Raw genomic sequence first — 72,089 nt, forward strand, 5'->3', positions numbered from 1 at the left:
ATTTTTTGATGATGAACATCTGTTACTTGATTCTTTCTAGACAATGATTTTGATATGCCGTCTTCCATCATACACCAAAGTCACGATACGAAGGATTTTTGCTCTCTGTACTCATTCCAGTTAAGGTATAGAAGCATCACAAGTTCTTTCAGGTAAGTGAATATTTTAAGCTTAGGGTTTTTATTGACATTATTTGATTACTAATTAATCTATGAATAGAAAGAAAATGTTTTGTATTTAGGTCAAAAAACATATACTAAACCTGCAAATCAGGAGAGAACAAAACCTTAGAAATCATGCGGAAGCGCCAACGACTGACTTAATGAAGGTATGTTTGTCACGTTGAATCTACTTTAACGATAGCAAGAGCAACATTTGTTTATATTAGTGATTTGGAAATATATGCATGAGGACATTTGATTGATTCTTTACTTGGTTGAACATGGGAAAGAGACAGATACATAGAGGACGATGTCATTGTTTTGTAAGTCAGTTTTGTTAGCTCATGTCTTGTGAGCTGCTGTATATATTGATGCTTATTAGAATTGTACCATCTGTTAGATTTGTTTTGGTGTGATATTTTATTAGATTTGTAATACCTGTAGCGAAGGAACATGAATCATTTGTTGAGCTAAAAGATTATAAGAAGTTGGTTGATGGCCACAAGTTACTGAGCTTGAAGACAATCAGTGGTGGGTAACTGCTGAGCTTGAAGACAATCAGAAGTTGGTCAATCAGCACAAGTCAATTGTGTTCATTTCAAGCGATTTTTTGATTTCCTAACAAATTTCTAGAAATCAATTTATTCTATTAACATGGATAAATAATTAGCACATATTTTGACTATGCAGCGATGGAAGAAGTTGGGTTCTACTTTGATGGTTTGAATTGTTTTTATTTACTTAAGTGGTGCAAAGTTTACCCATTCACCTTTCAGATCTTTTAATTGTAATTTGGTGGTCTTTTATGTGTAGCATGTTCAGCCATTTGCTTTAATATAGAAATTGGTCTTTACTATATCGAAATGGGTAACCCTCATATATCATTGTGGATACATATATATTTTTGTATCAATCTTCACCCCTTAAAAGAAATGGTAACGTGCATATATATCATACGGAGTACTAAAATGTTTAATTGATCTTTTTCACTCTTATTTAAGCTTTAAATGTCACTTTTTGCATGTTTTTTTTTTTTTTAAGCGAGGAAACCTTCCTATGAACGAGCACATTGGCTCCCCTATAGAATGTAAAACCTCGGATAATCAAGCCATGTGTGACATTGTTGACATTTTTTAGTTATGCATCACATGAAGTTGTTTTTGGCAAGAACGTTTTATTTTGTCATATAATTATTACAAAGGCTTTGATAATTTATATTATTACTAGTACGCAATACCCGTGCGTTGCACGTACATGGTTAGGATTTGTGTACGACGCCTGTGTTTTGTGATGGTGGTTGTCTGTAGCAGGCTGTAATCGGAGTGACGGGTAACATGTTGGTTCTATTAAACCATTGGCTTGTTTGTAACAACAATCTAGTGTAAAAAAAAGGCTTGCAATAAAAGAAATGGATCCTTATATTACTGTTTGTAGTAGATGTAGTAAGACTAAATATCACAATTTAGTCACATGAAAGTGCATACTAAAGTGCCTAACACAGTACTTCTATGAATATCAAAGTTAATGAAGGAAACCAATGTTATATAAGTAGGTGGCGTCACATGTGGTGATGATTATAAATGTTACAGCTATAGTATAGATGAATCATTACAATTTAGTCTAATTAAATTGGGTACGAAAATCCTTAACACACCACTTCTGCTAAACCAAACTTGTTGTCGAAAACATATATTAGCTAAATCTCCGTTGTGGTCCTGGGGCGATGACTCTAAACGTCTTACCTACAGTACCTGTAAACAGTTAGTAAGAGTCATAAATGTGTTGTATTGTAGGTTTGAAAATAGCAATATTAGGCGTTCTGATGATGGCAAATGGTACAAATATATACCAATGACTATGCTAACCATCCAAATAAAGTTTGTGTGGGAACAAAGTAAGTTAAAAGGTCTAAACACAAGGGTAACTACAAATCACACAATTAAGCATCCCACACTATGAGCTGTTTCCCACCTGTACTAACCTGTTAACGAATGGATAATGGTCAATCGAGTTTCATAGATTGCTTTTCCAATCCTTAAGACAAACAGGTTTCCATTATTACCTCTTGATACCCTGCAAGTATTTGTTAATATTGTGTGAGCATGAACCTAGCAGAATACATAAAAGATGTATAAATGTTAGAATTTAACCTCAAATGTTCATCCAAGTATGTTATTTCCATAGAACCTCGAGATGTATCTGGTCATTTAACAGGTCTCTTTAAAACATGAATGAAAAGCTGTAATTAGACTTTTAATATAGGCATAATTGAGGTAGTCCACAATTAACGTTGAATATATAAATTATTCTACCAATTCAAAAAGCTTGAAATTAATAAACATATGTGTTAGAAATGAATGGTTTAGCGTTAACGTTACAAAGTTTGGTTGAGGTTGAAGAACGTTTCTTTGTAAACAACATTTCTTGTGTGTCCCTTCAATCGCTCTTCACTGTCATCAACTATGATTATTTTAAGACCATCTGGGGTTGTGACACGTGAAAAAGCGAAAGATAGTTGACCGTGGCTAAATACCGGTTTAGGGAGGTAGAGATCGACCAAATTTAGTGACTGGCCCTGGCTTTTGTTAATCATCATAGCGTAACATGGTCTGACTGGGAATTGGATTCGTTGCATAACAAATGGCCAACAATATATAGGGGCCTAAAAACCTGCTAATTCAATTCATTCATGGAGTTACAGACCTGGGTTAAATGTTATTCAATTTAAAGTGTAACTGAATCGTTTATGCGATTGTTGAAAATCCTTGATTTTATTCGACTTACCCAATTAAAGACAATTAATAAATATTGACATAATTTGTGTCTCAATTGAATTCCATTGAATCATAACTTAATGTTTTAAGATCCAAATAAATGAAAGTAACCGTTTGGTTCTGGATCTGCATGTGAAAGACCATCAATTCCAAACGATGGTACTTTGTGCGACGCCAACGATGGCGAATCAAAGTTCTCATGTTCAGCCAGCCGACCGGTTGGGATTAAATGTGTGACGCCCCGTACTAAATCATCATGTACGGACCATCAACAACAGGATCATTACAAGGTTAAGTACTATATGCGATTTCAAAAGAGTTGCATTTATTAATAAAAGTGACGTCATAACCAACGTCAAATGTTTTACAATCCAAAAGCATGCTTCGCAAAGTAGAAGCAATTAATATAAGTGTACGTGACCCCAATGGTCATTACATAACATAGTTTCAAAAGTAAATAAGTTTGAATGCAAGATAAGTAGTCATGCGATAACAACTCTAAGCAGCGGGTTCTACAGCACGACTAGTACACAGCGGAAGCAACCTCAAGTACCTGAGAGATACATGCTTAAAAATGTTAACACAAAGGTTGGTGAGCTATAGTTTAAGTATAACAGTAATGTAAGTAGGCCACGAGATTTCAGTGCTACAACAAGCGTTTCAAAGTATGTAAAAGTATATGCTTAACCGTGGGCACTTGGTAACTAACTTAACGTTTAAAATAATAATACCCCCTGAAAGTACACTTGGCGAGTGCGTATGTTTACGAAGTATTAAACACTCGTTGACTGCTAGCGCGACTAGCCTGAGTGGGGATGTCAAACCCTATGGATCCATATCTAAGATTCGCGTTCACGGTTCAAAAACCAATGATTAAACGTTACCGAGCTAAAGGGAATCTTTATGCCGTTATATAACCCACACATATATAAAGTTTAAGTACTCGTGCCTAGTATGTAAAACATAAAATCCGCATGTATTCTCAGTTCCCAAAATAAGTTAAAGTAAAAAAGGGAATGCTATAACTCACAATGATATGTAGTAGCGGTTAAGTTGAGTCGGGAAAGGTGTGCAAGTAAACGGTCCGAAATCCTCAACCTAAGTCAAATAGTACTAAGTCAGTAAGTCGTCTCAAAAGGTTTATATGTATGTAATTAAGGTCATAAGGGTCATCATCAATCATCATCAAACAAAAGGTAACAAGTAAGGTTCGTTCATGAACGAAGTTTAAAACAAAGGCTGATTTGGATCAGTCACCATGGCCTCTACACAAACCGAACAGAGGTGAGACCAGTGGCTATGGCTCCGTATATGAGTCGTTTAAGTGTGGTAAAAATTCCAGAATCTAACTCGTCTTTTTTTGACCGTGGCGACGGTGTAAGTGCGAGTAGGTCTGAAATTTCTGCACAACGTTAAAGGACCTAGTGACGATCGGAGGGCCATAAATCCTAAACCGTAACTCGGATGAAGACGAGTCTTATATGAAAAATTATCTACTCGAAAAGTTATATCTAAAAATCATGGTTAGAACAGCCCAGGTTTACTGGTATGTTCCAGAAACATCAGATAAGTAGGTATAGGACAGAAACAGTAAGTTTAAAGGGTTCCGGTGGTCTTGGTGCTTGATGTTCATCATGGTTCTCATCCTTGATGCATATAGCTTCAAGTGTACAACTCAAGGATGTGTTTACATCATCTTAACCAAGTCTTGACCATCATAACACTAGTGCAAGTCTAAGACATGAAGCACAACTCACTTAAGAGTTGCATGTAGTTTGATGAACTAAAGTTACATCAAAGTCTTAGGTTTGACACTTACATGAACTATAATAGAAATATTGAACTATAAACTTGAAAATAAACTAAATAATCAAGATCATAAGTAGTAGAACATAGTTCTTAGTTTGATCTTGAAGATCCAAGACTCAAAAGTCTTGATCTAAAGTTATTAAGTTTAAATCTTAACAATTAACACTTGTATCTTTACTTTAGTGAAACCATAAGCTACAAAACTTTGATTATCAACTAGTAAAGTGTATGTAAGCCTTAAAGCTCTTGTTTATAACAAAACATGTAGATCATAAGCTATAAAACTTAGATCCATTACAAGTATGTGAAGTTATAACTAAAGAGTTATACTTCTATGTTCTTGAAACTTAATAAAGTTAACTTTTGTTCAAGAGAAATGAGATCAAGACTAACTTGTAGTTCTTGACCAACAAACCAACAAACAAGTATTTAAAGTGCATAATATAAAGAGTTAAACTAGGTAAATGAGTAAAAGGGTTCATGGTTGTTCATACTTTAAAGATTCAAACCAAGGTTTGATCTTTAGAAAGTAAACTTTAAAGTTTACTTCATGAACTTCAAGTATGTCTTTCAACCATGAACTTTATAAACTTTGAACAAGTATTAAGTGAAGATCATAAACTAGAGAGTTTATGTCTTGTATGTTCTTGAAGGTTCAAGATAAAAGAAGAATTAAAACTAGAAAGTTAGATTCTTGAAAGTTAGTAAGTAAGTAACAACAACTTGTAACAAGAATCAAACAACAAACAAAGATTGATGATGATGAATGCTTATGAAATCGGTTTTTAGCAAGGAAAAAGAGGAGAGAAAAGTTCATATTACTTACAAGTATTTGAGAGGAAAAAGAGAGAAAAAGCTTGAGAGAAAAGTGTAGTAAGTTGTGTATGTTTTTGAGAATGAGAGAGCAAGTGAACAAGTGAGTAAAAAAAAAGATTTTAAATCCCTTTAGCCTAAGGGAAGGTGACGGTCAGCAGCTCCCAAGGTGGGGGAGGGAAAAGTTTAATGGTTTTTAGCATGGTAAAGCTTAAAATAGTGGTTAATGAATGGTCATGCATGGGGATAACAAGCTAACTAGATTCTTTCAAGTATTAACTAACAAGTTCCATTCAAATTAATACTTACAAGTGTAACATGGGCTAGTTTATCCATTAACATAAGTAGGGTGGGCTTGGAAGCCCAAGTTCAAGAGTCCATAACACTAATAAAGCCCAAGTACAATTAATAACAAGTTGAGCCAATTAAAGCCCAAGTAACTAACTAATAGTCTTAGTTAATTAAAATGATTAATAAAACTTAATCATGAATGCAAATAATATCTAGAAATATTATTCGTGAAGTTTCGTGTGTCACAAAGACGTTTCGGGTACTTAAAAGTCAAGTACGGGCAATCATGGCAACATGTAAATGTAATCACATACATTCGTTTAATCACACGTATTAATAATAATAATTATTAATAAATAAAAGTTGGAATTTCCAGGGTCGTTACATTACCCACCTGTTAAAGAAAAATTTCGTCCCGAAATTTAAGCTGAGGTAGATGGAGGAGTCGGGAAAAGGTGAGGATACTTCCGCATCATTTGATCCTCTCGCTCCCAAGTAAACTCAGGTCCTCGTTTGGCATTCCATCGTACTCGTACAATCGGAATCTTGTTGCGTTTCAAAGTTTTGATCTCACGATCCATAATTTCAATAGGTTCCTCCACAAAGTGGAGTTTGTCATCAATTGTAAGTTCTTCCAGTGGTATGATAAGTTCGGGTGCAGCAAGACACTTCTTCAAGTTTGACACATGGAAGGTAGGATGAACTGAGCTCAATTGTGCTGGTAGATCTAAATGGTAAGCAACGGGTCCAACACGTTCCAAGATTTCAAAAGGACCAATGTATCGTGGGTTCAACTTTCCACGTTTTCCAAAACGGATCACACCTTTCCAAGGTGCAACCTTTAACATTACACGATCACCAACATTGAATTCAAAGTCTTTACGTTTAAGATCGGCGTAACTCTTTTGGCGATCACGATCAGTCTTAAGTCTCGCTTGTATCTGAGCAATCTTCTCCGTTGTTTCATGGACTACCTCGGGTCCGGTGATTTTCTTTTCGCCTACTTCAGCCCAAAAAATAGGAGATCGGCACTTGCGGCCATACAATGCTTCAAAAGGTGCGGCATTAATGCTAGAGTGATAACTGTTGTTGTACGAGAATTCGGCGAGTGGCAAATGCCTCTCCCAGGCCTTTCCAAAATCAATGACACATGCATTCAACATGTCCTCCAAGGTCTGAATCGTTCGTTCAATTTGCCCGTCAGTCTGAGGGTGATAAGCAGTACTCATGTCAAGACGAGTTCCCATGGCTTCTTGCAAAGAACGCTAAAATCTAGAAGCAAAACGGGGATCGCGATCGGAGATGATCGATAAAGGTACACCATGACGAGATACAACCTCCTTGATGTAAAGTTGAGCAAGTCTTTCCATTGTATCAGTTTCCTTCATCGTTAGGAAGTGTGCAGATTAGGTGAGGTGGTCAACAATAACCCAAATGGTATCGTATCCGCCCACCATCTTTGGCAGCTTGGTGATAAAATCCATTGTGATCCTTTCCCACTTCCATTGTGGGATCTCCGGTTGCTGAAGTAATCCAGAAGGTCTCTGATGCTCGGCTTTAACCTTTGAGCAAGTCAAACACTTACCAACATAAGTCGCAACGTCTTTCTTAAGATTCGGCCACCAATACTGTTCTTTAAGGTCGTGGTACATCTTGCCCGCACCGGGGTGAATCGAATATCTCGATTTGTGTGCTTCATCAAGTATCAGGTTTCATAGATCTCCATAATAAGGTACCCAAATTCTTCCGGCATAACATCGGAGTCCAGACTCCCTAACCTCGAATCGAGAGACAAGTATATTCAAACGCTCGTGAGATATGTTCTCCTCCTTGAGAGCCTCGTCTTGGGCTACTCTGATCTGGCTGTTGAGGTTCGAGTGGATGGTGATGTTCAGAGCCCTAACACGAAGAGGTGCCATCCTCTCTTTTCGGCTTAAAGCGTCAGCTACAACATTAGCCTTGCCAGGGTGATAACGGAGTTCACAATCGTAGTCATTGAGCATCTCGATCCATCGACGCTGTCTCATATTCAGTTGTTTCTGATCGAAGATATGCTGGAGACTCTTGTGATCGGTGAAGATAGTGCTCTTAGTTCCATACAAATAATGTCTCCACAATTTGAGCGCAAAGACAACGGCTCCAAGTTCAAGATCATGCGTAGTGTATTTCCGCTCGTGAATCTTCAATTGGCGGGAGGCATAGGCAATAACCTTTGATCGTTGCATCAGTACACAACCAAAACCACTCTTCGATGCATCACAATAAACAACGAAATCGTCACTGCCTTCGGGAAGCGATAGAATAGGTGTGGAGGTTAACTTCTTCTTCAAAGTTTGGAATGCTGATTCGTGTGCGGGTTCCCAAATGAACTTCTTGCCCTTGTGAGTCAGCGCGGTCAAAGGACGCGCAATCAGAGAGAAACCTTCGATAAACCTTCGATAATAACCGGCGAGACCTAGGAATTGGCGAATATGCGTTGGAGTAGTGGGGGTCTCCCACTTGCTGATGGCTTCAATCTTGGCGGGATCAACTTTGATACCCTGGTCGCTCACAACATGACCCATAAATTGAACTTCCTTCAACCAAAATTCACACTTGGAGAATTTGGCGTAAAGTTGCTCTTGTCTCAAGAGTTCAAGTACTAGTCGAAGGTGTTGCTCATGTTCTTCTTCACTCTTAGAGTAGATGAGGATATCATCTATGAAGACGATAACAAACTTATCCAAGTACGGCTTGCAGACACGATTCATGAGGTCCATGAACACGGCAGGTGCATTTGTCAAACCGAATGGCATCACGAGAAACTCATAATGACCATAACGGTGTGAAGACCCGTCCTAATCCATCCGGACGAAGTCCATATCGATTATAAATGATTCACAACAGTTGATTACATCGCGAGGTACTTGACCTCTATATGATACATTTTACAAACATTGCATTCGCTTTTGAAAAGACTATCTTTCATTACATCGAAAGTTAATGGCATGCATATCATTTCATAATACATCTAACTATAAATGACTTAATAATAATCTTGATGAACTCAACGACTTGAATGCAACGTCTTTTGAAATATGCCATGAATGACTCCAAGTAATGTCTCTAATATGAGCTAATGCACAGCGGAAGATTTCTTTCATACCTGAGAATAAACATGCTTTCAAGTGTCAACCAAAAGGTTGGTGAGTTCATTAGTTTAACATAAATAATCATTTCAATATTTTAATAGACCACAAGTTTTCATATTCCAAATTCTCATAAATAAACGTCCCATGCATAGAGATAAAAATATCATTCATATGGATTGAACACCTGGTAACCGACGTTAACAATATGCATATAAGAATATCCCCATCATTCCGGGATCCTCCTTCGGACATGATATAAATTTCGAAGTACTAAAGCATCGGCACTTTGGATGGGGCTTGTTGGGCCCGATAGATCTATCTTTAGGATTCGCGTCAATTAGGGTGTCTGTTCCCTAATTCTTAGATTACCAGACTTTAATAAAAAGGGCATATTCGATTAGATAATCCAACCATAGAATGTAGTTTCGATTACTTGTGTCTATTTCGTAAAGCATTTATAAAAGCAGCGCATGTATTCTCAGTCCCAAAAATATATATTGCAAAAGCATTTAAAAAGGGATTAATGAAACTCACCTAATGTATTTTGTAGTAAAAATACATATGGCTATATTGAAACATTGCAGGGTTGGCCTCGGATTCACGAACCTATATCATTTGTATATATATTAACACATATACTCATAACCGAACAATTTATATATTATTATTTGTTATTTTAGTAACTTATATGTTTCATTAATAACTTAATTAACTACTTTTTTTTATATATACCTCAGATAAATAATTAGCATTTATTATACAATTATCAATATAGTTATATAAATATATTTTTCTTATATATATATATATTATTTATTTAGTAAATTTCTAATAGTAATCTTAATAGTGATATTGAAAATAATAATTATAATAATTATAATGATAAGTAAACTGTTATTAGTTATAATAATATTAAGAATGATAAAAAAAATTAATAATACATCTAATGATAGTAATAATTATTATAATGTAAATTTTTAATGTTAGCAATAATAATAATAATAATAATAATAATAATAATAATAATAATAATAATAATAATAATAATAATAATAATAATAATAATAATAATAAATATAATAATAATATTATGTGATATTAAGGTAGATGAAAATTATACCATCCAAATCATCAACGTCATTTGACTAACATATTTATCGTCGTCACCATGCATAATATTTCCCGTCATCATTCTCTATCATTTTAATAGCATTATATCATAACCGATACCTTATCATGATCATGATGATCATGATCTAATCGTTATGGACTAATCCTCTATTCCTCGTCACCTTTATATTCGAACACCATCATCATTATACTCTTATCGTTATCATTATCATATCCGTATCACCATAATATATACATCATTACTTATACTATATCATCATCATCTTCATATTTTTTTTTTTTATCTTCCCATCATAACCTTCCTACGGTTGTATCAACTCGCTATCATCACGCACCATAATCATAATTGTAACCTTATTAAACTCATCATAACCCACACTATATCTAGCTCGTGAATTTGGCCAATCATGAAGATACATATCGGCCCAGTTGTACCACTCTAGCAACCGAGACCCAAAACAAAACAAAAAAAAAATCTCGGTTACAGTCAGCTATTCATGGGTTGCTTTTTCATCAACATGACATGGGTCACTCTTGGCCACTATGGAAAAGTCTCAAACATACTGATTGATCTCGGCCCACATTGGATTGATTTAACAATATTAACCTTTATTTCTTATAGTTTAGTCAAAAAGAAGTGGGATCACAATATCATAAAACACATCCCATAATTTACGGACATCCAAATTTGTTTGGATATGTAATATGTTTTGTGGAATCCTAGCTGTAAGTGGGTCTAGATTAATACTAAGACTTTACTTAATTATCAATAAATTCGAACGTCCCATTTATTGACCCAACTAATCGGCCACCAACTTTACACCTTACAAACATTGTACAGCACCTTATATATGTCACAATCCATTTCCATTAGTATATTCGATGCATAACAGCTGGAAGGGAAAAGAAAGAGCACTTAATGCTGCAATTTTAATGTTATAAATATATATCTCGGTGGTTCTTGTTGAACAATCAACGAAAAAGAAAGAAGAGAAATATAAATGAATGTCTTACGATGTTGCAGCAGAAGACTGACTGTCATCTGCAAAATGATCGAGGTGGTGATGATGATTTTTGTCGAACAGTGATTGCTTATGTGGTGACAGGTTTGCAGCCCTGTGGAGATGTTTTAAGTTAATGATAACGATGGAAGGTGATGGTTAGGGTGGTCATTGGACAAGAGAGAGAGGAAGAGATTGAGAATGGTAGAGGTTGTGGTAATTGTCGAAAAGAAATGGAAACATGGACGTAGCAACAGTAGTTATAATTTAAATGGGTTTGAAGTGGTGTTTTTGGTTGGGTTACGTTTGAAGCAAAAAGCCATATTAACTAGTATCATTTCTTAAAGAGGGTTTCGAGCAATAAGATGGTGAAATGGGTTGTTGGTTATGGTGATCGAGTAGGGCAGTTTATGTGTCTGTGTTTATGTTTTGAAGTGGTTTTGTTGGTTATTTACGGTTTACAGGAAAAAAAACAGAAAAGTTGATGAGGGTGATGTGGTGGTCGAACATTGTGGTTGTAGGGTGGCGGACGTGATGGGTTTGTTCATACCATGAACCCAACATAAAAGTCGGGTGGTGGTTAACTTGTGATGGTGTCGGTTTGGTATCACATGATACATAAATAAATAAATAGAAAGAAATGGTGATGAAAGATGAAGGTGATGGCTTGGTTTATAGAATAAATACGTCGATATTAGATTCACTCAGAGAGACAAGTTATTAAAAGTAGAAAATGACTCTAAACATATTTTATAACTATCTGTTTGTTTTCTTGTTATCAATGTGCAGTAGATGGTGATGTACATTGGTTTGTAGCAGATTAATTGTGTAATTATTTGTCAATGTTCCTGAAATTACTTATTGTAATTTATTAATATTAATATTAATAATAATACTATTTAAAATAATTATAATAATAATAAGTAACAATAATAATAAAAATGATAATAATAATTTTATTAATGATGATAATTATACTAATTATAATAATATTAATAATGGTAATAATAATATTGGTAATAACGATTTATTTATTAATTTCATTAATTATGTATCACTTATTATATATACCTGAATATTTAATATATATCTATCTATATATTTTAGCCATATTACAATATACATATATACATATATTATTAATTGTGTAAAGAAGCCATATATATATATATATATATATATATATATATATATATATATATATATATATATATATATATATATATATATATATATATATATATTCATTTTAGTAATAATTTAATTATTTTATATGTTACATTACATTTTCAATTCAGTTGATTGAATTGTAGTTTATTAATTCTTATTATTTTATATTTACTTTTACAATTTGTTCGTGAATCGTCGAGCATGGTCAAAGGGTAATTGTTTACATGAATATAGATTTCAAACTTTCGAGACTCAAAATTACAAATGTTTTTACTTATCGTGTCGGAAACATATAAAGATTAAAGTTTAAATTTGGTCAGAAATTCCCGGGTCGTCACAAACGGGTCCTGAATGCAGTTTTCATCACGTCACTTTCCTTCACCCTCTACTGGTGATAGCCGGATCGTAAATCGATCTTGGAGTAGACACATGATCCTTGCAGTTGGTCGAAAAGATCGTCAATTCGTGGGAGTGGATACCGATTCTTAATTGTTAATTTGTTGAGCTCACGGTAGTCGATGCACTTATGAAAGGATCCATCCTTATTTTTCACAAATAAAACGGGTGCGCCCCACGGTGAAGAACTCGGTTGAATAAACCCTCGGTCAAGTAATTCTTGTAGTTGACTTTGTAATTCTTGCATCTCGGAAGGTGCAAGTCTATAGGGTGCGCGAGCTATAGGTGCAGCTCCTGGCACTAAGTCAATTTGAAACTCTACGGCTCTTTGTGGCGGTAATCCAGGCAGTTCTTCCGGGAAGACATCGGAAAACTCATTCACAATTCGTACATCGTTCACATTCTTCACCTCGGTTTCTACGGTTTTCACATGCGCTATGACAGCAAGGCGTCCTTTCTTCATTATCTTTTGCGCTTTTAAGCAACTGATGAGGTTCAGTTGCGAGGTACATCTTTCTCTATAAATGATTAGTGGCTCACCATCTCCTTGGGGTATACGAAGAGCTTTGTCTCCACAAATAATCTCGGCTCTTATCTTAGTCAACCAATCCATGCCAACAATAACATCAAAACTTCCCAACTTAATGGGTATCAAGTCTATCTCAAACTCCACGCCGGCTATGTTGATAATAGCCCCTCGGCCAATTTGGTCCACTTTTTCAAGTTTACCGTTCGCTACCTCGACAAGCATACTTTCCTTTAAAGGAACTAACGACCAATCTAACTTATCGCAAAAATGTCTACATACGTAACTTCTATCGGCACCAGTATCAAATAGGACAGAAGCTAAAAGATTGTTGATTTTGAATATACCTGTCACCAAGTCGGGGTTATCGCGTGAGTCCCTAGCATTAACATTGAAGGCTCTAGCACGTGGTGGTCCGCCATCTTTACGCTTGTTTGGGCACTCGTTTCTGAAATGGCCCGTCTGGCCGCATTCATAACACTTTTTCGGCCCGTTGGTGTTCGGCCTCCCTGTCATTGTGGTAGTCTTGCATTCCCTACTGATGTGGTGCTTGTAGCACCTCTTGCACTGCGGTAGGGTTCCCTTGTAATTGGGGTTAGAGTTGTTGTTGTTGTTGTTGGGGTTGGGGTTTCCACCGTTGTTGTTGTTGTTGTTGGGTCCGAAACCCTCATGTCGCTTTGCCGGGTTTTGATCATAGTTTCTACCCCTGTTGTTGTTGTTGTTGTGGTTGTGGTGGTTGTTGTGGTTGTTGTCCCATTTCCTCTTTTCACTACTACCGGCTTCAAACTTAGCCTTCTCCGGCTCGTCAAGGATGATTTGATTCAGGAGAGTATGCGCCATGCGCATTGCTTCGGGGACATTCGGTGGCTTGGATGAGGTGACATTTCCCTTGATGGACTTAGGAAGTCCCGAGAAGTATTTCTCTATGCGCTTGAATTCGGGGGTGACCATGGTCGGACACATCAGTGCTAACTCCAAAAACCTACGATTGTAACTGTTAAGGTCATTCCCTACGGCCTTCAACTGCATGAATTCAATTTCCATCTTTTGAATTTCAGTCCTCGGACAGTATTCCTCAATCATAGCACATTTAAACTCTTCCCAAGGCGTAGCATACGCCTCATCAATTCCTTGCGCTTGGGCCATGGTATTCCACCATGTAAGCGCGCCATCAGACAGCGTGCAAGATGCAAATTTCGTTTTGTTAGCCTCCGAACAATTGCTAACTCTGAATACAGACTCAAGTTTTTCAAACCATCTTGTGAGACCGACTGGTCCCTCAGTGCCACTGAAGTTGTGTGGTTTACAGCTTTGAAATTCCTTATAGGTACACCCATCTCGAGCGGGTTGAATGACAGGTGGTTGTACAATTTGAGGGTTCCTTTCTGCTAGAGCAGCAGTAACACGTTCGTTGATCATGTCCTCAATCTGGGCTACGGTAGGTGTGGTTCTTCCGTTGGCCATGGTATTCTAAACAAAATTTTTGACTTAAGTCAAAATCCAGCATTCAATATGTAATAATATAGTATATATTAACCAACATGGAATCAAAACATCACATGTTATTAAATAACGCATCTAGGTACAAATACCACAGAGTCATCGTACAGTAATGTAAATAGAACATCGTGCAAGAATTTAAATAATGCAAAGTTCCATTAATTATAATAAGTTTCATACATCCGAATAAGTCCGTACAATACATAAATAATACAAAAAGCTACAACTAGATTACATCATGAAATCTAATACAAAAGTCCTACGGTGGAGGTGGGTGTAGGATGTCTAAAACCTGAGCCAACTGCTCCTCGAGCTCAGTAACCCGAGCTCGGAGGGTTCCCACCTCCCTTGTCAATTCCTCGACAGTGAGAGATGGTGGGGCAGGCGGTGCTGGTGGTGCAGGTGGGGCCAGTGGAGCGGATGGCGCTGGTTCTGCCGATGGTGCGGGTGGTGCAGAAGTAGATGGTCCAGCTCCGGATGTAGACGGTACGTCCCTAGATGGGAATGGTCCGTATCTAAATCTAGGTGGTACGGTTCCAGGAATAGTCAATACGTAATGGGGAACCTTACGTATCTGTGGGTCGGCAGGGTATGGCACAACTCGTTTACGAGCAGTAACCCTACGACGATGGCCAAATGCGTCAGTAAAAGCTTGACCTCCATTCACCCCTGGAATGACGGTGCCGTCGAAACGGTACCGCTTCTTCGGCGGGGTGGAGGGTGCCTGAATAGGTCTATCAGCAGGATCCTCATCATCGCTGGAGTCGTCTAATGATGAAGAATCGGCGAATGATGAGTCATCCGAATCGTGTGGTGGTGACACTGGTGGCTGAACTGGTAATCCGAAGCGTCCGAAGGCGGCCAACATCTGTCTGTGTCTGACTGGCGGAATCACGACTAAACGTCCGTCGGGAGTGCGTCGGCAAGGCGTGCGCATGTGGTTACGAAACGGCCCTTCCCCGAACTCCGCGGGGATCTCAATACCACCAATGCGGGGCTGTGACCTCGAGGGTCCGGGAGCAGACACTGGGGCAGGTGCACTAGTACCAGCTCCGGAAGTAGAAGCGCCGGGATCACTAGTGGGTGTCGGGGCCGGTGTATCGGCAGTAGCAGCAGCAGGTGTAGCAGTAGGTAGGGCGACGGGGTCTGAGTCTGTACTGCCCGAAATGCCAGTAGGTGGAACATCCGACATCTGAACAAGGAAAAATAAATTTTCCATGTCAGTATGTCATAAAGCAAGAAATTAATAGGCCAACAGTTTAAATCATGTATAACAGTAACTAGCATGGCAATAACAGCAATTCGTATGAAAGTAGCATGCAATCAAAAGCAAGTAGCATCATGCAGTAGTGATATCATGTAGTAGCATACGGTATATAGCAGAAAAAGTAAGCATTAGCATGTAGTAAGCTTAGCGGAAACAAGTAAACTAGCAAGTTGTAGATTAGTCCTATTAGTGAATCCTACTCGGGTCGGTCTTAGACTCACTAATGCAACCTAATTCCCTACAACCAATGCTCTGATACCAAATGTAACGCCCCGTACTAAATCATCATGTACGGACCATCAACAACAGGATCATTACAAGGTTAAGTACTATATGCGATTTCAAAAGAGTTGTATTTATTAATAAAAGTGACGTCATAACCAACGTCAAATGTTTTACAATCCAAAAGCATGCTTCGCAAAGTAGAAGCAATTAATATAAGTGTACGTGACCCCAATGGTCATTACATAACATAGTTTCAAAAGTAAATAAGTTTGAATGCAAGATAAGTAGTCATGCGATAACAACTCTAAGCAGCGGGTTCTACAGCACGACTAGTACACAGCGGAAGCAACCTCAAGCACCTGAGAGATTCATGCTTAAAAATGTTAACACAAAGGTTGGTGAGCTATAGTTTAAGTATAACAGTAATGTAAGTAGGCCACAAGATTTCAGTGCTACAACAAGCGTTTCAAAGTATGTAAAAGTATATGCTTAACCGTGGGCACTTGGTAACTAACTTAACGTTTAAAATAATAATACCCCCTGAAAGTACACTTGGCGAGTGCGTATGTTTACGAAGTATTAAACACTCATTGACTGCTAGCGTGACTAGCCCGAGTGGGGATGTCAAACCCTATGGATCCATATCTAAGATTCGCGTTCACGGTTCAAAAACCAATGATTAAACGTTACCGAGCTAAAGGGAATCTTTGTGCCGTTATATAACCCACACATATATAAAGTTTAAGTACTCGTGCCTAGTATGTAAAACATAAAATCCGCATGTATTCTCAGTTCCCAAAATAAGTTAAAGTAAAAAGGGAATGTTATAACTCACAATGATATGTAGTAGCGGTTAAGTTGAGTCGGGAAAGGTGTGCAAGTAAACGGTCCGAAATCCTCAACCTAAGTCAAATAGTAATAAGTCAGTAAGTCATCTCAAAAGGTTTATATGTATGTAATTAAGGTCATAAGGGTCATCATCAATCATCATCAAACAAAAAGTAACAAGTAAGGTTCGTTCATGAACGAAGTTTAAAACAAAGGCTGACTTGGATCAGTCACCATGGCCTCTACACAAACCGAACAGAGGTGAGACCAGTGGCTATGGCTCCGTATATGAGTCGTTTAAGTGTGGTAAAAATTCCAGAAGGTAACTCGTCTTTGTTTGACCGTGGCGACGGTGTAAGTGCGAGTAGGTCTGAAATTTCTGCACAACGTTAAAGGACCTAGTGACGATCGGAGGGCCATAAATCCTAAACCGTAACTCGGATGAAGACGAGTCTTATATGAAAAATTATCTACTCGAAAAGTTATATCTAAAAATCATGGTTAGAACAGCCCAGGTCTACTGGTATGTTCCAGAAACATCAGATCAGTAGGTATAGGACAGAGACAGTAAGTTTAAAGGGTTCCGGTGGTCTTGGTGCTTGATGTTCATCATGGTTCTCATCCTTGATGCATATAGCTTCAAGTGTACAACTCATGGATGTGTTTAAATCATCTTAACCAAGTCTTGACCATCATAACACTAGTGCAAGTCTAAGACATGAAGCACAACTCACTTAAGAGTTGCATGTAGTTTGATGAACCAAAGTTACATCAAAGTCTTAGGTTTGACACTTACATGAACTATAATAGAAATATTGAACTATAAACTTGAAAATAAACTAACTAATCAAGATCATAAGTAGTAAAACATAGTTCTTAGTTTGATCTTGAAGATCCAAGACTCAAAAGTCTTGATCTAAAGTTATTAAGTTTAAATCTTAACAATTAACACTTGTATCTTTACTTTAGTGAAACCATAAGCTACAAAACTTTGATTATCAACTAGTAAAGTGTATGTAAGCCTTAAAGCTCTTGTTTATAACAAAACATATAGATCATAAGCTATAAAACTTAGATCCATTACAAGTATGTGAAGTTATAACTAAAGAGTTATACTTCTATGTTCTTGAAACTTAATAAAGTTAACTTTTGTTCAAGAGAAATGAGATCAAGACTAACTCGTAGTTCTTGACCAACAAACCAACAAACAAGTATTTAAAGTGCATAATATAAAGAGTTAAACTAGGTAAATGAGTAAAAGGGTTCATGGTTGTTCATACTTTAAAGATTCAAACCAAGGTTTGATCTTTAGAAAGTAAACTTTAAAGTTTACTTCATGAACTTCAAGTATGTCTTTCAACCATGAACTTTATAAACTTTGAACAAGTATTAAGTGAAGATCATAAACTAGAGAGTTTATGTCTTGTATGTTCTTGAAGGTTCAAGATAAAAGAAGAATTAAAACTAGAAAGTTAGATTCTTGAAAGTTAGTAAGTAAGTAACAACAACTTGTAACAAGAATCAAACAACAAACAAAGATTGATGATGATGAATGCTTATGAAATCGGTTTTTAGCAAGGAAAAAGAGGAGAGAAAAGTTCATATTATTTACAAGTATTTGAGAGGAAAAAGAGAGAAAAAGCTTGAGAGAAAAGTGTAGTAAGTTGTGTGTGTTTTTGAGAATGAGAGAGCAAGTGAACAAGTGAGTAAAAAAAAGATTTTGAATCCCTTTAGCCTAAGGGAAGGTGACGGTCAGCAGCTCCCAAGGTGGGGGAGGGAAAAGTTTAATGGTTTTTAGCATGGTAAAGCTTAAAAGAGTGGTTAATGAATGGTCATGCATGGGGATAACAAGCTAACTAGATTCTTTCAAGTATTAACTAACAAGTTCCATTCAAATTAATACTAACAAGTGTAACATGGGCTAGTTTATCCATTAACATAAGTAGGGTGGGCTTGGAAGCCCAAGTTCAAGAGTCCATAACACTAATAAAGCCCAAGTACAATTAATAACAAGTTGAGCCAATTAAAGCCCAAGTAACTAACTAATAGTCTTAGTTAATTAAAATGATTAATAAAACTTAATCATGAATATAAATAATATCTAGAAATATTATTCGTGAAGTTTCGTGTGTCACAAAGACGTTTCGGGCACTTAAAAGTCAAGTACGGGCAATCATGGCAACATGTAAATGTAATCACATACATTCGTTTAATCACACGTATTAATAATAATTATTATTAATAAATAAAAGTTGGAATTTCCAGGGTCGTTACAAAATGGCTGTTGGTTGGATGTCGGAGACTGCATGTGGGTGGTTGTGAAGAACCGGTGGAGATGAGATAGGTGAAATAAGAATCCAGTTGTTTGGTACCATGACTTTGATGTTGGAGATGATGGGGACGGTTAAGGTTTTTGTGTTGACTAATAAATCAAATCTTGTTGACTAATACATCATATCCTTGACAATCTAATACATGTCTGTTCATATTCTTTTTTTTAGTCTTCAATAAATTATTAATAATAATTCGTTATTGTAATGTAAATATTAAAAATAATATATGGTGTGTGGTGAGTGGGATGGTTAAGAAACTAACCTTAGTCAAGAACATGGGTAACTAACCTAATTAATGGAAATAGGAGTCAACTTTTATAGGTTTATAGATTGTAGCAAATTCAGTTTGTTTTATGTTATCATGTTACAAATTAGTGATAGTGTATGTTTGTTAACACTTCTTTAAGTAGTTTAATTTTGTTTATGATTTCTTTAACTCACCCGTGTTTTCACCGATCATATGATTTTATAACAATGTAACATTGAACATACCACAAAAAAATATGTTATGATAATTATAACATATTATTCAACAATATTAGTATAGATATACATTTGTCTAAGTCATTATATCATAGATATATAGATGTAATTATTATACATTTATATAAGATCCACATTTTACATAAATAATATTAGTCAACTATAGCATATCATTCAATAATTTTTCCTTTACAAACACGTGATTTCACGGGTCTCTTAACTAATAATCATATAAAACTCTAAAATGATGATGTCATTATTAAGCTAATTACTCTTTAATTTTCATAATGATGATGTCATAATTATATATTAATTTAATTAAAAAATAATATGAAATCTTTCATAAAAAGAAATACTAATCTCTCCTAAATTGTAATTTTAATTTTTAAAAAAATTAAAAAAAGCATTTATTATTACTAATAATAATAATTATTAAAAATATAAATACTCAACTTTGAGCGAATATTATTATTATTATTTACTTTTAAAATAATAATTATAATTATAATTATTATATTATTAATATTCAAATATGAATTCTTTTTATAAAATTAATTACATTACATATGTATGCAAAAATACATGTCTCTATATATTTGTAAAAACAACGACAAGTTTTTTAGTTAAGCGGGTCATTAAAATAAATGACTTTAGCATTTACATTCAATTAATACCTAAAACATGTCATTAAATTATTTCGTTTAAACAAACCCGTAATTTCACGGGTCATTTCACTAGTCTTACTGTAAATAAGAAAGATTTCTTGAGGTTGGATGATCACTTTACAAGATTGGAAGTAAGCTAGCAAACTTGAAAGTATTCTTGATTTTATGAAACTAGAACTTATAGAATTTATGAAGAACACTTAGAACTTGAATATAGAACTTGAGAGAGATCAATTAGATGAAGAAAATTGAAGAATGAAAGTGTTTGTAGGTGTTTTTGGTCGTTGGTATATGGATTAGATATAAAGGATGTGTAATTTTGTTTACATGTAAATAAGTCATGAATGATTACTAATATTTTTGTAATTTTATGAGATATTTCATGCTAGTTGCCAAATGATGGTTCCCACATGTGTTAGGTGACTCACATGGGCTGCTAAGAGCTGATCATTGAAGTGTATATACCAATAGTACATACATCTAAAAGCTATGTATTGTACGAGTACGAATACGGGTGCATACGAGTAGAATTGTTGATGAAACTGAATGAGGATGTAATTGTAAGCATTTTTGTTAAGTAGAAGTATTTTTATAAGTGTCTTGAAGTCTTTAAAAAGTGTATGAATACATATTAAAACACTACATATATATACATTTTAACTGAGTCGTTAAGTCATCGTTAGTCGTTACATGTAAATGTTGATTTGAAACCTTTAAGTTGACGATCATGTTAAATGTTGTTAACCTAATATTTATTATATCTAATGAGATGTTAAATTATTACATTATCATGATATTATCATGATATTATGATATATTAATATATCTTAGTATGATATATATACAGTTAAATGCTGTTACAACGATAATCATTACATATATGTCTCGTTTCGAAATCATTAAGTTAGTAGTCTTGTTTTTACATATGTAGTTTATTGTTAATACACTTAATGACATGTTTACTTATAATTTATCATGATTAAACATAGTGTATCAATATCTTAATATGATTCATATGTATTTAGTAAGACGTTGTTATAACGATAATCGTTATATATATCGTTTCGAGTTTCTTAATTCAATAAACTCAATTTTTTGTATATAACTCATTGTTAAAATACCTAATGAGATACTTACTTATCATAATATCATGTTAACTATATATATAATCATATATATGTCATCATATAGTTTTTACAAGTTTTAACGTTCGTGAATCACCGGTCAACTTGGGTGGTCAATTGTCTATATGAAACCTATTTCAATTAATCAAGTCTTAACAAGTTTGATTGCTTAACATGTTGGAAACATTTAATTATGTAAATAACAATTTTATTTAATATATATAAACATGGAAAAGTTCGGGTCACTACATTAAAGATCAAAAATCAGCATTTAAGCCTGATATTACTCAATCCTTGAGATTGACCTTAAAGATTGAGAATTCAAACTCATGGAATTCAATGATATCTAAACTCGAGCTTGAATGAGAAAATATTTTGATCAAATTACAAACCGATTTGTTTTCTGAAAACCTATTTTCAATGCGTTCATTACCATTGAACGTAAAATCCTAAGAATTCACCGGAATTCATTAAGTCACCTGAACTAAACCGTGTGTCAACCGTAAGAACGGTGGTTGCATAGTATGGTCGAAGACAGGACCTTGTGCCAGACCGAAAAATTATAGGTTGATCTTTGCTATTGCTCCTACAAAGGATAGTAATTGCATCCGACACGTTATGGACCATAATCAAAAGCATGTCATTAGACATTGCCTTAACAGTTGCTTGTTCAACGCTTTCCTTTACAACCGGATGGTAGTTTACCGAAAGGTAATATACGGAGCAAGTATACTGGACGTGTTGCTTTCCCAATACAAGGTTAGCAAGTGGGTGACATAAAATCGCAAGTTTTGAGCTAAAATTTTCAAATCTGAAACCCCCAAAACCCACAAAAACATTTTGCAAACACCGGTGAAGGGTTATTCCGGAAAACTTATCTAGGGTAAAAGCTAGATTGAATTTTCAAAAGATCAAATGTTTTCATAAAGATCCAATTTCCTAAAGGATCTAAATTTTTATAGTCATGTGGGACTGTAAACCACATCATTACTACCATTGTTCATACCGTCGTATTAAAATCACTGATGTACATAGTGTGAAGAATAAAGAAGTGATTCTAGTAAAGCTATATTCAAGTTCTATATTGCTTGAGGACAAGCAACGCTCAAGTGTGGGAATATTTGATAATGCTAAAACGAACATATATTTCATAGCATTATCCTTCAAGAAAGACAAGCTTTTAGTTGCAATTGTTCTATTTACAAGTGATATTCGTTTAAATAATAAAAGGTGAAGACAAAAGATAGATTCGACGATTTGAAGACGCAAACGACCAAAAAGCTAAAAAGTACAAAGTACAATCTAAGTGATTCAAATTATTGATGAGAAACGTCTAGAAAATACAAGAGTACAAGCCGTGAAACGCAAAGTACAAGATATTAAATCGTACGAAAGGACGTTCAAAAATCCAGAACCGGGACCTAAACTAACTATCAACGCGCGACGCAACGGGCCTAAAATTACAAGTCAACTATGCACATGAATATAATATAATATATATATAATTATATAAAATTATATATATTATATTATATTATTTAAATGTGTCGGCAAACAAAAAAACAAAGCAATGTGAGCTGTTCCAGAAAGCCATGCGATCGCATGGCCAGAAGGCACATATCCCATGCGATCGCATGGCCTCAAAGTTGTGGCCAAGTGCTATAAATTGCAAGTTTGGGCGACGAGTTATTTACACCTTCATTCACTGATCTCTCTCATTCTCTCAATATATATTTATATTTATATTTTAATTATAATTTTAATATTAAGTTAATAATAATAAGGTTATAGTGGCGAATGTTTTAAGTTTGTAAGTCGAAATTCTGTCCGTGTAACACTACGCGATTAATACTCATTGTAAGTTATGTTCAACCTTTTTAAATTAATGTCTCGTAGCTAAATTATTATTATGTTTATTTAAGAAGAAGTAATCGTGATGTTGGACTAAATATTAAGATTGGGTTATTGGGCTTTGGACCATAATTGGGGTTTGGACAAAAGACCGACACTTGTGGAAATTGGACTATGGGCTATTAATGGGCTTTATATTTGCTTAACTGAATGATAGTTCGTTAATTTAATATAAAGATTTACAATTTGAGGTAATTATAAATAACCACATACACTCGATCGGACACGATGGGTGGGATATTTATAAATACTAATAATCGTTCATTTAACCGGACACGGGAATGGATTAATAGTCAATGGACTCATTAAAACAGGGGTGGATTACATACAAGGACACTTGGTGTAATTGTTAATAAAGTATTAAAACCTTGGATTGCACACAGTCGATAACCTGGTGTAATCATTAACAATGTATTAAAACCTTATTACAGTTTAAGTCCCCAATTAGTTGGAATATTTGACTTCGGATATAAGGGTAATTTGACGACGACACTCGCACTTTATATTTATGACCGATGAACTGTTATGGACAAAAACCAGATGGACATATTGAATAATCCAGGAAAAAGGACAATTAACCCATGGTAATAAATTAAAATCAACACGTCAAACATCATGATTACGGAAGTTTAAATAAGCATAATTCCTTTAATTTATCTCATCGTACTTTTATTTATCGTCATTTTATTTATCGTACTTTTAATTACTGCACTTTTATTTATCGCATTTTTATTTATCGTCATTTACTTTACGCTTTAAATTAAGTTATATTAATATTTAATATTTTACATTAGGTTTTAATTGTGATTTAAGACGTAAAATCGACAAACCGGTCATTAAATAGTAAAACCCCCTTTTTATAATAATAATAATAATAATAGCACTACTTATATATATATATATATATATATATATATATATATATATATATATATATATATACAAATATAGTTTAAAACGTATATAGCGTTAAACTCAGCTAGCTCCCTGTGGAACGAACCGGACTTACTAAAAACTACACTACTCTACGATTAGGTACACTTTCTATAAGTGTTGTAGCAAGGTTTAGGTATATCCATTCAATAAATAAATAACTTGTGTAAAATTGTATCGTATTTAATAGTATTTCGTAGTAAAATATAATCTATTTCGTACTACACCTCGCCCACATCATTGATCCCAAGAACGTTTAACTCGAGTTTTTGCCCAAAATGATTTTTGACTAAATCAAAAACGTTTCTAGAGAAACGTACGAGCAACCGCTCTAATGCCAATTGTAAGTAACTAGAGGAGGGTGAATAGTTAATTAATACGATCTTTGAAAATTTTTCGATGATCAATACGATATGAACAATAATTGATCACGTTAGTCAACTCAAACTAATGTGTGGTGTGTCTATGTTTGTAATGATGCGGAAAGTAAATTAAAGAACATAAACACAAGGATTTATAGTGGTTCGGCTGGATATTAACTAATCCATCTTAATCCACTCCCCGATTCACTAATCGGATTTGTTGCTTCACTAAGCACCTTTCTCCAAATCCGGTGGAGAATCCGATTTACAAGCCTTGTACTTCTCCTTAGACAACAAACCTAATCTCTCTATCCCTTTGAAGGATTACCTCTAACTTAGATCAACTTGTCTTCAACTTGGACAAGTATTAACCTCCAATGAGATTAATCAACTCCCTAGTTCTCTTTAAGGAAGATGATAGCTAAGCTAGCATATGCCTCTAATTACAAAGTACAAAGACTCTCTCTTTTTCAGTGATGACAATCCTATGACAATTCTAAGAATTAGTACAACACTATGTAAACTTTCAAAGAAAATATTTTGAAAGTTAGTTTACAATGACCCCTTTTATAATCTATAAGATTATAAAACTTCTCTTGCTAAATCACAAACATATGTAGAAGTATTATGTTCTTGTGATTCTCTGATGAATTTAAGTTGTAACATGCAAGAGGTCCAAGTCTTCAAAGTTCTCCAAGTCTTGTTATTTATATGCAGAGATAAAAAGTCAGCCCTGTCTGCGGCTTGGCCCACGGTCGTCCGCGGGTCAACCGCGCGTGCTTCAGTCCAAAATATATATCTGTTGTATAGCCGTTTGAATCAGTTTTGAACATCACTCTTTGGACACTTTACTTCATTTAACACCTGCAAAAGATAACCAACATCATATACAAGTACTATATGCATTAAATATCCATTTACCTTGGATGGATTGCTTTGATAATGACTTATCATGTCCAAAATGAAAAGTATAACATTCTTGGATATAAGACATTATAATCATTTGAGACAATCTCAGTTTAGTGATAATCCTTTATTTGCAATTAACACATTTGCTAAATCTCTATTGGTTGGTCAACATGTCATTGATGACACAAATTCACTTTAATCACAAAGGATGCTAGTATTCAAATTTTAACTTGTTTGTAATTAATTAAGTGTGTTAATGATGTATTGACAAATTAAGCATGTAGTAACAATTAAGCAAGTTGCAAGACATCAAGTTAATCAAGTTTAAACTTATTCATAAACTTAATTTTAGATTTAAGCAAACCTATTTGTGTTAATGTTTCATTGTCTTTTAAGTTTACTAGATTATGACATTTTACAATATATCCAAGTAACACATGCATATATTGAAGTAGTCCAAACACTAGTTCCATCTAGTAACGAATAGCAAGACAAGTTTCATACATATGCATATTAACTTGCTACTTATAATTTAGCACTTAGCACTTAGTCAAATAATATACATGTACTAATAACAAGTAGTTAAGTAATATTCATGTAAGGACTAGCAAGAGATCATAATCTTAGAATTAAGCATATAGTGATAACAACGCATTAAACTAAAACTAAGTAACTTTTACTTGCAAATTGGCATTTGCAAGATTAATGTATAAGCATACATTAATATTCATAATTGTAGCGACCCCGACAAATCGTCAAGTGACGGCGTCGGCTACGTGGGTCCCATTACCTGATTATAAGTCTTTAAGATAACGTTTGACCAAAATATGTCGCCTTCATTTCAAAATAAAGATTGTTTCAAAGTTTACAAGAATTGTTCAACCAAAAGTTAAGTTACAACGTTATAAGTACGATTGAAATCTAGGCGACACGGTTTAAAGTAAAGTCAAAAGACGCTCCATGAAAAGCATGTATACTCGACATCCAATGCAAGTATCAATTAATGAGCGGAAGCATGTATCACATATCGTGCAAGACCTGAGAAAAACATAGAAATCTGTCAACGAAAACGTTGGTGAAATCATAGGTTTAGTAAGTAAATTGTATTGAACCACAAGGTTCTTTAAGAATTGCTCAACCGAAATCGTTCACATTCCAAAATAGTATTTGTATCACGAGCACCCAATTATCAAGGCTTAACCGAATCTTCCCTCTGAATTTTGAATTTAGTGTTAGAACTTACACTATACATTGTTGAAATTATATTTCATTCACTAACGGTAGCGAACCGTCTGAATGAGGGTTTGTTAAACCCGTATGGCCACACAACATAATTACACGCTTACACTTACACCCTGCAAGTGGAACTAATGATAATTGGATTGAGGACTTTTGTTCAAACTCGTATGCATCTTTGTATTCGTATTTGTTCACAATGTAAAAGCATGAAAAGTAAATAAGTATGAAATGTATGTGTTTCTCAGCCCACGATGTAAAGAATAAAAGTGATTGAAAAAGTGGGACTATGATCTCACCTTGAGTGCAAGAGTTAATAAAGTACTTCAACAAGTAGACGCGTGCAAAGACAAAGCTAGTCTTGACCTAAACATATAGGTTATATCAATAACGGTAAACACAAACGGTCAAAGATGTTCAATTAGTCCTATGGCTCGTTACGACTCGATTATATTAGCATGTGAATCAAATTGTCAAGTTTCATGCAAGATACTAGTAAATAATCATGTTAGAAAGGTTGCATAAGTATTTGGTTAAGTTTGACAAAAAGTCAAACTTGGTCAAAGTCAACGAAAAGTCAACACGTTCGGGTCGGGTCCCGAACTATTTTTCTAAGCTTAGAAGTCATATATGAGCATGTTGGCCAAGTTACATGTTAATCGGAGGTGCGTAGCATAGCAAACATTTTTCGAAATTTGACAAAATAGGTCAGAATCTGACCACGGCATATGCCGCGCCGCGGCCAGATGTGTCGCGCCGCGACATAACACGTGGTCTGGCACCTGGTCAGTTTCAAGGTTCAAGTCTTGGTCAAAACTTCAAATAACCATAAAACGCAAACCGTAAACAACTAGAAGACGTATCTTATACCGTTGGAAAGCTCTTTTGACAAGGAACACAACTAAGCACTTATCATCAAACGACAACATCATTTACAATAGCCGAAAACTCATCAAGTGATCATTAAACGTTCATTTCAAGGTTTCAAGTTCATCAAATGCAATTTGAGTTTCGGGAAACCAATTCACACATATGATATGCCGTTTTGAAGGTAATGGAGCATACATTACAACTAAACACTAACAATTAACATTCCATGGCATTCAAGCATCCAAAAATTCATGTCAAGAACCATCAAACCCTAGTCAAGAATCACAAAATCATTAATCATGTTTTTGAAGTTTTACAAATCAACCTACACATCAAAATGAAGCTAGTGATACTAGTAACACAATTAAAACATGCACTTTAACAATCTAACAACATTAACTCATCCAAAATCAAGGATTAAGCACACCCATCTCAAGTTCATGCTAGTTACTCCAAAAACAACAAATCGAGCAAACCAAACATATATTCATGTTAGACTCGAGCCATAGACACTAACTAACACCATTTCAAATCAAAAACACGAATTTAGAGAAATCTAGAGTTTTAGAAATGTTACCCAAACGAGATGAAGTTGGTATCAAATTGTAGAGGATGAAGAGAGGATTCCAAATATGTAATCGGATTTGTTGTGAGCTTCCAAGATTGAATTTAGATGATGAATGAATGGAATGGGTTTGTGTGTGTGTTCTTGAGATGGAGAGAAAAGGGATGAGGGAGATGATGGAATGGATGAAATGGGTTGACTAGTTGACCTAGTCAACTAGTTTGCCCATTTGGCAACTCCGGTCCCTCGAGTTTCAAAGCGGGTGCGGGATTTAACCGATCGAATATTTTTAAAACGCAAGTTAACGAGAGATGTTATAATTAAATGACGGAATTATTATGAACGTTAGTCAACGGAAACTACGAATTTAAATAACGAAAGGTATTATTTAAAAGAAAAAGACGGTGTTAAAATAAATTTAACGGAAAAACGCGGGATGTTACATTATCCACAACTCAAAAGAAATTTCGTCCCGAAATTTAGTTGGAAGTAGTAGTCGATATCTCTTACTCGAGACTTTACGTTGTCAATGCTATGAATAAGTGAAAGTACGTTCTTGAGGGTTCTCATGAATTTGGATAGTCAGGGTTTTACGTTGCATTAAGGTTCGGTTTTTACGATCCCCAGTTTCAACTGGTTTTCCTATGAAGAGAAGTTTGTCATCGATAGTTGATGTATCCAGCAGGATTGCACGTTCCTGTTCCGCAGGACACGTTTCTAAGTTTGTTGCACGAAATGTTGGGTAAACGGAAACTTAATTGAGTCGGAAGTTCTAAACGGTAGGGAGCGGTTCCAATACGCCCCAAGGTTTCAAAAGGGTTCGATACTGCGGATATAGCCTTTCTCGATTTCCCCAAAATGGATTACACCCCTCCAAGGTGCGGTTTCTCAATATTACGCGGTTACACACTGGGTTTGGTGAGGTTTTCATCTAAGTTTGGTATAACTCTTCTGGCGACAATGGGTTATCTCGAGCCCTTCTCGGACTTGAACGATCTCAATTGTTGTTTCTTGATGGAGTTCAGATTTCGGTGGTTGATGCTTTGGTTAAATGAACAGGGGTATGACATTAGCGGTCATATAGGGTTTCGGAAAGTGCGCGTGAACACACGAGTGGTAACTACTGTTGTAAGAGTGATCTACTAAAGGTGACAATACGAGTTTGTGACATGTCTTTCCAAGACGTAAATCGTTCGTTTGCTCGGTTCGTCAGTTTGTGGGAGATACGCGGTACATGTGTCTAAGCGGGTCTCCAAGGTTCCTTGTAAAACTAGAAGTGAAACGAGTATTTCAATACGGAATAATTGACAAGGATACACCATGTTGGAATAGAATCTCTTAAGATACGTTTGAACAAGTTAGTTAGGGTTCGAAAAAAAAAATGTTCGTTAGGACTATTCACCCTCGTGGCGAATACTTATGTAATATGAGGAGTTTCTCTATCCATGGAGAAATGTTACAAGGAGTTTCTTTAAACGGAAAAGCGAACGGTAAAGATAGTAGTGAAATGAGGACTTAGAATAGGATGAGTTTACATCTCGAGATTGCCATAACGTGCCTCTAGTTGTCAAATGTTGAAGTCTGAAAGAGAAACGAGGTAGTACACGTAGTTGTATAGTTCGGGGTTGAATAATAGTTGACCGATTATCAGAAACACAAGGGCGTTAAGTCAAAGATGAGTGAAGTATCGTTGGATTGTGTGCTATCTTAAATTCCAGTAATATCAGACGGTGACGGTGAAATAACAGAGGTATGTAGTGTTGTACATGATGACGAGAAGATTGATCGGATCCACAATTTAGTATTCGGATTCTTCGTGTAAAATAACGAATTTTAGTTATGTTGATTTTTGAGTCGAGAGAGTATGCCTTTCGGCGTTCAAATAGAAATATTTCCATGTTCGAGTTCCATCTGTTGCTATACGATTTTAACTAGAAATGTTGGTGTGAAGAATCACGCTCAAGGTTCGAACACGGAGAGGTTTAAAGTTTTCCCTTAGTGAGTTAACGAGTTTAAAAGTCGTGTAACACGAGAAAAGTCAGGAATGAATCTTCGGTAAAAATAGACGAGATCTAGGATTTTACGAATACAAGTCTGAGTTGAGAGAGTTTCATGATCACGTGTGGCTTGATTTCGAGATTGATTGTAATGCCTTGACCATTAACATCATGGTCTAGAAAATTTGACTTCGTTTAACAGAAATTCTCACTCGGAGAATTTGGTATAGAGTTGCTCTTTTCTCAAAAGTTCGAGCGTAAGACGGTGATGTTGTTCGTTTTCCTTCTTTACCTAAATAAGTTAAGACGTCATCTATAAATACGATAACAGATTTGTCTAGATAAGTTGCATACGTGATTTAGGAGGTTCATGAATACGGACGGAGTCCTAAATAAATCAAACGGTACTAAGAGAGATTTACAACTAACGTTGCGAGTTCGGAAATGGCTTAGGAGACATCGTCTCACTTAACCCCCAATTGATGATAACCGGAACGGAGGTCGTTTTGGAATACACACGGGATTCATGCAAGAAATCATGAGGTCATGGATGCGAGGGAGAGGGTATCGGTTTCCAACCGAAAATTACTCAGTTCACAATAATCTATACAAGATGATGGGGAAACAAATTTTTTTTTTTTTTTTTTTTTTTTTTTTTTTTTACGAATAGGTTTCGAGCTCCCTAGTTCTATAGGTGTCAAGTCAAAAGTCTTAACGTATATCCTCCAATAAAATTTATAGGCACACAATATTTTCCGTTGGTCACTTAAATCGTCTAAGTAGTATCTAGGGGAAAAAGTGGAATGTAAAGAGCACGAGTCAAAGACTTGTTTATAAAATGTCTAACGGTAACCGAATCGAATAAACATGAAACGTGAGAATTTCGAGGAGAAACATACCCGTGACTAGTCCATCGTCGTCTCGGGCATCCTAGGCGTTGATGTTGAAAGTTTAACGGCGTGCGTTGGGGTTGATTTTCTTATTTGGGCACGCACTCCTAAAATGACCCGGTTGGCCACATTCAAAACAAACACCCGTCTTGGGTGCATTGGGCTCCTTTTGAGCGACGGGAGCGGTATTCCTACAATCGTGGGCTACATGGCCACTTCTTTGACACTTCAAGCAAAAAGGTTTGCCACATTCACCTAAATGATGTTTGTAGCACTCGTTACAATACGGTAGGTGTCCGGTATAACCTTTCTTGTCGTTGGGGATGAAGGGCTTTTTGGCGGGGTTGTTGTAATTGCTTGATTGGGGGGCTTCCCATTTTCTTTTGTTGTCACCCGATTTATCCTCGGCTTTAGGTGCCGGCACTTCAATTTCGTCCACTGTTTCAATCAATTGGCGGGCCATATTCAAAGCCTCTTGGTGGTTAGCGGGTTTGGATGACATTACTCCTTGTTTGATGCTCTTGGGGAGACCATCCATGTAAAGTTCAACCCTTAAAGATTCGGGGTTCACAAGATTTGGGCACATCAAAGCAAGTTCGGAGAATCGTTGATTATATGCCTTTAGGTCATTCCCGACCGCTTTTAAAGTTCTTAGTTCGTGTTCGAGCTTACGGGTCTCTTCGCGCGGGAAGTATTCGGTGATCATCTTTTTCTTTAAGTCGGCCCATGAGAGTGTGTGGGCTTCATCGATACCCACCGACAGCACATACGTATTCCACCATGTGAGGGCGATACCGGCAAAAGTGTGGGTGGAATATTTGACTTTGTCTTGGTCCCGACAACCGCTTATGCTAAAAACGGCTTCTGTTTGCTCAAACCATCGGGTGAGCACAACCGGTCCTCCGGTCCCATCGAAGGTGTGAGGTTTGCACCCCATGAAAGTTTTGTAGGAGCAACCCTCGTTTGAATTACCGGCTCCATGGTTGTTGTGGTTGTGGTTGTTATTGTTGTTGTTGGAGGAGTGACCGGCCATGGCCGCATCCACGGCAGTGGCTATCATACGTTGGAGGGCTTGTTCGGGAGTTTCGGGAGGAGCGCGTCGACGAGCCATGGTTCCTTCATGACACAAGAATATCGTTGGTTAGTATTTTCAACAATACTAACCGGAGTATGGAATAAGGATAGAGAGAAAATTTTCCTTGACTCGCCCTAAATTCTTTATGTCATAATGTCGGAACGTCCATGTGAATCACCGTAATATAATCCCGGAAATTATATTACCCTGATTCTCATGTGCATTTAACATTACTTCATAAAGTCAAGGTGGCGCGTCAACAAAATTTATTAACGTAAGATCAAGATCGAATACAAGTTAGATATGATAGAAGAGTTCGAGTATAAATGCACAAATAGTCAAGTAATTCCTACTGCAGTCTATATGCCGGTTGTAGTCTAGATTCACCTATGTACCCTATGACTCGGGGTGGACACAAATGAACTCTAAATCCCTACAACCAAGGCTCTGATACCAACTGTAGCGACCCCGACAAATCGTCAAGTGACGGCGTCGGCTACGTGGGTCCCATTACCTGATTATAAGTCTTTAAGATAACGTTTGACCAAAATATGTCGCCTTCATTTCAAAATAAAGATTGTTTCAAAGTTTACAAGAATTGTTCAACCAAAAGTTAAGTTACAACGTTATAAGTACGATTGAAATCTAGGCGACACGGTTTAAAGTAAAGTCAAAAGACGCTCCATGAAAAGCATGTATACTCGACATCCAATGCAAGTATCAATTAATGAGCGGAAGCATGTATCACATATCGTGCAAGACCTGAGAAAAACATAGAAATCTGTCAACGAAAACGTTGGTGAAATCATAGGTTTAGTAAGTAAATTGTATTGAACCACAAGGTTCTTTAAGAATTGCTCAACCGAAATCGTTCACATTCCAAAATAGTATTTGTATCACGAGCACCCAATTATCAAGGCTTAACCGAATCTTCCCTCTGAATTTTGAATTTAGTGTTAGAACTTACACTATACATTGTTGAAATTATATTTCATTCACTAACGGTAGCGAACCGTCTGAATGAGGGTTTGTTAAACCCGTATGGCCACACAACATAATTACACGCTTACACTTACACCCTGCAAGTGGAACTAATGATAATTGGATTGAGGACTTTTGTTCAAACTCGTATGCATCTTTGTATTCGTATTTGTTCACAATGTAAAAGCATGAAAAGTAAATAAGTATGAAATGTATGTGTTTCTCAGCCCACGATGTAAAGAATAAAAGTGATTGAAAAAGTGGGACTATGATCTCACCTTGAGTGCAAGAGTTAATAAAGTACTTCAACAAGTAGACGCGTGCAAAGACAAAGCTAGTCTTGACCTAAACATATAGGTTATATCAATAACGGTAAACACAAACGGTCAAAGATGTTCAATTAGTCCTATGGCTCGTTACGACTCGATTATATTAGCATGTGAATCAAATTGTCAAGTTTCATGCAAGATACTAGTAAATAATCATGTTAGAAAGGTTGCATAAGTATTTGGTTAAGTTTGACAAAAAGTCAAACTTGGTCAAAGTCAACGAAAAGTCAACACGTTCGGGTCGGGTCCCGAACTATTTTTCTAAGCTTAGAAGTCATATATGAGCATGTTGGCCAAGTTACATGTTAATCGGAGGTGCGTAGCATAGCAAACATTTTTCGAAATTTGACAAAATAGGTCAGAATCTGACCACGGCATATGCCGCGCCGCGGCCAGATGTGTCGCGCCGCGACATAACACGTGGTCTGGCACCTGGTCAGTTTCAAGGTTCAAGTCTTGGTCAAAACTTCAAATAACCATAAAACGCAAACCGTAAACAACTAGAAGGCGTATCTTATATCGTTGGAAAGCTCTTTTGACAAGGAACACAACTAAGCACTTATCATCAAACGACAACATCATTTACAATAGCCGAAAACTCATCAAGTGATCATTAAACGTTCATTTCAAGGTTTCAAGTTCATCAAATGCAATTTGAGTTTCGGGAAACCAATTCACACATATGATATGCCGTTTTGAAGGTAATGGAGCATACATTACAACTAAACACTAACAATTAACATTCCATGGCATTCAAGCATCCAAAAATTCATGTCAAGAACCATCAAACCCTAGTCAAGAATCACAAAATCATTAATCATGTTTTTGAAGTTTTACAAATCAACCTACACATCAAAATGAAGCTAGTGATACTAGTAACACAATTAAAACATGCACTTTAACAATCTAACAACATTAACTCATCCAAAATCAAGGATTAAGCACACCCATCTCAAGTTCATGCTAGTTACTCCAAAAACAACAAATCGAGCAAACCAAACATATATTCATGTTAGACTCGAGCCATAGACACTAACTAACACCATTTCAAATCAAAAACACGAATTTAGAGAAATCTAGAGTTTTAGAAATGTTACCCAAACGAGATGAAGTTGGTATCAAATTGTAGAGGATGAAGAGAGGATTCCAAATATGTAATCGGATTTGTTGTGAGCTTCCAAGATTGAATTTAGATGATGAATGAATGGAATGGGTTTGTGTGTGTGTTCTTGAGATGGAGAGAAAAGGGATGAGGGAGATGATGGAATGGATGAAATGGGTTGACTAGTTGACCTAGTCAACTAGTTTGCCCATTTGGCAACTCCGGTCCCTCGAGTTTCAAAGCGGGTGCGGGATTTAACCGATCGAATATTTTTAAAACGCAAGTTAACGAGAGATGTTATAATTAAATGACGGAATTATTATGAACGTTAGTCAACGGAAACTACGAATTTAAATAACGAAAGGTATTATTTAAAAGAAAAAGACGGTGTTAAAATAAATTTAACGGAAAAACGCGGGATGTTACAATAATGTACAAGGAAAGAGCAATTCTTGGTTGGGACTTAGTGACCATCCTAAGTATGTCTAGATATATTTTAGATGTACATGTTTTCCTATAACACTTATATGTTATCCTTAATCTAGTCTTAATCATTATTAAGGTGTCATTAGGCGTGATTAATCAAGATTAGTGTTCTAGTGACCAAACACCTTTGGGAATGAAGAAGACAACTATCTTAAGCATGTTTGAACAAGTTTCATAAATTATAGATGCCCGAAAGTGGTCAAACATTTTTCGATCAAAAACCGGACATAGGTTTCTGCGATCGACCCACGGCTGACCGTGGAGTCGATCGTGCATCCCTGATTCACAAATCAGGGTGCAGGATTCCACGGTCTGACCTGTGATCGACCGTGGTTCAGTCGTGTTCCCTGTTTCTCATTTTAGGCTTTCTTTGATTTTTGATCTTTTGCTAGATCAAGTGTGGATTAATGAACTTGATGATTTATGTCAAGATGTCTACCATCACCTTTAGCTATGTGGATATGTCATCATCAAAACACTTATCGTTATGGGTTAAGATTAATATAGTCATTAAGTATAATCCCATGTTAATTCACATTTCACCACCCATATACACCAATAAAATGTTTGGTAATTAATAATAATTAATATTAATATTATTAGTATTTATATTATATTTGATAATAATATGAGAGAGAAAATATATCTTTGTTTGCTTTTCATTTTACAACTTTCTTTAGTTCTTACTCTTTTTTCCTTAACAAAGGAGTGTCTTTAATCTCAATCTATAGTTTTATTTATTTAATATTTGGCTTGTGGAACCGTAGTGACTATATTTGATTTTCGATAATTCAAACTAATATATTTGTTAATTTTGTTGATTCTGCATACGATTTATATTCTATAGGATATCTTACTATACACAAGACAAGATTACATACGGTGTTTAGCCTTTTTATGTTTTCTTTTACTATACGATTTATTTATTGACTCTACTCCATAGTAAATTTGTTTATTTTTATTAATGCAGGTTATTTCAAGTGATTAGTCTTTCGGGCTTATTGAAGTTGAAATTTAGACATGTATTTTTTATGTTCTTCAGAGATGATTGTTTTAAATGTAACGTTTTTTAAATTATTCTGGCTAATTTAAATGCCTTGTATGAGTTTGTAATTTGATGAGAAAGCTTGTAAATTTATAAAAAGCAACAAATTCTTCAATGGTATTTCTACTTATAATTAACTTTTGTTTTATTTTTAGTGTTGACATATTAAGATTTGACGATATTCATACAACTTTTGTGAATGAACCTTTCCCTTATGAATCGAGCTCGAGTATTGCTTGCTTAAAGAGCTCAAGTATTGCTTAACGAGCTCAATTTCTTTGTTTTTTAGAAAAAAACGAGCTTATAACGCGTCGAGCTCGAGCTTTCCACGTGAATTTCGAGCCGAGCTCGTGCTTAAAATCTAAAGCTCAAATCGAGCCGAGCTCGAGCTTTCTGAAAACTAAACGAGTAAAGCTCGAACACTAGCAAGCTTGGGCTCGGCTCGTTTACAGCCCTAGCCACCCATTATATGTGATGCCCGATAAAAAGTGTTTTAAATCTTAAATCTTAATATTAAAAATAAGTTCTTTTTATTACTCTGTATGAAAGTGCATTTGAATGTAATAGATATAGGCTCTATAAAATTAATATATAAATAATTCTGCAAAGTAATGTTACTTGAAAGGTGTTCAACTTGAATTAACATTAAAATCTTTAAGAAAAATAAATACCAAAGTGGTGATCACTTTAGTTTCTTCAAGTAACCAAGTAACCAACTACATATTCTTTTTTCTTTAATCAACTTTTTTTCAAGTAAAATAAAACAAGGGGTTGCTTGGTAAAATATGACTACTATTCAGAGCCACCAATGAATTTTCTTGGCCCACGAATACTTGCCACTACAAAAAATAATTATAAATGATTTTTGTGAAATAATATGATTACCAAGTGAATTTTGCCAATTAGGCATAAATCTTACTAATTGTTATAATTCAGTAGGCTTATAACTACCTTTAATGGTTATAAGAACAAAGAGAGAAAAAGAGAGAAGAAGGAGAGAAGAAATATTGATATTGATATTTCAAGAGAAATGGTGCACCTTAAATGGTTACCATACATGTCTATTTATAGTATAAAATATTACTATGCAAGAAATATAATAATAATAAAATTAACATCCAATCTAGATATTTTATAACACAATCTAGATATTTTATAACACTCCCCCTTGGATGACAATTTTATTAGAGAATAACTAGTACTGCCTCGTTAAAAACCTTGCTAAAGAAAACTCATTGGGATAAAACTTTAGCTAAGGGAAAAAGAGTGCAGCATAAAGTTGACTCCCCCTCAAGTAGGCAACGCCTGAGTTGTTACATCTTCTGAACATGCCTCATGCCAATATTATGAACGTGTGTTCTGAAAATAGCAGTTAGCAGTGCTTTGGTATAAAGATCAGCAGAGTTGTTGATTGAACGTATCTCATTTTAATCTGGTTGTCTTTTACGATATCTTGAGTATATGAGAAAAATCTGAGGTTTTCATCTGAAACTGTATCATCTAAATCTTTTATGTACAAGTTTGGCCCTCGTGATTTGTCTACAGTCTCCTTCATGGTTTGTTCAAACCGTTATTTCAGTTCCTATTCCCTTTCAGTCTTTTTCTGAGCCTTACCAATATACCATTCTTTTCCATCAAACTTATGACCGTTAAGACCGTTTATAGCTTTAGCGCCTCGTCAGCATTTATGTTTTGTTCTGTCATTTTTGATACTCTTCTTTCATTTGTATTATGTAAGCTGTATTATCTTCATAGATAGTTGTTACGCTTTTATAGCGTTCTAGTCCACAAGAATCAATAATGATTTGTATCATTGATCTTAACTAAAATCATTCCCGAGTAGCTTCATGTAATGCAATCACTTCGGCATGATTTGATGATGTTGCAACAAGTGTTTGTTTTGAGAACGTCATGATATTGCGGTGCCTCCATTTAGGAATACATATCCAGTTTGAGATTTAGCTTTATGTAGATCGGATAAATAATCTGCATCTGTATAACCAAACAAATCTTGTTTCGAGTTGTTAGAATAAAATAATTATAAATCAGTAGTTCCCCGAAGGTATCAAACTATTTGTTTGATCCCATTCCAATGTCTTTTGGTAGGGGCTGAGCTAAACCTTGTCAACAAATTAACTGCAAAAGAAATGTCAGATCTTGTATAATCTATAAGATACATAAGAACCTCAATTGCACTAAAATATAGAACTTCCGATCTGTTAAAATTTTCATGATCTTCGCAGGGATGAAATAGATCAGTGTCAATATTGAGTGATCTAACAACAATGAGTTTGTCTTTAAAAAAATGTTTTAAAATCTTTTCGGTATAAGTTGTTTGATGTACAAGTAAACCATTAGGCATATGCTCAATTTGCAATCCAAGGTAATACTTGGTTTTTTCAAGATCTTTCATTTCAAAATAATTCTTTAGAAGTTGAATGATTTCATAGATCTCTTTATTTGTTCATATGATGTTAAGAACATTGACATAAACAACTACGATCTCATATCCGAACATTGTTTTTATAAAACATACGTGCAAAATAAGTTTATATTTATACCCTTTTTTTTTATCAAGTAGTCATTTAATCGGTTATACCACATACGTCCCGTTTGTATAAACCCACTTAGAAATCTTTGTGATTTAATGGAATATATTCCCTTGGGTTTTACATTAGATGCTTATGATACCTTAACCCTTTAGGTATATTCATATATATCACTATTAAGTGATCCATACAGATAAGTAGTAACAACATTCATGAGATGCATTTAAATAACTACCAGGTTGATTAAGTATCTAATAAGTAATTGTATCCATTACAGGAGGATAATTTTTCCTCCTAATTCATTTCTAGTCTTTGTGGGAAATATTGAGTTACAAGTCTAGTTTTGCCTTGTAACTTCATTTGCACATTTCTTTTCGGATAAAAATTCATTTGTATCCCATACGTTTCACATCTTTAAAAGTGATAACGATTGATCCGAAAACTTTTCTTTTATCGAGCGATTCTAATTCAGCTCTTATTGCTCCTTTCCATTGAGCTCAATCATGTCCATTTTGTATATTCAATGACAGATTTTAGTTCCAGATCATCATCTTTATTCATGATGTCATTGTAACATTATATGAAAATATCTCATAGAGATTTTAGTTTCATTTCGGTTCCATAATATTGCATAATTTATCGCAATTTTAGTATTTACATTTATCAATATCCTCTGCAGAAGGAATATTGATTTGTGGTTCTTCTTGAACACTTTCTCTTACCTCATTATCAGCTGATTTTCTTTTTCGAGGATTTTTATCTTCGGAACCAATTGATCTTCCACGTTTGATGCGTGGCAAAGACTCAACAGTGACATTATTGCCAGCTTTTGGAATTTCAGTTCGAGCTGGAGCATTTATCGCTGGTATATATGATTAAGTCACTTTTTATATCTGTAAATGCATAAAGTAATTAATTTGCAAGTTCTTGCATATGCATTATTTTTGAACTTTCGTTTCACATTCTTTTGTGCGAGTTCAATATACCTTAATTGATGTTCACATCATGAAGCATCATTTTATTTTTTATTTTTATTTCTCCCCCTAATCTAGGGAACAATGTTTTATTAAAATGACAATCAGCAAAACGTGCTGTAAAAACATCACCCATCATGGGTTCAATATATCTTATGATTGAAGATGTTTTATATCCAAAATATATTATCATCTTTCTTTGAAGAACCATTTTATTGTGTTGTGGTGATACAATTGGAACATACACTGCACAACCAATGTTTTAAGGTAGAAAATATTTGGCTCTTGGCCAAAATCAAGTATTAAGTGAAAATATTTACGACTTTCACATGGTATAATGCGAATTAATGTCGCAGCATGTAAATTTACATGTCCACATATAAATATTGAGAGATTTGTACTCATTATCAATTGTCTAGTTATTAGCTGTAAGCGTTTATCTATTGATTCAGCTAAACCAATTTTGTGTATGCACATGAGCAACTGGATGTTCAACAACAATCCCTGTAGATATATAATGATCATTAAATGCTTGAGATGTTAACTCACCAGCATTATCAAGTCTCATCCTTTTAATGGTGTAATCAGAATAATGTGTTCTCAATTTAATAATTTGTGCAAGAAACTTTGCAAATGCCATATTACGGCTTGATAACATACAAATATGAGACCATCCGCTAGATGCGTCTATTAGAACCATGAAATATCAAAATGGTTCACATGATGGATGAATTGGTTCATATATCTTACCTTGAATTCTTTCAAGAAACATTTGTGATTCTTTTTCACAATATACTTTTCATTAATCACCATATGTGCTTTCCATTAATCACCATATGTGTTTTTTTTTTTTTTTTTATAAATCACCATATGTGTTTTTTTTTTAATCATATATCCTTTTCACCATATACGCTTTTAATCATATGCGCTGTGTTTTTCACCATATACGCTTTTAATCATATGCGATTTTCATCATATGCGTTGTGCTTTTCATCATATTCGCTTTTTATCATATGCGCTTATCATATGCGATGCGCTTTTTATCATATGCGCTTTTTATGTGAATAGTAAATTAATTAATTTCGTTTTACTATTCATATGAATTAATTTAGATTTACTATTTTGTTAATTGAGTAATATATATATACATCATATACTTGTGACTCCGAAGGCTCAAATGAATTTGACCATATAGTTATACGTTGTACCTTGCACATTAATTTTTAGTAGAAGCTTTAGATGCATATTATTTTCAGTAGAAGCTTTAGATGCACTTTTTTTTTAATCACCAAATACCACAAACACTTTGTTTGCGTTTGTTCATAGTCATCAATGAAAACAATTTTCTTTAATTTTATTTTATACAATAAAATTAACGCATCATTATTCTTTTCAAAAACAATAATCTATTGTTATTGTTCACTTGTGCCATGTTTAACAACAAAAGTCAACAACCTCTGTCTTGTTTGTTGTGGCAACCAAAAACAACCTTTGCTTTTGTTACCGAGAATCCAAGACCAAAAAATAATTAATTTTTAATTAATCTTTTATCAAAACCATAAATAATTTTATTGATCTACGTTGATATGGCCATAAAGAATTGACGGCTGACCTACTTTTGTAAGTGTATTTCGGCTATCATCCCAAAAACGCACAACGACCTTTTTTTTTTTTATGAACTATTTGTTTCATATCTAGCTTAGGCAATTATTGTGAACATTTGGTCCCTATAAGAGCATTTATTTTTTAGACTTTTAGTTGATTTGTACTTGTCACAATTAGGGATAGCACCCGCGGGTCGTGGATGCGGATCCATTGGATCCATCACCCGTACCCGCGGATTTTTTTTAAGAGACATCCAATTGAACCCTTGTTCGTTGAAACAATTTGACTATATTTTTACTCCCCATTATTAAACGGGCCATTTTGATACACACTCTTAAAAAAATAATTTGTTTTTAAGTTTTATTATTCAACCTCCTTTTTTCAACGGTCACGTTTTTAACAAAACATTTGACAAGTTTGGAAAAAAGTTTTTTATTGATTATCATCAAAAGTTTTCTATTGTCACTCTACTGGATGGAATTATGGCATACAACCAAAATTGCAACCCAACACTACATAAGAACAAAAAGGTTGTTTTTAATTAACATATGTATATGTGTTAAACTCGGAATAATAATAACTTATTTTAGAAAATTAACATAAGACATGTTGAAACATTTTTGTCACATTTAGCTCATCAAGTCTAATACTTATCATTGATAGATTTTATCACGTCTAGGAGATGTTTACTTTTTTCTTGTATTAAGTCCTACTTTCATTTACCTTTGTTTGGAAAAAAGTTTTTTTTTACTTTGCTTTCCCCCTTTCTGTAAAACTCATTTAAACACTTTCTTTGTTTTTTTTTTTAAAAAAACTTCCTTTTTTTTACGTTACCCGTAAATTATAAATATATAAAAAAAACTTTTTGTTTAAATTTTTTTTCTAGTTTTTAAAAGGCCACTTGACCAATTTTTTAATTCTTTCACAACACCTGATATCGTGATCGTGACCTTTCACCAAAGCAAGAGATATTCTTGATAAACTAAACACGGACTCGTGTTTGAAATTTTCGGCCACAAAAAAATTCATTTGATAAAAGTATATATTTTTTTTTAGTTATAGAAGGAGACCACTTCATTTTCAATACTTCATTTTTGGCAAAAAAAACTATTCCATTTTACCATCCCCTTTTTTTTCTTACTTTAACTTTTAAGATATACTTTTAATAAAAATACAAACTACTTTTTCTTATTTTAACTTTTAAGATTTACTTTTAATAAAATACAAACTACTTTTTGTATTTTAACTTTTAAGATTTACTTTTAATAAAAGTACAAACTACTTTTTCTTATTTTAACTTTTAAGATTTACTTTTAATAAAAATACAAACTATTTTTTTATTTTAACTTTTAAAATTATAAATTTAAGAATAAACATTAGTATGCATGAAATAAATAATGATTAATTGCATAAGTAATCATAAATGTTAGATAACATATAAAGACCCCGTCGTATTCGTATTGATCGGAATTAATCTCGACCCATGGTACCGTGTTGTCAAATGACGTGTTGCGTACATAAAGTACCGTGTTGTCAAATGACGTGTTGCGTACAATCATGAGGTCTTATTAACATAAATATAAATGTTAGTGAAGTTAATAAGAGTTAGATTACAGAAAATATAATTCATGTGGTATAACCGACCATATATAACTTAAATAACATAAATATAAATGTTAGTGAAGTTAGTAAAAGTTAGATTACAGAAATATAATTCAGGTGGTATAACCGACCATATATAACTTAAATAACATAAATATAAATGTTAGTAGTCCAAAATTTGATATATTCGAGTCTGAAAATTATTAATAATTTCATACCTTGATTAGTGATTCGTGATCGTTTGAGATATCTTTTAATTACACTAAGCTTTTCGTGCTGATAACGTGTTATAATTCAGTAGGCTTATAACTACCTTTAATGGTTATAAGAACAAAGAGAGAAAAAGAGAGAAGAAGGAGAGAAGAAATATTGATATTGATATTTCAAGAGAAATGGTGCACCTTAAATGGTTACTATACATGTCTATTTATAGTATAAAATATTACTATGCAAGAAATATAATAATAATAAAATTAACATCCAATCTAGATATTTTATAACACAATCTAGATATTTTATAACACTAATAATAATTTAATGATCATAAGTCCATCTACCACTAAATTGCAGGGGAGGTGATATTTCCAAACATATTTTTGATAGATCCACACATTTTTGTTGTTACTTTTCAGTTATGCCCTCCAATATTTTGAAATGAAATTTTTATATAACACATCATTGAGCAGTTTAGTGACTTTGTGTGGATTTATCGAAAACAAGTTTGGAAATATCAATTCGCAAATTGCAGATGGGTTAGGGTTTCAGCTCAATCTTTTTCTCATTCTCAATCTGCTGTTCCCACCAAAGCTTCTCAAGAACATATTACAATTTCAAATCATGTAAGTTGTCATTGATGTTATCTACTTAACAGTAGTAGTTTAAATATTCAGTCATATTGTTTTTGTAGAACACTTTTTTAATGTATGTATGGATGGATGCTTGTTGAATGTGCAGGAAGATAGTGTGAAGTTATATGTTGGATTACCAATGAATTCTGTTACTGAATGTAATGCAATAAACCATTCAAGAGCAATTGCAGCTGGACTTAAGGCTTTAAAGTTGTTAGGAGTTGAAGGTGTTGAGCTCCCAATTTGGTGGGGAGTTGCAGAAAATGAATCCATTGGGAATTATAATTTACCTTATTCTTGTACAAATGATTCAAGAATCGGGTCTCAAACTTCATGTTTCCCTCTGTTTTCATGGATCCAAAGAAGATAACATTCCACTCCCTAGTTGGGTATCGAAAATCGGTGAATCTAAACCCGATATCTTCTTTACTGATCGGGCTGGAAAGCGTTATGATGAATGTTTGTCGTTTGGTGTTGATGATCTTCCTGTTTTCGATGGCAAAACTGCTATGCAAGTGTATAAAGGGTTCATTGAGAGCTTCAAGACGTGTTTTGCTCCGTATATGGGGTCCACAATCACTTTAAGAACCTTAAAGTTTTGATCTTTTTCAATTTTAACATCTAGGATGATGAAATCTTGAAACGAGTATTAAATTATTTGTTGAATCATTTGCAGGAGGTGACAATTGGTATGGGACCAGATGGTGAGCTTCGTTATCCGTCTAACCATGATCAAATCAAGAGTAAAGTTGGTTATGGTGCAGGGGAGTTTCAATGTTATGATGAAAACATGATGCGAAATCTGAAACAACATGCCGAAAATGTTGGAAACCCTAATTGGGGACTTGGGGGCCCACATGATGCACCAAGTTACAACCAGCAGCCAATTGTTGACAGTTTCTTTAAACAAGGTGGTTCATGGGAGAGTCCTTATGGTGATTTCTTTCTTTCATGGTATTCGAACCAGCTCGTATCTCATGCAGACCGAATGCTATCGTTAGCTAAATCGTCTTTTAGTGACACTACAGTTATGGTGTCGGCTAAAGTACCGCTTATTCATTCATAGTACAGAAGCCGGTCCCATCCATCAGAGGTAACAGCAGGGTTTTATAACACAATTAACAGAAACGGATATGAAGAAATCGCAAAGGTTTTTAGTGAAAATTCGTGTAAAATGGTCTTGTCGGGAATGGATCTTTTGGATGAACAACAGCCGAATGAGTTGTTTTCGAGCCCCGAGTTACTTCTTGAAGACATAACAGATGCTTGTAAAAAGCATGGTGTTAAAATTTGTGGTCAGAATTTGTGTGTTGCAGACAATGTTAAGAGTTTTGAACAAATTAAGAAGAATTTAGTTGGTGAGAATGGAATTGATCTATTTCTGTACCAGAGAATGGGTGGTGACTTTTTTTCGCCTAAAACGTTCTCTTTGTTTTCGGCGTTTGTTAGGAGGTTAAATCAACTTGAAATTGATTCGGATGATTTGGGTGTAAATGAACAAGATGCTTTGTTTGTACCTGGTAGAAACAGAACACTCCAAGTTGTATAGATTTGTGATGATGTTTACTTTGGAAACTTGTATATTTGTATGTGAATCATAATCCAATATTTTAAATTCTTGAAGGTGTTTATGAGTGTGGATCTTTGTATATGTTATATTGTAGGTTTGATCCATTTGTTAATGGTAGTAAAAGTAATTAATTTGATGTTATCCTTTTCTTCTCCATATTGTTTTTATTCTGTTAATGTAGTTAAGAGTAGTTAACTAGTTAAGGGTGGTTAAAATTATTCATTTCAATTGGATCATAAATCAGATAACTTGTGCACATATCAACTCCCAACTCCCAAGTTGGCTAATTGTAAAAATAGGATCAAGATAGTGCAAATGGAGCATCCCTCATTGCAGTCATCGAATTTTTTCTTGTTGTCGAACATTATACGATTATAGTTTAAGGGCCCATTTGGCTCACGAAATCAAATGGGATTCCTGCGGAATCGGAATGGAATCTAGACACGCGTCGTGTCTAAATTCAATTTCAATTCCGCCGGAATCTCATTGAATTCAGTGAGCCAAACGGGGCCTAACTTTATGTCTTTGTTGTTGACCTATTCCTTAAAATAAAGCATACCTCATGCAGTCAAGATTAAAAAAGGCGCGACACGGGTTCTAGTCGTTTGGTAGCTTAAAGGGTCGAGATGTATATTGACCAACGTTGACTTATAAATATATATTTATATATAAATTTAAAGTCAAATACTTTTCTTGACTGATTTGTACTATAATCGCTATCACCGTTAGTTTATTACAAATAATCGAACTAAATACGACAATTTTAACTGATTTGACCGACTTTCTAACTTTTTACGACTCTGTCCCATACTCCCATCTTTTGACCGACGGTCACCAATTTGTACTTTTGACCGAAACGGTAGAGACAGAGACGGGACATGCAAGTCACCAAATTGCTGCAATGGCATGAGACGGGGTCGTTTGCAACCATGCACGCAATCAAAAAAATAGACATTCGACGGAATTTAAACATCATTCGACTTACCTATAAAGATCTAAGCATCACATGATTCAAATAAAAATGAAACAGAAGGCTTTAGTTATCCAAGAAATATATGATAATATTCTGATGTGTTTATGAACATCAATTTTGCAAAAGACCAATGAACTACCATTCAGAATGTTGTAATCACTTGGTCATAAGTATCATATGTTGAAAGCAAAGTAAGATTACATTTGGCATCTTCATAGACAACCAAAAACTAACATTTTTCAGAAGATTTATACATAACTGTAAGATGACAAAACACTAGTTTGTATTGCCATCCTAGATATGATCATATGAACATATATTTCCCATAGATTTTGCAAGAGAAGTTAGAATCATTTGATAAAGTAGTAATAATGACCTCGGCTACCAAAAAATGTCCTTAGTGGCTGTACAGCAGGAACATTGCCGCATTGTGTGTCCTAACAGATGTCCCCACAAAGGCTACAATGACGTGTCAAAACGGGCGGGTTAGGTGATATGAATTGACAGTTGTATTGCACAAAAGGGACATGTATCTATTTTCTCCTAGAATTCTCAGATCACTAATTTTGTGTTCTCTTATACTTAACAGAATCTTATTTGACGTCTAATATTAAGGTACAATCAAACAACACGTGTCTGAAATTTTTTAAAAATAGCTATCTTTAGAAAAATCCTTTGAAAAAATAAAAGTATATAAGTATTAATTACATAGTAGGTATTTTTTCTTATAAATGGATAAAATTGAAAAAGTAAAATATAAGATAGCGAAAAACCAAATTATTTTGAAATGAGGCCGGTGAGAGGGAAGATGGGACCATATAAAACTGAATTCATGGCCACTATATTTTATGGTAAAACACCACATAAATAACCAACACCACATAGAGACCATATCAATTCTATGGCTATGAAGATTCTCAAACTATAGTCCAAAAATGAGTTCAATTTAATAGTGCTATGTAATACGAAGTCATATTTGTGTTGAACTTTAAAAGGTGAATGGATAAAAATGGTTCATCCACTTTAATTGGTTGAGGATGTTGTGGAAAACGTGTATATTTTAGTAAGTTAAAGTGTGTTACTATGACATTTCACTCCTAAATAACTTGATTTAGACATCTTTTATGTAAGTTGCTATATTGTAAATCAAAGTTGTAATCTCTTTGAATGATGGATTAATTGGCTTATTAAAATTGAAATTTACGTAAATAAATATTTTGGCTAAGAAATGTTCAACTTTAATTAAACTTCCGGAAAATAAGTAGCAAAGTGGGATCTACTTGGTTTCTTTATGTGACTAAGTGTTCCGCGATGATAGTTCAGTAGTTGAGGGCCATATAACATAAAATGAAAGTCAACAGTTCACTCACACGGCTTTATATCCATTTAATCACCATGTTTAATTATCGAAATGCAAACTTACAAACAGTGGCGGAACATAGTGGTTTAGAAAGGGGGTATCCGCCCCACCTAGATTTAACGTATAAAAAAAAGTACACTAAAAAGTTAAAAAAATTACTACCTCCGTCTCATTCCAATAGTCCACAGACAAAAAACACGCAGTTTTAGGAAATCCCACTAACTTCTTTTCTCCACCAATGAAATATCTTCTCTCTCCAAATTCACCAATGAAATATCATCTTTCCTTTCTATTTATGGAAGTGGACTATCAGAATGGGACAACCCAAAATGGAATACTAGCCTATTGGAATGAGACGGAGGTAGTACTAAAAAAATAAAGTTTTGTTTAGTGTTTACCCTGCTGACCATGAAAATTTGCTCAAATTTTTACACCCGCCCCGTTTATATCCAGTTTCAAGTTGCGCCAATGCTTACAAACCTTAAATTTCATAAATATATATAAATATCTACACTTAAACTTGAACTCATATTCTCTTAGTTGAAGCAGTGACGGAGGATCTAAGGGGCTGGTTGGGCCATGATCCCCCTAAAAACTTATGTCATTGCTAGGGTGTGTTTGGGTGACGAGCTTGTTGGAGCTTATGAAAGCTTATAGGAGCCTGAGCTTATGATTTTAATAAGCTCCAAGTCATAAGCTTCGTTTGGTAGAGAAAAAAAGTAGAGCTTATGAAAATCATAAGCTCTGAAAAAATAAGCTACTTTTAGTAGCTTATGAAAAAAATAGAGCTTATGAACTGAAAAATAAGCTCCAGATAGTTTACCAAACACTTATAAAAAATAATAAGCTCCAGCTACTAGCTTAAAAAATAAGCTCCAGCTCCAGCTCTATCTCATAAGCTCCAGCTCCAGCTACCAGCTCCAGCTCCTTTCATCCAAACACACCCCTAGTAATGTTTATAGTTTTAAGGACTAAATTTGATAATTTCAAATCATGGTCCCACCAAATTAAATTTAGAACATGCGGAGATTACGTTATTTTGAACTTTATGGAACTTGTTTATATTGTTTTTTTGGAAAAGCCAAGATATTATTAATACTATAAGAAAAATTACAAGAGATACACGATCCTACTTGTTTATATATTAGAAACTACATGTTTTGATTGAGTTATTTTGACTCATTCGTTGTTAGTGTTCAAAATTCGTCATTGAATTGAATTGAAGCGATGACCTCAATACTAGTAAGCCGATGGCGACCTTCTTTTTCATGTAACCAAGTCAACAATGACTCCACTTTTTTTCTGGTTATATTTTGCTCCATAAAACAAGAGTTTGCTTGGTAAGATAGGAAGATTATTCAGAACCACCGGTGAACACTCATTAGCCGAGTGAATTTGTATGCGGCTCAAACCTTTGCTTCTCTAAAAACATGACACGTGGCATACGGCCACTTACACTTTCATACTGGGTATATATACATTTCTCACTTTCTTTCATCCCGTTAAATCAAATCATCCATATCTCTCTAATTAAACCCTAAAATTCCATTATCCAAAACCAATTTATCCAATTACGTTTCAGTTTTCAGCAGAAAAGCTCAAATTTTTACTTTACCCACATGGAGATGTCATTGATTTCAAGCAAAATTTGCCAATTAGGCATAAATCTTACTAATAATAATTTAATGATCATAAGTCCATCTACCACTAAATTGCAGATGGGTTCTGGTCAAATATTAAAAAGCTATAATCTTTCTGTTAGGGTTTCAGCTCAATCCGTTTCTTATTCTCAATCTGCTGTTCCCGCCAAAGCATCTCAAGAACATATTACAATTTCCAATCATGTAAGTTGTTATTGATGTTATCTACTTAACAGTAGTAGTTTAAATGTTCAGTCATATTGTTTTGTAGAACACTTTTTTAATGTATGTATGGATGGATACTTGTTGAATGTGCAGGAAGATGGTGTGAAGTTATATGTTGGATTACCTATGAATTCTGTTACTGAATGTAATGCAATAAACCATTCAAGAGCAATTGCAGCTGGACTTAAGGCTTTAAAGTTGTTAGGAGTTGAAGGTGTTGAGCTCCCAATTTGGTGGGGTGTTGCAGAAAAAGAATCAATGGGGAATTATAATTGGTTAGGTTACCTTACTCTTGTACAAATGATTCAAGAATCAGGTCTTAAACTTCATGTGTCCCTCTGTTTTCATGGATCCAAACAAGATAATATCCCACTCCCTAGTTGGGTTTTGAAAATCGGTGAATCTAAACCCGATATCTTCTTTACTGATCGGGCTGGAAAGCGTTATGATGAATGTTTGTCGTTTGGTGTTGATGATCTTCATGTTTTCGATGGCAAAACTGCTATGCAAGTTTATAAAGGGTTCATCAAAAGCTTCAAGACATGTTTTGCTTCGTATATGGGGTCCACAATCACTGTAAGAACCTTAAAGTTTTGATCTTTTTCAATTTTTTTTTTTTTTTTTTTTTTTTGAAAGGCAAACTCTCACACACACCATTAACACGAATATTTACAACCACTAATATGTCCTAAGTGGGACATGAACCCTCAAGTTGGAGGGCCACCACGATACCGCTGGTACAAATGCCCTTTGGTATCTTTTTCAATTTTAACATATAGGATGATGAAATCTTGAATTCTTGAAACGAGTGTTGAATTATGTGCTGAATCATTTGCAGGGGGTGACAATTGGTATGGGACCAGATGGTGAGCTTCGTTATCCGTCTAACCATGATCAAATCAAGAGTAAAGTTGGTTATGGTGCAGGGGAGTTTCAATGTTATGATGAAAACATGATGCAAAATCTGAAACAGCATGCCGAAAATTTTGGAAACCCTAATTGGGGACTTGGGGGCCCACATGATGCACCAAGTTACTACCAGCAGCCTATTGCTGACACTTTCTTTAAAGAAGGTGGATCATGGGAGAGTTTTTATGGTGATTTCTTTCTTTCATGGTACTCGAACCAGCTCGTATCTCATGCTAACCGAATGCTATCGTTAGCTAAATTGTCTTTTAGCGACACTACAGTTATGGTGTTGGGTAAACTGCCTCTTATACATTCATGGTACAGAAGCCGGTCCCATCCAGCAGAGGTAATAGCAGGGTTTTATAGTACGATTAACAGAAACGGATACTAAGAAATCGCAAAGGTTTTTAGTGAAAATGGGTGTAGAATGATCTTGCCAGGAATGGATCTTTTGGATGAACAACAGCCGAATGAGTTGTTTTCGAGTCCCGAGTTACTTCTCGCAGACATAACAGATTCTTGCAGAAAACATGGTGTCGGGATTTGTGGTCAGAACTTGCGTGTTGCAGATAATGCGAAAAGTTTTGAACAAATTAAGAAGAATTTAGTTGGTGAGAATGGAATTGATCTATTTCTGTACCAGAGAATGGGTGGTGAATTTTTTTCGCCTAAAACTTTCGCTTTGTTTTCGGCGTTTGTTAGGAGTTTAAATCAACTGGAACTTGATTCAGATGATTTGGGTGTAAATGAACAAGGTGCTTTATATGTACCTGGTAAAAACAGAACACTCCAAGTTGTATAGATTTGTTATGATGTTTACTTTGGAAACTTGTATATTTGTATGTGAATCATAATCCAATATTTTAAATTCTTGAAGGTGTTATGAGTGTGGATCTTTGTATAGTTGGTTATATTGTAGGTTTGATCCATTTGTTAATGGTAGTAAAAGTAATTAAAGGTAGTTAATTTGATGTTATCCTTTTCCTTCTCCATATTGTATTTACTCTGGTGTAAATCATGTTATTCTTTTCTTCTCCATATTGTAGTTAACAAGGCCTAAAGGGTGGTTAAAATTGTTCATTTTGACCTTATTGTAAATCAGGTAACTTAAGCACCTATAAAGTCCCAAGTTGGCTAGCTGTAAAAGTAGGATCAAAATAGTGCATACCTCGATGCAGTTATCGAATGATTGCTTGTTGTTGAACATCATGCGATTTTGGTTAAAGTTCGTGTTTTTGTTGTTGACCTTTACCTTAGAATGAAGTCATCGTCACACAAAGTAGTGTGATTAGACAATCAATACATAGCAAATTCAGTCATCACGCAAACAATGTTGAAAAAGGCACAAGACGGGATCGAGACGGTCAGGAGCTTAAAGGGTTGAGACGGGGTCGAGATAGACATTGACCAACGTTGACATTTATTTATATAAATATATATTTATATATACATATTTTAAAGCTAAAAACTAAAAATTCTACCTATTAATTACTATCACTATTAAATTATTACAAAAAAATCAAACTAAAATACGACAATTTTTACTGATTTAACAAACTTTTCCAGACTCCGACCCATCTTTGGACCAATAGTCACCAATTTGTACTTTTGACCGAGACAATCGAGACGGAGTCAGGACAAGCTAGTTGTTTGCAACCATGCACGCAATTAAAAAAGTAGACACTTGATGGACTTTAAACATCATTCGACTTACCTATAAAGATTTAAGCATCACATGGTTCAAGTAAAATGAAATAGAAGGCTGTGGTTATCCAAGAAATATATGATAATATTCTGATGTGTTTATGAACATCAATATTGCAAAAGAGTAAAAGACCGATGAACTACCATTCATAATGAGTAGCCACTCGGTCATAAGTATAGTACTTTGAAAGCAAACGAAGATTACATTTGTCATCTTCATTGTTCGAACAAAATAATAACATTGGTAGAGGATTTATACATCATTGTAAGATGACAAAACACAAGTTTGAATTGGTTCGTTCCAATGCCATTCTAGATATGAACATTTGTTTCCCATAGTTTTGCATGACAAGTTAGAATAATATGATAAAGAAATAATGACCTCGGCTACCAAAAAATGTCCTTAGTGGCTGTACAGCAGGAGCATTGCCGCATTGTTTGTCCTAATAGATGTCCCCATGACGCTACAATGACATGGCAAAACGGGTGGGTTAGGTAATATGAATTGACAGTTGCATTTTCAGATCTTTCTGACTAATTTTGTGTTATCTTATGTTTAACAGAAGTCTTATTTGACGTCTAATATTATAAACTAAAAAAAGTTAGGAGTATTAGTTATGATTGATCAAGGATATAAGAGAAAATATAAGATATCAAATGAGGTTCGTAAAAGTTACCCTAATTTTCATCAGCAGGAAGTATATCGCTTGCTAAACTTTCGATAGTTGTTTTAGGTCCTACTTCATTATTCACAATAAACTGATCAGGGAAATTCAAGAACTTTCTAAATTCGTCTGAATCGGCTTCCGAACTCTTCGATGGAATCGTATCAGTATTTTCCACCATATATGGGACATTCTGGCCTATCTATTCTCACCCAAAAAAAAAAAAAAAAAAAAAAAAAAAAAAAAGATATATAAGACAACTAGAAGATTTGTATCAATACAACAACATGAAATAGAATGGTATACAACAGAAAAAACAATATATGGCATACCTTTTCAAGTTGGTCATCAATTTGGTTGTAGTGAAAATTACCATTCGTCGATGGCATAATGTTATTATAACTGTCTGAGAATTGGATATTGGTTAAGCCATCATCATCAAGTTGTTGTTTATAGGATGTTCTGTAGTACATGTTTCTTATTGCAGATCTGAGCCGTTGATTTCTTTGAGAATAGTAAATCTTAGTAGCAAGTGGAGCTGGGTCATTCAGCATTCTTTTCCTCCCGTCATTTTGTACGTTATCGAGTTTTGTAGGATTTTGATGACTAGTGACATTATCAAAGTTTTTCACACTTCGTTCACGTGTTTTATTTTGGAACTGTCTACCTGCAAAGTAAGTTTTTAATTACATTACAATAAAGATAAAAATGGGATATGATTTCAAGTCTTGGCTGACTAGTCGGTTTGGTTACTAGCCGTCCGATTTCACCCAAAAGCGTCTAATAAGTTGATCAACGCTAAAAAGCCGGGTCAAAGTCAGTGAAAGTCGGTCTGAGTCTGGGCTAAGTCAGTCAAAGTCAAGGTTGGTCAAAGTTAGTCAAATTTTTACTAATATTTTGTATACTTAGATTTTGTGATCTATACATATATGTCTGATACATTTATGCCTAATATACATATGCTAAATATATATCACTAAAAGTCAACGTCTGACTAGTCCCCAACTCGACCCCGAAACTTGAACCCACAACCTTTTGGTTGGAGCGGTTACCTCGATTCCGCTAGACCAATTGCCACTTGGTTACAACTTCGGGGTCTTGCCTTAAAAAAAATGTTGTACCCATAATTCTATTGTGTGAATCCAGCCTTAAAATTTTCGACTGTATGTAACAAATTTTCAAATATTTCAATTGTATTCGATGACTTGTTCGTCAGGTAGCGGGCAACTTTTGCTAACATGGCAGCCGTATAAAATGCTTTTTATCTTTACCTACAGGGTGGTATTATATGCATATTTACTTGTACATAAACAAAAGCAATATTGGAAAAATGTAAAGAAAAATGCCACCAAATAAAAATGCATTACTTTTGTGCAAGATTAGAAGATTTAAAAGATGCGAACCAAAGAGAGCCACCACCAAAAATAATATAAAAATACCTCGATAAAACATCAGTAACGTGAAAGAAATATACCTTTTGCTTGTGTTGGAAATGAAGTTTCCTTTAGACTTTGTTCTTTAGCGTGAAATTTTGAAGCAGCAGAAGCATTACATCGTTGAGGCTTACCAACTGGTGCAACTTGTGCTATCTTCAAGTTAAGTTCATCAAATATGTTTTTTGTAGATTCATGAAATCAAATGAAAATTTTGTTGTGTAGATAACGACAAAATGTAAGTACTAGTAATAAAAATTCAGAGGATATTAGTAGTATTATATTGTAACTTCTTCCGCTCTTTTCTTGGGGGTTTCTTTTGCACAGCAACAACATCGGTCTCTTTTGTACTGTCTACTAATGAATCTAATGACTTACAAATCTCTGTAAATATGACAAAAAATATGAACATATTAAAATCTTAAGTTTAAGTTTAGCATGAAGTGATGTTGTAAATTAAGTTACTTTTTGTTCATCACTCTCTCGTATAACATATGTAACAAGGTTGTAAAAGTCACGAGTCGGGGATTAGTCGGTCGGGACCTTGGAGGGACGAGTCAGGCGTTGACCAACTTTGACTTTTACTAATAACTAAATAAAGGATATATATATATATATATATATATATATATATATATATATATATATATATATATATATATATATATAGGGCACAAAATTTAATTTTAAATAATATAAAAAATTTGACCAACTTTGACATTGACTGACTTTGACCCAGAATTTACCCAAATTCTTAGCGTTGACTATTTTTTATGAGGTTTTGGGCAAAACGGGGCGGATTAGTCCCAAACAGATGCGTCGGCCGACTCAACCAACTTTTACAACAATGATATACAACTATAAACATGTTACAACCATAAAAAGACCATTAACGGTTATGATGAGACCATTAACAGCTAAAATCAGACAATACATAACTTTAAAGAATTTAAAAGACAAGGTTACCTGCATGAGTTGCATATTGGCTATTCTTCACTGGCCTCTTGCAAGAATTGCAACGAACCTGCAAATTAATATTTGAAAATCAAGACGAAATGCATCAGAAATATAAATGAAAATGACCCAACTGAAAGATGCATGCATTTGGAAAGTTGTAGATAAACAATGGTGAAATCAATGAGTTTACGGTGTTTTCCATATAAAAAAGGTTAGTTAATTTTTTATTCCCCTGAGCAGAATATGAAAATAATCAGAAAATAATTCTTGTAAGAAACATGTTTGGAACCTCACCAATATCAATGGATCCATCATAGGCCTCAAACCAAATACATGCATATCTGCATTAGGCCACAACCATGAGATGAATGGTGAGTATATACACATATTATAGTTTAGTTAACATTATATTTCAAATAATAGAAAATAGTATAGTATGGTATACCATGACTCAGCATAATGCATATAGCTACTAAAGATACAGCCTTTAACCATCTCAAATGGACAACCGCGACAAAATTCAAATCTTGATAACAACCTCCTCGACAAACTTGATTAGTTATAACTTATGAACACCACTAATTACTCACGGGTTGACTTTCCACCACTAACTTATCCATTATATATTATATATAATACATATGTGATACCCAAAATTCAGCATTTTCTGAGACATCACAACCAAATAGCCGAAACACATTGCATCTAACACATATTCTTATGCTCTATAAATATCATATATGAAGGCTTACATTCACAATTCTAATACTTGTAGCATATTATTCCTCAGAATGTGAAATGTTTTCAAACACATTAACAACGTCCCACTTCTTCTACTTGAGTGATTTCATCGTTTATTTAATGAAATTTAAGCAAAAAGTATCTGTCTGTTGTAACAAAACAAAGTCCAACACATTTCTTTCGTTTCATGACACAAAATACAACAATATCAGCAAGATCATAATCTAGCATTATGCTATGACATCTAAATACTCCGTAGTAAACTTGACACGAAATCTTTTTGCAAAGGCCAAATAAGTAAAATAGGCAAATTTTACCTTCTTCATCTAGCAAATTTAATTCATCTGCCTCTTTAAGTTCCCTTTGAATATACTGAGCTGCTAACTTCCAACTCCCTACATTATCTGTCAATTTAACAAAATTACTAACTTTAACCAGATACTTTAAATTATTATCACATTTATGCCCTAATATGTGAACATCAGTTAAACAGCCTTCAAAATATAAAATACTCTATATATATGTAAATTATTATGAATTACTAACCAAAAATCACATTTACACAACACAACATTGAAATTTTTAAAGCTAGTGTAATAATGTTAAAGGTTAAAAAAGAAATAATCAATATTATTATTCTTTTAATTCTTGTTTTTACCTGACATTATATGTGAGGTGGTTGTCATATGGCCACCTGCAAGGGAGCATACCATTGAATCAAACTCAAATTACCTGTAAGCTGAAAAAAAAAATGATAAAAACAAACTGTAAGATTACAAACACACATTACCCATGATTAAAAATGTGAACTTTATAACGAAAATTCATCAAAAATGTAAAACTCTATAAATAAAACAAACTAACAATGGTTGTAAGGAGCACGTACGGAAATATAATTGTGTGTTTTTTGAGTTATTGGGGGTATGCATTTTCTGAAAGTAAAAAATTGCAAAAGTTTTTGGTTTTATTTTGGGGATTTTGGTTTACAAAAGATGAAATTGAAATCAAATTACGTTTTCGGAGTTATTTGGTGTTTAGAATGATGACAGGGTAACTTAATTTTAATGTACGTCCCTAAAGTTATGAAATATCGTGCATCTTTCACCAAATCAACCGAACGGTCCGAACTATTGCAAGTAAGTTGTTTCAACATTTTGTTTAAAATAGTTAGGTGGTGTTTGTTTTTTTAATTGAAGACCTTATTATTGCTTATGTCTGCGGGTGGGAAGACGTTTTCATTTAAGACGGTTTGTTTTTTCGAAGACATAATACAAAATAAGATCTGCAAATGTCTTCAATTTTGCAGCTCAAGAATATAGCTTCCAAACATAGAAGACATTTTCATATTTATTTTGTACAGCAACTTTTATCTTCCACTCTTTCACCACCAACAATCCCACCTCCACCTTTGAAGAGTGACACCCTTCTGGACGCACCACCTCTGGTGCCGGCGACACCACCACTACGACGGCACCACCACTATGACGGCAGCACCTCTGGCTGTACACACTACATCGACATCATCTCTCTTGCTCTTTTAATTTGTTTTTGGGTTTGATTCTCATTTGGGATAACATCTCTATTTGAGTATTGTTATTGTAATAATCTATGTTCAACCATCTGTATTGAGATCTGAGTAATAAGAATTTTTTGATTTGAGTTTGAGATACTTTTTAAATAATCGATCTAAATGACGAACGATGTTCCAGTTTGAGTTTTTATGAATAGCTTGAGTGAAATTAGGTGAAGATAAGATATTTTATATCTTCTTTATTTAAAGCGAATCGACTAACTAGATTTAAACCCTTTATTCCCTTCATATTATGAACTACGGAGTAGTCCACAAAATTTATTGTTTTTTTATTAAATTGAAAAAAATGATTAGAGGGATTTTATTTTATATATAATATAGCAGACAAAAAAACAAACAGTCTTCAGTGTTCAGGCTACAGACCTTCAGGCCACATCTTCTCTACAGATGAGGTCCGTAGATCTTCAGACAAAAACATCTTAAAAAACAAACAGCACCTTAGTCTCACATGTCTTGTTAATTAAGAAAAGTAAAATTCGTTAACCTATTTTTTAACGGCAGTACGAAATCGCTCAGGAAGACTTAAGCACCCACGCGTTCATGTCTCACAGTTACATAACCTGCTCCCAACTGCTATCCAGAAAGAAACCCAGAGTAATTCGAAGACATGGACGGTAAATCCGTTAACCCTATACTCTTTAATATATCTATATACTTGTATACTTTACTTGTATACTTATATAAAAAAGAATAATTTATATATATATATATATATATATATATATATATATATATATATATATATATATATATATATATATATATATATATATATATATATATATATATAAAAGAATAGTTTAGCTTGATTGTCATTAGAGACGTATTAAAAGGGAATAATGACAAGTAGTATTTACAGATGTCAAATTCTCACAATTTGTGATTATAAATTAACTATAATTAACAAGTTAATTAATAAAAAAATGTTAATTGAAAAGAAAATTAATATTATAAATTGATTAAAAAATATGAGTTTTTGTAATGATAGCCCTAAGGACTATCCTTAAAATTTTTAGACATGCATTGTATATTTGTACATTTATAATAACCACCCCACTAACTTATGAATAACTAACTTACTACCTTTTTTGTACCATTTTTTATGCACAATTTTGTTCTTAAGGATAGCCCTTAGGGCTACTAATAGAAAAACTCAAAATATATTGATTATGAAAACATGTAATCCCCATCACTTTTTCAAAAACTTACTTCATCCGTTTAAACAATTCTCTCTCACCACAATCTAACCCCAAATTAGCGATGTCAAAATTCACAATGAATTATCAGGCTGTGATCAAAGAATATGAAGAAGAAAAAACTGTAATCATATTGCTTAACATCCAGCGGAACAATCGTAATACTTGGCATCAATGGTCTTATCTCCAACCCGTATCTTTATTCAAAAAAGTAAGGAATCGATGATTTTATCAATCTATTCGAAAAACAAAGGAAAACGTGTGAATCTATTTCAATACCTATTTAATTTCCAGGTTTTATTCTACTATATTATTCAGTTGTTCAAATCGTTGATTTTGACGATATTTTCTATAATATGTTGATATACTATTTTATAAATAAACTTATACAAACTTGTTGAAATTATCCTCCTCAGCAGCACCTCGTGGTGCATTTAATTGTCTTACATGAGACTCGGGATATTACCGACTCTATGGCATGACACCTTTCGCTCATTCATTCTGCACGCCCAGACGCGGCACCTTTTCTCATTATCATCTACCGCCCTTTCTTTCCTCCCCGCTATTCACGCATGAAGATTGTTGAATTGATGATTCGCTTCTATTAATACGAATTTCTTACCGATTATTTATCAATTTTTAAACAAGAAAAATTCAATAAAAAGGAATGACGATCTATTACCGTAAATTATGGGATAGTGATGTCGTTCTAATCCTGGAGAATTTCATGTTATGTGCCTTATTCAAGGTCCAATCCCGATCCAAGCTTTAGCTGACACTGGCTCAACCGTTAATATGATGCCATTTTTCGTTTTTGATCGTCTAGGATTACCTTCTCTTCAACCTCTTAACGGTAACATCGCATTCTCCGATAGTAAAGTGCACCAACCTATGGGCATTGCTAAAAATGTTCAAGTTTGAATAGGTTATGCCTTTTATCTTGTTAACTTTATGGTGATGGATGTAAAGGAGGATCCCGAAACTCCTCTAACATTAGGATCTCCATTTCTTTCTACTGCCGGAGCTACTATTGATTACCATAATAATACACTTGTCCTGCGTCAAGGAACGATAATAGAATACATCGCTATTGTGACAAAAGAAAATCTTAAAATGAATTATGTGAAAGTAATAAAAGAAAAAGGTGTGGAAGGAAGTCATAGTGTTAATTACTTCGGGTACTTGAATAAGAAGGAAATCACTGTAGATGGGATAGTGTTAGAATTTATGAAGGATCAATCAAAGATTAATAAGGAAATTGAAAAGCAACTGTCTGATCTAATGCTAGCTCATGCTACCGCTGTTCACAAGTTAAACATGACTGCTCTTAAGGAGTTTCGCAAAGTGGGTATTATTGTTGATGGAATGAAGTTAAAGGAAGAAGAGACTACATTGGAATATTATGAGCTTGAGGAGTAATTGAAGAAGGAAGAAAAAGTCGCGCAAACGACTCTGTAATCAGAATTACCTATCTTGTCTTTCTATTTTCTTAGGATTTTGTTTTCGTGTGTTTCTATTTCTTGCTTCGTTATAATTCTATGTTTCAAAACAGTTATGTTACTTGTGGTGTTTATCTTTTTCTTAATAAAGTGATGTTTCTTGTGTTATTTTATCTCTGCTAAAATCGCCTATTATATGCCAAAATATTATTATATGATTCTATTTTTCTCCCTTTTGTTCATTTATTGTTCATGCAAATAAGGACATTGCATAATTTAAGTATGAGGAGATAAAGTGAGAAAAGCACATTAAGTCTACAATTTCCAACAAATTTCAAATACTTAATGGAAAATATGACCAAAATTTTAAATTTTCTGTCCTAGGTAAAAAAAAAAAATCTTTAAGTTAAAGATATTTTTTTTTTCAAAGACTTATACTATGTTTTAAATATCAAGTTTTTAAATTTTTATTTGTTTACTTAAAGACAAGTAAAGTTTAAGTATAGGGAATTTGATAACGCTCGAATTATACATATTTTATACATACTTTCTACGCGTTATGTAACGACCCAAGTTCGTTATCTCAAAAACACGCCAAAAAATTTTTTTTTCTGAATCAACACATCTGGACGGCGTCCAGTTATCTGGACGGCGTCCAGCAAAGAAAGCTTGGACGGCATCCAGAAGATCTGGACAGCGTCCAAATGAACTGCCAGATTCTGACTTGGATGTCCAACTTACTCGAGCGAAAAACCCGCGTCCCGACACTTTTAAACGAAACCTTTTTCACAACGTGTTAATATAATTAAAACTAAGATGTTTCCACCATAAAACCAAGTTTTACAACATCGGGCCCACATCGGCCGTTTTACAAGTTTCGTACAAAAATACAAGTTTCGACCGTTCTAGTTTAATTTCCAAACGACACTAGAGCATGGTGTTTGGGGTTAAACTACCCAAATCTTTGCCGAACTTCTAAAAGCTAAAACCCCCGAGAGCCACTACTATTCCAAACGAATACCTTTGCCCTTGCCCACGCTGGAGCCTAAAAAGGTAAACAACGAGAGGGTAAGCTAAAGCTTAGTGAATGCAATAGTTATACACATACATATATAATATACCTACTTGCATACACTTACACACACCGTAATATCGCTAGTATATAACAATTAGCATACAAACTCCGAGTATAAGCTAATAACCTCCAAATACCGCAACTAGCATAATCAATAGCATATTCACCGAAATAATATATTATGCTACACAAAAACACATACACAAACTATATGGTTAACCATAAACGCGTCATGGTGCTACCGACTCCGTGTTTCACATCATACGCAATGCTATGACGCTACCGGCTCTGTGGTTCACGTCACTACGCATTTGAGTCATACCCTTTTATAGTGCTACCTGCTCTGTGGTTCACACTTCGGTGCTACCGGCTCCGTGGTTCACACCTCATATTATAGTGCTACCGGCTCCATGGTTCACACTTTGATGCTACCGGCTCAGTGGTTCACATCACAACTCGAGTCATACTCTTTTATAGTGCTACCGGCTCCGTGGTTCACACTTTAACGACTCGTGCTATAGTGCTACCGGCTCCGTGGTTCACACTACAACACACGTACCATGATGCTACCAGCTCCGTGGTTCACATCATAGCACACTCGCACATACTATGGAACTACCGGCTCCGTGGTTCGTACCATAGCACACAAATAAATACACTATATACATACATGCATAATTATTCCACTCACCTTAACGCCTTCGGTGAATTTTTTATACTTCCGCAAGCTTCAAGGCAGAGTACCTAATACAATAAGTACTCAATCAACACACAAACTAGTTGGACTTATCACCAATAATTCTCTCATGTGCATTTAATGACTTAAATGCATTAATGCCCCATTTTCACCAAAACCGTCTATTTAAAGTCAAGACCATCTCATATCACTAAAAGCTAGTGACTAAGGTCCAACAACACTAACTAATACACCATTAGGGTATTTCATACCCATCTTTCCCAAATAGGTCAATTATTACCCATTTAACCATTTTAAAGTCACACACCCATTTCGGGTCATCCACTAACCCCATTAACACCCATTTGCTTAATAACTAGGTGTGCTAGTAATTAACTAACCACTTATGACTCATAAGTCCATTTAACATTTCCAAAACCCTAGATTAGTCATCCTTGGGTCCTCATGACCCAATCTTACCCAAGAACACCCAAAATCACCAAATATGGGTTTTGTGTTCATCACTAACCCAAACCCTATCCCTTAAACAAATTAAAATAAGGAAATCAAGATTAGAGCATACCACCACAATCACAACGAAGCTAGTGATTAGATGAACAACTTTAACACACGCGCTTTGGCCCGAAATCAACTTCTTCTTCCTCGATTTGAGCTTTCTTACACAAGAATCACTCTCTCTCTAGAATTGAAGTGGAAGGAGGAGGTAGTTGAAAGTGGAGTGAATGAGGCTCCTAGAACTGATCTTGTGGCATTAGATTCATCCAACAAGTGAAAAGACCAAACTACCCCCATTTAATATCTAAAAGAACACAGCTGGCCCGCCAGTTCAACTGGACGGCGTCCAGGATTCTGGACGGCGTCCAGCCCTTTACAATTGGACGGCATCCCATAGATTTGGAGGGCGTCCCAAACACCTGAGAAAACAGAATCTTACAACTCTCCCCCACTTGAACCGGATTGCGTCCTCATGACAAGCAGGAAGATAGACCAAAACAAACTCTTCGGGCTCCCAAGTAAACTCGGAACCTATACTACGACGCCATTGAACTTTAAAAGTTCTGACCTCTTTATTTCTCAACCTTTTGACCTTCTCATCGAGTATAGCAATCGGCTCCTCAACATACTCTAACTTATTGTTTAGCTCAATCTCGTCTAATGGCACCCATGAAGAATCATCCGCAAGACACTTACGGAGATGGGAAACATGAAATGTATTATGGATCCCCGAAAGCTCTTCGGGTAATTCCAAACGATACGCAACTTCACCAACACGGGCTAAAATTTTAAATGGCCCAATAAACCGAGGAGCTAACTTGCCTCGTTTTCGAAACCGAATAACACCTTTTCATGGCGAAACTTTAAGCATCACCATGTCACCTTCTTGAAACTCAATCGGTCGCCTTCGTTTGTCGGCATACGCCTTTTGTCTATCTTGAGCCTTTTTCAAATGAGCCCGAATCATATCAATCTTACTATTCGTCTCTAAAACCAAATCGGTACTCCCGATTTCTCTTTGACCCACTTCACCCCAACAAATCGGGGTTCGACACCTACGCCCATAAAGCATCTCGTAAGGTGGCATACCGATACTAGTATGATAACTATTATTATACGAGAATTCCACCAATGGTAAGTGCTCATCCCAACTACAGCCAAAATCGATAATACACGCCCGTAACATATCCTCCAATGTTTGATTCGTACGTTCGGTTTGATCGTCCATTTGAGGATGGTACGCCGTGCTCAATTTCAATTGTGTACCCATATCTTTATGAAACTTTTCTCAAAACTGAGATGTGAAACGAGTATCTCGATCCGAAATAATAGATATAGGAACTTCGTGTCTCGATATCACCTCCTTGATAAATAATTTAGCCAAAGTCTCCGACGATATCGCTTCCCGAATGGGAAGAAACAAGGCACTTTTCGTCAGTCGATCAACTATCACCCAAATCGAATCAAATTGGGTTCTCGCCGTCTTTGGTAACTTTGTAATGAAATCCATGGTAATGTGCTCCCATTTTCATTTCGGGATTTCTAACGGTTGTAACATACCATACGGCTTTTGGTGTTCGGCTTTAACTTGCAAACACGTGACGCATTGTTCAACATACTTAACAACATCACGTTTCATGCCCGGCCACCAATACTCCTTCCTTAAATCAAGATACATTTTCGTCGCGCCCGGATGAATGGAATACTTTGACTTATGCACTTCATCAAGTAGCACTCGTCGATTATCCCCCATCTTAGGCACCCACACTCTTTCTTGAAAGGACAACAAACTATGCGGGCCTAGGATAATAGACTCCGTTTGCCCCACGATTCATTCCTCATGCTTGTTGTTAACAAAAGCTTCAATTTGAAACTCACCAAGCTTTATAAGAAAATCGTTAGTAATAATTATGCGTAACGATCCTACTCGTATTGCCGGATGTTGACTCTTCCAACTTAACGCATCCGCGACCACATTCGGCTTACCCGGATGATAAAGTATTTCACAATCATAGTCTTTCACCAAATCCATCCATCTTGACGATAATTCAAATCTCGTTGATCAAAAAGATGTTTTAAGCTCTTGTGATTCGAATAAATCGTACACTTGACACCATACAAGTAATGGCGTCAAATTTTCAACGCATGAACAACCGTCGCCAACTCAAGATCATGAGTCGGATATCTCGTTTCGTGTTCCTTTAATTGTCGAGAGGCGTAAGCGATGACTTTACCTCTTTGCATTAGAACACACCCGAGCCCATTTAAAGACGCATCACAATAAACCGTCATGTCTTCTACCCCTTTCGGCAACACTAACACCGGAGCTTGACATAACTTCTCTTTTAATAATTGAAAAGCAATTTCTTGCTCGTTCTCCCAATTAAATCTCGCGTTCTTCCTCGTCAACTTCGTCAAAGGAGAAGCGATTTTAGAAAAGTCTTGAATAAATATTAACCGGCCAATCCGAGGAAACTTCGGATTTCCGTAGGCGTAGTCGGTCGTCCCCAACTCTTTACCGTCTCAATCTCCCCCGGATCTACTTGAATACCATCCTTGTTCACAATATGGCCAAGGAATTGAACTTCCCTTAGCCAAAATTCACATTTGGAGAATTTTGCATACAACTTCTCCTTCCGTAACGTCTTCAACACACCACGCGAATGATGTTCATGTTCCTTCATACTCTTCGAATAGACAAGTATGTCATCAATGAACACAATCACCGACTTGTCCAACATAGGTTAGCACACTCGGTTCATAAGATCCACGAATGGCGCCGGTGCATTCGTAAGACCAAAAGGCATAACTACAAACTCATAATGCCCGTAACGCGTTCGAAAAACCGTTTTCTCAATATCTTCCTCACGGACCCGCATTTGGTGATAGCCGGACCGTAAGTCAATTTTAGAAAAATAAGTCGCGCCTTGGAGTTGATCAAACAAATCGTCAATCCGAGGCAATGGATAACGATTCTTGATTGTCACCTTGTTCAACTCACGATAATCAATACACATCCGCATACTACCATCCTTCTTCTCCACGAATAAAATCGGAGCGCCCCATGGTGAAGCACTCGGTCGAATAAAACCCTTTTCAAGTAATTCTTGGGTTTGATTTAACAACTCTTGCATCTCCGTTGGTGCTAAACGATAAGGAATTTTAGCAATGGGAGTAGCCCCCGGAACCAACTCAATGCGAAATTCAACTTGTCTTTCCGCCGGTACACCCGGCAATTCATCCGAAAAAACGTCTTCAAATTCACTAACCACCGGAATTTTACGAATGGATGGTGGCTCTTCGCGAGTATCAACTACATGGGCAAGAAAAGCCATGCCACCACTAACAAGAAAACGACGTGCCCGTGCATAAGTGCATAATGGCACAAGTCTTTTCCGTCTCTCGTCGTGAATAATTAACTCTCCCCCACTTGGGGTCTTCACACGAATAGATTTTTCATGGCATGCAATATCAGCTCTATGATGATCGAGCCAATCCATACCAACGACAATATCGAATTCACCCAAGGTCATCGGGATAAGATCAATTTTAAACGTTTCGAAACCAAACACAATTTCACAATCATTACAAACATCAACCCCTAGCACCGTCTTACCATCCACTATTTCAACTTCTACCGGATGACTTAACTTAGCTAGTGGTTTATCAAGCTTAGACACAAATCACGGAGACACAAACGATAAATTAGCACCGCTATCAAATAGGATCCTTGCCGGATTAGAGTTAACCATGAAAGTACCTGAGACAACTTCGTTTGATTGCTTGGCCTCATCATGGGTCATTAAGTAATTTCGTCCCCGAGCCGTACCTGCCGCCTTCTCTAACTTCTTAACATGATCAGTGTTCAAATCGGGACACTCCGGCCTTCGGTGCCCTTCCTTGCCACAATTATAACAAATGAGTTTGGTTGTAGAAGATGGCTTGGTGCAATCGCGAGCCATGTGTACTTGTCGCCCACAATTATAACATTTGGGTCCAAAACCCCCAGACGTACCCTTCTTTACACTACCAACACTCTCACTCGCACCCTTACTTTTCTTGTTCGAATGACTAGTAGCTTCAAACTTCCTCTTGCAAAAAGTAAAGCCACTCTTTCTCAAAGCGAGCGACTCAAAACCTTTGGCCATATCAAACAACTCATCAAAACTTTTCACCACGTTTACACTAATCTTATCTTGATAGTTGTCGTTCAAGATTCGATAGAAATCTTCCTTCAACATTTTATCATTCCCGACGTACTCCGGGAAAAATTGGGTCTTTGACAAGAAAACGGCTTTGAGAGTGTTCAAATCCATCGACCCTTGCCTCAAGGCACACAACTCGTCCTTAAGTCTAGTAAGATCGGCCGAAGTTCGGTATTCGTTGAAAAACTCCGCCTTGAACTCTTCCCAAGTGAAATACATACATTGTTCTTCACCATAAAGTTGGATCTTCGCGTCCCACCACAATTTAGCATTGCCCCGCAACATACTACACCCGTCCTATGTCTTCTTATCGAGAGGGCATTCACAAGTACGGAAAGCCCCCTCCATATCGGAGATCCAACGGGCACTCTTAAGAGGGTCTCGTTCACCATCAAAGGTGGGAGGTTGAGAATCCTTGAAATTCTTGTAGAAAAAGTCCCGTCTTTCCACATTATCTTCTTGTAGAACAAGCTTAACTTGTTCCTTAACCACTGATGATGTAGCATGAGGGTACGAAATAGTATTATTTTTAATACAAAATACTACAAAATATGACACAAGTTTTATTAATTTACGGATGGGATATACCTAAACCTTGCTACAACACTATAGGCAGTGTACCTAATCGTAGAGTAGTGTAGTTTTTAGTAAGTCCGGTTCATTCCACAGGGAGCTGGTGATACTTACTATATTTTTATAAAACTATATTTATGTAAATATATATATATATAAGTAGTAATATTATTATAAAAGGGGGGTTTTTACCGTTTAATGACCGGTTTGTCGATTTTATATTTTTAAGCGTAAAGATAAATGACAATAATTAAAGTGCGTAAAATAATGACAATAAATAAAATGACAGTAAATAAAATTGCGAGTAATAAAATGACAGTAAATAAAGATACGATGAGAAATATAATAAAAGAATTATGCTTATTTAAACTTCCGTAATCATGATGTTTGACGTGTTGATTTTAATTTATTACCATGGGTTAATTGTCCTTTGTCCTGGTTTATTTGATACGTCTATCTGGTTTTTGTCCATAATAGTCCATCGGTCATAAAAATAAAGTGCGAGTATCCTCGTCAAATTACCCTTATACCCGAAGTCAAATATTCCAACTGATTAAGGATTTAAACTGTGACGCAGTTATCACTTCTGTCAACAATTACACCAGTTATCACTGTATGTAATCCACCCCTGTTTTAATTAGTTTATGAATATTAATTCATCCACTTGATCAGAATGAATAATCAATTACCCAACCCAATTGATTAATTAAATGATTATAACAGATTCCATATGAACATCACTAAATAGGACAACCATAATCATTATTAATTATTAGGTTAATTAATTTGAAGATAGGTTCGACAGACTCCAATGAGTTGTCACTCAATTAGACAATACCCCCCATCTATTAATAGTCAATAGTTCAATTTCCACAAGTGTCGGTCTTTTGCCCAAACCTTAATTATGGTCCAAAGTTCAATAACCCCTTCTTAATATTTTAGCCCAACATCACGATTACTTCGGCTCAAATAAGCATAATAATAACTTAGTTACGATACATTAATGTAAAAAGGTTGAACATAACTTACAATGATTAAAAATAGCGTAGCATTACACGGACAGAATTTCGACTTACACACTCAAACGATCTCTATCATAAATCTTATTATTATCATAATTTAAAATTAAAATTAAGATTATTGTTATATCTTATTAAGTTAACATTATGATAGAGATATAGAATATAGATATTGATAATTGATATTGATAAATAAGAAAAAGATAGAAAAAGGTGTGTTTTTACATTACGATTACAAAGCCTTTTATAGGCGAATTTAGAAATTGAATTTTCACTTATGACCCCTGAACTATGCTCAATTAACAACTTTTTATTATTTAATATTATTCTTATTATGAATTATTTAAATATTATATTTTATTCTTGTGCATAGTTGACTCGTAATTTTTACACCGTTGCGTCGAGCGTTGAGAGTTGACTCTGGTCCCGGTTCCGGATTTTCGAACGTCCTTGCGTACAATTTTATATTTTGTACTTTGCGTTTTGTAACTTGTACTCTTGTCATTTTTAGACGTTCCTCATCAATAATTTGAACCTTTTTGATTGTATCTTGTACTTTTGAGCTTTTTGGACCTTTGTGTCTTCAATTCGTCGTTTTCGCCTTTTGTCTTCGCACTTATTTAAAATAAACGAATATTACTTGAAAATGGAACAATTGCAACTAAAATCTTGTCTTTCTTGGGGGATTTTGCTATGAAATATATGTTCCTTTTTAGCCTTATCAATATCCCCACACTTGAGCGTTGCTTGTCCTCAAGCAATACAGTCTTGAAATAATATAATACATCACACGAATCACTTCTTTATTCTTCACACTTTGTACATCAGTGATTTTGATAGAGCGGTATAAACAATGATAGTAACGATATGGTTAAAGGTGGGTGTGTCATCCACAGTTGCCTTGGGTTTAGGACAACGACACTTGCAATCAAATAGCCGATTTACTTTCGGTTTCCAAAGCAAAGTGCACATTTGAAAGGCGGTTTACAGTCCCACATGACTATAAAAATTTAGATCCTTTAAGGAAATTGGATCTTTATGAAAACATTTGATCTTTTGAAAATTCAAGCTAGATTTTACCCTAGACAAGTTTTCTGATTTGATCCATCATCGGTGTTGCAAAATATATTTGTGGATCAATATTTTGGCTAAAACTTTTAGGTTCGTGTAATCCACTGCTATCCCGGTATCGGAAAGTACACATCCAGTTTACTTGTTCCGTATATTATCTTTCGGTAAACTACCGTCCGGTTGTAAAGGAAAGCGATGAACAAGAAACTGTTAAGGCAATGTCCCGTGACATGCAGATGATTATGGTCTTTTAACGTGTCGGATGCTAGAACTATCCTTGGTAGGAGCGATAGTAAAGATCATCCTATGATTTTTCGGTCTGGCACAAGGTCCTGTCTCCGACCATGCTATGCAACCACCGTTCTTACGGTTGACACCCGATTTGGTTCAGGTGACCTAATGAATTCCAGGTGAATTCCTAGGATTTTACGTTCAATGGTAATGAACGCATTGAAAATGGGTTTTCAGAAAACAAATCGGTTTGTATTTTTGATCAAAATATTTTCTCGTTCAAGCTCGAGTTTAGATATCATTGAATTCCATGAGTTTGAATTCTCAATCTTTAAGGTCAATCTCAAGGATTGAGTAATATCAGTCTTAAAAGCTGATTTTTAATCTTTAAGGAGATTATCCTTTCTGGGGATCTGATTCATTAGTCTTATCAAGCTAATTTGCACGGTGCCTCCCCATTGTACGAGATAAATCCTTCTCATGGTTAGGATAAATCTGACCACTTGGCGACCCTGTTTGATGCTGAGGTCCGTGGATTTCCTGCTGATTTTAGAGATGACTTTTCTAGATTTTTCGTCAACCTACAGCTGGTCTGGACGACAACTTCTTGACCTAAATCAAGAAGCGCGTGTCTTTTCGGAAGACTTTACTTCCTTTTAATGATGGAATTGATTCATCGTGTAGATCCATCTTTCTTTCAAATATATTACAGTAAACCGGGTAAAACTGATTAGTATCATCCAAAACAAAAGTACCTGCAATAATCTTGTACAAAGATATGTGATAGATAATTTTTAATTGAATAACTTGGTACATTCTCCCCACACTTAGTTTCTTTCTTTGCCTTTTTATTCTCCTTTATTCCATTTTAAATGAATTCAAGCATTTTAGGTTGTTTCTCAATTTATGTCCTTTCCGAGGTAACGATAATTTCGGTATTAACACCTAGTTTTCATCGTTCATAAATATGTATAAACATGATTTTGAGTTCATTTAGTTGAAAATTTTTCAAATTTTCACAAAATTTGGCAAATAAACCAAGTATAAACCTGAGAGAATTTATAACCCTTCCCCACACTTAAGATCATGCAATGCCCTCATTTGCATGAAATCAGACTATAATTTAAATTCATGAGGGTGATTAGCGTAGAAAAGTGATTAAAAATACCGAGTTTGCAAACATATTGTTATTTCACATTTGATTTTTTGCGTCTTGTCAAAATCAGTAGCTTTTGCTGAACTTCATGACAGTCTTTGAAAGTGCGCTGTTTTACCTTGTTTTGTACATAAGATAAAATACAAACATATATATATATATATATATATATATATATATATATATATATATATATATATATAAATATATATATATATATATTTTTGAAGTTTGGTTTATAACCCCACTTTTCAAAAAATTATAAAGTATAATATTTTTGGCATACTTTAAATCAATAAAATTAAAAATAATGATAACAAAATTTGTCGCCCCGCCCTCGGGTAAAGTAATTTCGGCTTAATGACCTAGTCTTCAACTCACGACGAATTTTAGAAATCATTTTTTTCAACTTAATGAATTAAAGTAAATTTTGTTTTTAAAATTCACACAAAACTTAAATTAAAAAAAACATATTAATTTTATATAAAACCTACAAAACAAAAATTCAGAATGGAGGGAGAAAACTAGTTCTTTAGTGTCTGCTAGTGGAAAAGACCACTCGGATTCCATTCTCGGAACTACACGAGAACAGAACAACTAACTCTAGATAGCATTTTCTTTTTAGAACACTTGAATCTCCCCACACTTAGGTAGCTGTGGTGTCAAAATTGTGATTAACTTCATCGTCAATTTCTCTTGGTCCATAATCAACTTGCATATCTGTGACTTTCTCTTTAAGCCATTGGTCGGATTCCTGTGTAATATCCACAATTTCAACTAGCTTCACCTTTTCTTTAGGCGATAGATTGGATACTAACCGGTTACATAACTTAAAGTTCCCCTTGGTTATAGCATCGCGAATCTGTTTAATAAGTTTCTTCATTGAACTATTAATAACGGGATTATCTAATTTCGTATCAACAACGGGGTCCTTTGTTATTGGGTTATCATTAGGTGTTACTTCATTTTTCCCACACTTAGGCGTTTCATTATTGCTAAGCACTGCCGTTGGAGTTGGTAAAACAACATGGTTATTACCAATCGTTTTTATTGGTTCAACGGTTTTGGTTGGTGGAGGTTTAGATTTTCGAATCATAAAGGTGATCGATTTGTCACCACTTTTAAGTGTCATTCTTCCATTTCCTACATCAAATAACGCCCCGGTGAACGCAAAGAATGGCCGACCTAAAATTAGAGGAATGTTTGGGTCCTCTTCTATGTCAATGACAATAAATTCGACTAGAAAGGTTAAATTGCCTACTTGAAC

The 72,089-nt window shown here is 34.9% G+C and overlaps 2 protein-coding genes and 1 pseudogene across 2 annotated transcripts; 2 read left to right on the forward strand and 1 right to left on the reverse strand.

Moving 5' to 3' along the window:
• The first annotated feature begins 11,125 nt into the window (after positions 1-11,125).
• On the forward strand, positions 11,126-45,446 carry LOC139888223 (inactive beta-amylase 9-like; annotated as a pseudogene).
• Positions 45,447-49,298: 3,852 nt separating this feature from the next.
• On the forward strand, positions 49,299-51,460 carry LOC139891345 (inactive beta-amylase 9-like). The gene is made up of 3 exons (XM_071874305.1): positions 49,299-49,644; positions 49,759-50,241; positions 50,504-51,460. Exons 1-3 carry the CDS (start codon positions 49,420-49,422, stop codon positions 50,963-50,965), a joined length of 1,170 nt encoding a protein of 389 aa, XP_071730406.1. The 5' UTR covers positions 49,299-49,419; the 3' UTR covers positions 50,966-51,460.
• A 987-nt stretch (positions 51,461-52,447) lies between these two features.
• Positions 52,448-57,088, reverse strand: LOC139891346 (uncharacterized). The gene is made up of 10 exons (XM_071874306.1): positions 56,961-57,088; positions 56,733-56,813; positions 56,392-56,478; positions 55,628-55,674; positions 55,343-55,400; positions 54,646-54,760; positions 54,418-54,524; positions 53,276-53,610; positions 52,956-53,145; positions 52,448-52,742 (listed from the first exon to the last, which is right to left on the reverse strand). Exons 2-9 carry the CDS (start codon positions 56,785-56,787, stop codon positions 52,957-52,959), a joined length of 993 nt encoding a protein of 330 aa, XP_071730407.1. The 5' UTR covers positions 56,788-56,813; positions 56,961-57,088; the 3' UTR covers positions 52,448-52,742; position 52,956.
• Between the last annotated feature and the right edge of the window lie 15,001 nt (positions 57,089-72,089).

Source organism: Rutidosis leptorrhynchoides, chromosome 2, assembly GCF_046630445.1.
Source record: "Rutidosis leptorrhynchoides isolate AG116_Rl617_1_P2 chromosome 2, CSIRO_AGI_Rlap_v1, whole genome shotgun sequence".
NCBI lineage: Eukaryota > Viridiplantae > Streptophyta > Magnoliopsida > Asterales > Asteraceae > Rutidosis > Rutidosis leptorrhynchoides.

What these genes read in the sequence shown, in the direction of transcription:
- LOC139891346 (XM_071874306.1), bottom strand. Translation starts at nt 56,787, where the DNA reads ATGGTATGCTCCCTTGCAGGTGGCCATATGACAACCACCTCACATATA. An exon ending in CACCTCACATATAATGTCAG is followed by an intron (nt 56,479 to 56,732) that starts GTAAAAACAAGA and finishes TTAAATTGACAG; the next exon opens with ATAATGTAGGGAGTTGGAAG. An exon ending in TGATGGATCCATTGATATTG is followed by an intron (nt 55,401 to 55,627) that starts GTGAGGTTCCAA and finishes ATTAATTTGCAG; the next exon opens with GTTCGTTGCAATTCTTGCAA.
- LOC139891345 (XM_071874305.1), top strand. Translation starts at nt 49,420, where the DNA reads ATGGAGATGTCATTGATTTCAAGCAAAATTTGCCAATTAGGCATAAAT. An exon ending in ATATTACAATTTCCAATCAT is followed by an intron (nt 49,645 to 49,758) that starts GTAAGTTGTTAT and finishes TTGAATGTGCAG; the next exon opens with GAAGATGGTGTGAAGTTATA. An exon ending in ATATGGGGTCCACAATCACT is followed by an intron (nt 50,242 to 50,503) that starts GTAAGAACCTTA and finishes AATCATTTGCAG; the next exon opens with GGGGTGACAATTGGTATGGG.